The 62,968-nt window shown below is 44.8% G+C and overlaps 2 protein-coding genes across 6 annotated transcripts in view; one reads left to right on the top strand and one right to left on the bottom strand.

Annotated features, from left to right (window-relative positions):
• Window positions 1–2,607: 2,607 nt before the first annotated feature.
• Window positions 2,608–25,660, bottom strand: ST3GAL5 (ST3 beta-galactoside alpha-2,3-sialyltransferase 5). Of its 5 annotated transcripts, none has more exons than XM_083756739.1 (8): window positions 25,446–25,660; window positions 13,484–13,605; window positions 11,224–11,338; window positions 10,478–10,821; window positions 9,748–9,934; window positions 8,325–8,483; window positions 4,112–6,540; window positions 2,608–3,476 (listed from the first exon to the last, which is right to left on the bottom strand). In XM_083756739.1, the coding sequence occupies exons 2-7, from the start codon at window positions 13,525–13,527 to the stop codon at window positions 6,277–6,279; spliced, it is 1,113 nt and encodes a 370-aa protein (XP_083612865.1). In that variant the 5' UTR covers window positions 13,528–13,605; window positions 25,446–25,660; the 3' UTR covers window positions 2,608–3,476; window positions 4,112–6,276. The 5 variants fall into 5 exon arrangements, with proteins under 5 accessions (XP_083612865.1, XP_083612862.1, XP_083612866.1 ...); XM_083756736.1 differs by having other exon boundaries at window positions 13,494–13,605; window positions 25,154–25,647; XM_083756740.1 differs by having other exon boundaries at window positions 25,267–25,647.
• A 17,970-nt stretch (window positions 25,661–43,630) lies between these two features.
• The window catches only part of SHROOM3 (shroom family member 3), a 208,949-nt gene continuing 189,611 nt past the window's right edge, over window positions 43,631–62,968 (top strand). Inside the window, exon 1 of the mRNA XM_083756224.1 lies at window positions 43,631–44,631. Within this exon, the coding sequence (XP_083612350.1) occupies window positions 44,464–44,631 (168 nt within the window). The 5' untranslated portion in view covers window positions 43,631–44,463. The remainder of the gene's footprint in view (window positions 44,632–62,968) is intronic.

Raw genomic sequence — 62,968 nt, 5'->3', positions numbered from 1 at the left:
ATCCTCTTGTAATTCAATGCCCAAAAATCTGAACGTTGTTACCCTCTCCACACAGACCCCATCAATCAAAAGTGGCTAGACATTGCTCTTCTGTCTCCTGAAGTCCACCACAAGCTCCTTTGTCTTCCTTGTATTTATGAGCAAGTTGTTAGCTCTGCACCACTCTGTCAGCCACTCCACCTCATCTCTATAGTCCGTTTCACCCTCCCTTTCAGAGATGAGCCCAATCACGGTTGTGTCATCTGCAAATTTGACAACCCTATTACTTGGGTGAGCAGCGACACAATCGTACGTGTAGAGAATATAAAGGAGCGGACTGAGTATGCATCCCTGTGGTGTTCCTGTGTTAGTCTTAAGCATACTAGAGGTATAAGGGCCCAACCGAACCCTCTGGGGGCGGTCTGACAAAAAGTCCAATATCCACCCACAGAGTGATAACGGAAGCCCCAGATCTTCCAGTTTAGACATCAGACGTTGTGGTAGAATGGTATTAAATGCCGAGCTGAAATCTAAAAAAAGCAGTCTGGCATAACCCCCCGCTGCTCCAAATGTGCAAGAACGGCATGGAGGGCAATCGCCACAGCGTCCTCTGTCGATCTTTTCGTTTTATAAGCAAATTGGAATGTGTCCAGTCCCTCTGGTAGGCAGGCAATGACATAATTTCGTACCAGCTTTTCAAAGCACTTCATGATTATAGGTGTGAGTGCTACTGGACGAAAGTCATTCAGATCTTCCGGGTTAGATTTTTTTGCTATTGGAACGATAGTAGAGGACTTTAGGCAGGATGGAACAATAGCCTGGGCTAGGGATCGATTTAAGATCCCAGTGAAAACTCCTGCTAGTTGATCTGCACAGTCTCTCAATACCCTTCCAGCTACCCCATCTGGCCCTGTGGCCTTCCTTGGGTTGATTCCCTTCAACACCTTCCTCATCTCTTCTTTTCCCACTGTTTGCACCTGCAAAGGTTTTGGGGCGGTCGCACAACTTCATTACCAATCACAGAGAGGGCATGATATAGTGGTTAGTGCATTGGATTTCAGCTGTATAGCTCAGTTGGTTAAAGCATGGTGCTGATGACACCAAGGTTGCAGGTTCAATCCCGGTACGGGACAGCTGCATATTCCTGCATTGCAGGGGGCTGGACTCATTCAGGGGTCAGCAAGCTTTTTCAGCAGCGGGCCAGTCCACTGTCCCTCAGACCTTGTGGGGGGCCGGACTGTATTTTGAAGAAAAAAATGAACGAATTCCTATGCCCCACAAATAACCCAAAGATGCATTTTAAATAAAAGGACACATTGTACTCATGTAAAAACATGCTGATTCCTGGAACGTCCGCGGGCTTGATTTAGAAGGCGATTGGGCCAGATCCAGCCCCTAGTTTGCCTACCCATGGACTAGATGATCCTCAGGGTCCCTTTCCAACTTTACAGTTCTGTGACTGAGACAAGGGCTGGAATCCCCACTCAGCAATGAAGCACTCTGGGAAACTGGTTGGCCACTCTGAGAAGCGGAGTGCTGGACTGGTTAGGCTTTTGGCAGGCTTGTTCCATTCATACTCTATCCCCCACCTCCTTCTCACATTGCACAACATCTTCTCCGTCCAATTCTTCATTTATCCTTACCCTCTGCCACGCTGAATAAAAATATAAGGTAATGAAGAAAGAGAATAGAAAGGCAGGAGGGGTGCTTGGTAGTGTCATCAAAGGTCAGGCTATAGGCTCATTATCAAATTTCCTGAATTAGGGGACTTTCCCCCCTCAGAGAGATTTTTAAGCTTTTCAAGAGTTCACCACCTGTTGCATTTCACATTCGTCCAATTATTTATTATATGGGGGGCATTTAGATTTCCAGTGTTGCAAAACCAAGGACTTCAGCTCAAGTACTTGAGTGAAAAGAAGCAAAAGGCACTTGTGCCTACAGTATTTTGCTTCTAGAGCGGTACCATGTAATTCATATGCACAGATTTTGGGTCTCCGTGACCCAAAATTAGGTCTAACGCCTTAGAAAGTGGTAAGAGGATCATGAAGGATGCCCTTGTCTCATACTGAAAAGGAATGTTGCACAGTATTTTCAATATTCAGAATGTGCATACTGTGGAGTCCATCGTGCAATGTACTGAGACCCACAAGACAAACCACAGCGCTACTCTCCTTCACTTAACCTGGTGCAGTGTTGGAGCCAGGCCTGAGAGGTGAATTAAGAAAATTCCCCAACCCTCTTTTGAGAATTAGGAACACGCGGAAGTTTGTTGTGTTTGTCATTGGGTTAATGTAATTCTTTTGGAAATTCAAAATATGGAACATTTGTCTTATGTTATATTTAGTGACTGCCAGAGTCATCATCTTGAGACATTGGTATTAGGCAAGGACCTCTCTTTTATCCTCCCTCTGCCCTCCCTCACCTCAACAAATATATTGAGAAAATAGACTACCTTCTTTGCATCACAGCTTGTATGTTTTAGCTGGATGTCTACTGTCCCATTAACAGATCTGATTCATTCAGAACTTGCTGTTAACCATTTGACTGAAGAGCAGACGACGGCTGTCTTCAGTACATATAAGCGGATATCAAGAACACACACCATCATTTCAACAAGCCAACTAAAAGTTTGATGGAAATAATGTTTATTATAACCGATGCAATTCATACAAAAATTCATTAGTACTTAGGTAGGCCCCTCCAGACATCATTTTTTATTGCACACATTCATAATAATTTGTGCTTGCAATGCCAGTGTGGTGTAGTGGTTGCAGTGTCAGTCTAGGATCTGGGTTCAAATCCCCACTAGGCCGTGGTGCTCACAGGGTGGCTTTGCAGCAGCTACTGCCTCTCAGCCCAACCTACCTCACAAGGCTGTTGTGGGAATTAATTGGGGAGGGGGACATAAATACAATAAATAAAATAAATAAATAAATTGGGTGTACTTTCCAATATTGTTTCCACCTGCAAATGTTTTGGGGCGATCTTGCCGCTTCGTTTCCAATCAGTTCATATCCTGCAATGTCCTGCTAAAATCCCATCACCTTTTATGCCACAAATGTTCTGGTTTATTTTTGTTCTGCTTTGGCTGTGCTGGGTGGGAAGGGACCAAAGCTCAGTGGCAGCAGGTCTGCCTTGCAAGTAGATGGTCCCATTTTTGATCCCCATCATCTCTAGGTAGAGGTTGGGAGAGACTCATGCCTGAAATGCTAGGACGGCTAAACATTGTGCTCCTCAAAATTCTTCTTACATGAATTCAAGCATGATCTAAATTGGGTGCTTTCTTACCGAGTGTGTCTAAATTGAGGGCAAACTCCTCTTATGTGCAAGACAAGCCAAATGAAGCTGGTCAGCTTTCTGACTTCTTTTTCATTTGGATGTAGCCAGGTCCTTGAACTTGCTGAGATATTTGTTCAATAAACATAGGCTCTTGGGAAGATGCATGTACACGGTTCCTCCCATTTACATGTGTTCAATCTACACGCAGCTCTGGAAACCTGGAAGTGGAGGGGGAGACCTGTTGAGCCTCAACAAAGTCCCGCTGTGTCTCCTCAAAAGCCAGAGGCACAGCGGGGCTTTGCTGAGGCTCCCAGCTGACATGCAGGAAAGTGGTGGTTCATGTGACAGGTGACTCCCCATTTTATGCAATTTCCCTGATGGGTGCATGGGTTCAAAATGTATGGGGGAGTCGCTTGTATTTGCAAAACATAAGACTGTATCATTAACTAGGCAGAGGGCCTTCTCGGTAGCAGTGCCCACCCTGTGGAATGTCTTTCCATTAGATGTCAAGAAAAGAGAGAACTATCTGACTTTTAGAAGACATCTGAAGGCAGCCCTGTTTAGGGAAGTCTTTAATGGTTGATGTTTTATCGCATTTTTAACATTCTGTTGGGAGCCGCCCAGAATGGCTGTGGAAACCCAGCCAGATTGGGGGGGGGTATAAATAATAAATGATTAAGTTATTATTATTATTATTATTGAGAAGGAAATAAATGATGATGATGATGATAATAATAATAATAATAATAATAATAATAATTCTTCTCAATAATAACGATAATAATAAAAATTTAATCATTTATTATTTATACCCCGCCACTCTGGGCGGCTTCCAACAAAAGATTAAAAAGGCATTAAAGCACTTACAGCACTGATTGAGAAGAGTGCTCCATCAAGACTGCCCACCTCTTCCTTGTCCATGTCGTCAACCGCCTTGTGATCTCCTGGTGAAAGGTGCTCTATAAATTTAATAAACAATGATAACAGATAGCACTGAGCTAGATGGGTCAATGGTCTGATTCTGTACAAGGCAGCTTCTTACGCTCCTATTGCTCCTCTGGAGATCAATAATGTGGCATTAGGGAAGCATTGCAGAACAACTAATAAAGCAGAACACATCCACTATTTTTGCACTCTTCATGTGGCAAGAAAATGATGCAGAATATGCCTGCAATAAAACACCAGTCTGGAGTGGCCCTAGGTCCATGATAACTGCCACAGTCTCGCTATAATAACTTGAGAAGCCAACACTGCACTTTTACACCAGGAACCACCCCTGGAAAACTGGGCTTCTTCCACATGATTTTCTGCAGGGGTTTCTCTTGTTAGGAAGAAGCATCTCTACTGCAGGTCCCATCACGCCACCGGGACCACATGGGAAGCTCATCTTAACAGAAACCTCATTCTTCATGAAATTACTATTTCACACCACAGCAACCAACCTGTAACAGTGAATACTATTTCATTTGTCGTTTCTACATACGCCATCCTTAACATTAGGATTGTGGAACTGTCAGCCCTCGAGACGTTGCTGGACTCCAACTCTTACCACTTGGTGTGAGGATGGTAAGAGGATGTTTGTTGGTGTAATGGTCCCTTGGCAGCGGCATTCTGCAATGGGCAGCAAAAAAAGGGGCGCCGAAATCTTGCCTCTCCTCCTGTCCCCATCTACCGCTGCTAACAGATGAGTGCTTCAGAAACAGGAGGGAGCTCTCTGGGTTTGTGATTCACAGCAACCACCCACATTGAGGGTAAAGGTAAAGGGACCCCTGACCGTTAGGTCAGTCGCGGACGACTCTGGGGTTGTGGCGCTCATCTCGCTTTATTGGCCGTTGGAGCCGGCGTACAGCTTCTGCGTCATGTGGCCAGCATGACTAAGCTGCTTCTGCCAAGCCAGAGCAGCGCACGGAAACATCGTTTACCTTCCCGCCGGAGCGGTACCTATTTATCTACTTGCACTTCGTGCTTTCGAACTGCTAGGTTGGCAGGAGCTGGGAACGAGCAACAGGAGCTCACCCCGTCATGGGGATTCAAACTGCTGACCTTCTGATCAGCAAGCCCTAGCCTCTGTGGTTTAACCCACAGCACCACCCGCGTCCCTCACATTGGGGGTGCCCCCCAAAAAAAATCATGCGAGGAGGGCTGCATCTGGTCCACAGGTTTACCACATTTGAAAGACTGAATCACGTGGGATATTCAGATCTTATGGGAAGCTGCCGTATCATTGCTATACCTCCCTAGGTAATGCATGACTTGGAAGGAGAGAAATACTTAACACCTAAAAAACACCTATACTGTAATACTGTACCGGGTTATCAAAATTGTTCTTATTTGCTTGTTTCAAGGAAGTCAACATCTTTACAGTAAGACGGATATCAAACAGCCCCAGCCCAGACCATGCTTGGTGATTATTGGTCTCTAAATTGGTCTCTAAATTGGGAGTAGATGTTAAACTTTCTGGCCATGTCACTGAAAAGGGGCTTTGGCTCTGCAGTGTAAAAGGCTCACTGGAGGAAGAATTAAAATGTCAGGAATATGGTCTAAGGAAGGGAATATAAGTGATCGCTTCACCCAGTAATGAGAGTCACTTCCATATCCCAATATTCATGTTCTCTAAAAATAAAAATAAATCCACACATTTAAAAGTGCTGCACGACGTGAGAATGAACCACCAGTTGAGAACTTTTCCCTTCATGAAGTCAAGAAACACAGCTCTAGGCACAGTAACCTATATAATAAAAAGGTTCTGGATCTCTTTCCAAACACTAAACCATTAAATATGCACTAAGAAAATTTAAATTACCCACAAAATCCTTGTGGGAAGCAAAACGTTATTTTCATGTACATTAAAAAATACTTACCCAACTGAACATAAAATTAAAAAGGAAAGCAGCTGAACACAGTAATATAAAGTCCTTTAGGGCATCCTGCAAGATGGAAAAACTGAGAGTGCCTCCTTTGGGGAGGAGGAGGCTGCAGGAACACACAGAATCCAGTCTTTGGAATCATTTTCAGCCACTAACTTGTCTTTCCGCAGAAGTCGCAATGTATTCCTCCACTGAGGTCTCTTACAATTCTCTCTTTTATCAGCTTCTGAAGAAATTTTGCTTCTGTAGTCACATTGTGCATTCTCTGGCTGTTCATCGCAGCCATGCAAAGATTGTCAAAATAATGCAGTGGGGTGTTGGGCTGACTCAGATTGTATCCAAATCCAGCTATACTCACTTCGTCGCATAAATGTGAGGCCAGAACCACGGCCATCACACCGATTGTAGGCACATTCTAAAGGGGAGGAAATGACATTCCCAAATTAGAGTATGCTTGTTATATTAGGGTGACAATGCCATATTACATACTACTGCTGCTGAAAATCAACTAATTACTAATGAATATAGTAAAGGAATAAATTAATAGATCATCATCTTGTCCAAACACTGACAACCACAAGATTCCCTAGACTTAACCCATGCCTGATATTCTTTGCTTGGTTTAAAAATGAAGAAAATCATGGAGAATGCGCATGCAATTATGATTTCTTATGCTATCTCTGATATTTTGCATTCCACTGCAATTTGTTTAATTTGCACAAGTCTGCCTTAAGTTCCTTTAGATACTTTTTTGGCTGTTGCAATATTCTATTTTACATGACCGTTTTTTGTTTTTGTTTTGAAACTGCAGTTTTACTGCAAAAATGTGATCTATCGTTATTTACTGAATTTATTTAGTTACCTAATGCCAAAGGCACCAGGTGACATCAATAAAAATTAGTTAAAGCTGTCCAATGCAGTCAATGGCAACTAGTAAAGAAAGAAACAAAACCGACCACAGCAAACAAAGAAAACTAAAAACAAAACCACCACACTAACAATCACACTTTTGATCAAGAATAAAAGCAAATGATGTTAAAGGTACAGTGGTACCTCTAGTTACGGACTCAATCCGTTCCGGGGTGCCGTTCGCACCCTGAAAAGTCTGTAACTAGAGCGCTGCTTCTGCCGACGCGGAAACCCTTAAGTATACACTTCCGGGTTTGGCGCATTCGCAACACGAGGTATGACTGTATTAGCTGATCATAGATTTGTAGAGCTGGAAGATGGCCAAAAGCTGATAAATTGATTTGTCTTTCAGGTGCAACAAAATTCTTGGCTGTTTTTATTGCACAAGACTATCAGGGCCACACCTCTGGAAACTTATCAGCTTTGACAGGGAACACCCAGGGGAAGAGGCTGGTATGTAAATATTGTCGATAGATGAGATATGTGTGTCTGTTGCACGTTACATAAAAAAGTAAAAAAGTATTTCCATATCCATGTCTAATGGAACTTAAGACAGACCTGTGCAAATTAAACAAAATTGCAGTGGACTGCAGTCAAATGATATATAATGAGATGAAAAAGATGGTGAAATATACATTCTTTAAAAAACCAGAAGCATTTTTACTTGGTATTATAGGTGAGGACATTAATAGACAAGATGTTAAATTGTTTTTACATTCAACAACTGCGGCAACAGTATTGTTAGCCCAGAAATGGAAACAAGAAGAAATTCCCACGAAAGAAGAATGGCAGACAAAATTAATGGACTATGCAGAATTGGACAAAATGACAGGTAGGATTCGAAACCTGCGGGACCAGAGATTTACAGAAGATTGGAAGAAGTATATGAATTATTTGAAGAGCAACTGTAATCAACAAAATACGCTAGTAGGACTAAAAAAAGTTTTGTAAGGAGAAATATACAAAGTGTAACAAAGTAGAAAAAGATAGAGATATTGGTTATGAGTTTGAAATGTAATAGGGAAGATAAGAAATGCATACTGAGAGATTAGATTAGAAAAGGATTGATGGAAGTCAAAAATTTGAATAAGATGTAAAAGTATGTTTAATTACTGTTGAAAATGATATGTTAAAAAAACTAATACATATATATATATATTTTAAAAAAAACAGCTGGAGACCCAAGTTTGGGGAACCCTGGATTAAGGCATTTTCCTGTATCCTTAACAATGACTGGACTGCAGCAGAAAAATGCAAGCATCTTCTTTTATCCGCAAAACATACACACACCTTGTCCCAGCCCCAGAACATTGCTCGAGGTTCAGGATACTCCAGAATATCAAAAGCCGTCTCTTTGACTATTAACGGGTTTAAGATGCGAATGTGTTTAGGTAGCACTGGTATTTTCTCGGCTACCTGCTTCCAAAAAAACAGCCGCATCCAAAGTGGCTGCAAGAAAAAGAATATTAAAATGATTACGAAGTTTGGAATCCATAACGTACGTATAACACACACTTCCCAGGGTTATGAGTCATAATACAGTCTAATTTTTATTATACAACTGCCCTCCCAAAACACATTTAAAGGTAAAGGTACCCCTGCCCGTACGGGCCAGTCTTGACAGACTCTGGGGTTGTGCGCCCATCTCACTCAAGAGGCCAGGGGCCAGCGCTGTCCGGAGACACTTCCGGGTCACGTGGCCAGCGTGACATCGCTGCTCTGGCGAGCCAGAGCCGCACACGGAAACGCCGTTTACCTTCCCGCTGGTAAGCGGTCCCTATTTATCTACTTGCACCCGGAGGTGCTTTCGAACTGCTAGGTTGGCAGGCGCTGGGACCGAGCAGCGGGAGCGCACCCCGCTGCGGGGATTCGAACCGCCGACCTTTCGATCGGCAAGTCCTAGGCGCTGAGGCTTTAACCCACAGCGCCACCTGCGTCCCATAAAACACATTTAGGTTTGGAAAAAGTGAAGAGTACACATAGTAATAGTCCCTACTAGCTATTTATGTATAAATCATGGGACTTACATGTTTAAGTCATTCCTAGCCATGATGGAGGTAATGCTTTGCCTCCATGGTGGACTAAATGTTCTTATATAAAGGTAAAGGTAATGGGACCCCTGACGATTAGGTCCAGTCGTGACCAACTCTGAGGTTGCCGCGCTCATCTCGCTTCATTGGCCGAGGGAGCCGGCGTACGGCTTCCGGGTCATGACCAGCATGACTAAGTCGCTTCTGGCAAACCAGAGCAGCACACGGAAACGCTGTTTACCTTCCCGCTGGAGCGGTACCTATTTATCTACTTGCACTTTGATGTGCTTCGAACTGTTAGGTTGGCAGGAGCTGGGACCGAGCAATGGGAGCTCACCCCGTTGCAGGGATTCGAACCGCCAACCTTCTGACTGGCAAGTCCTAGGCTCTGTGGTTTAGAACACAGCGCCACCAATTGGAAGAACAGTGCAATACGTTCCATGAAATGGGATAGACATTCTCAGATTATGCAGACTTCCAAGAATTTTGAACAGTAAACATGAAAACCGTATTGATTCTGGCAGTCCTAAGCTTAAAAAACCCCTCTCAATGTTATTTACACAGGTAATACCAGGGCTTTTTTTCAGCCAGAACTCAGTTCTGGAACCCCTTTTTCTGGAAAGATAGCACTGGGTAACAGGAAACCCAAACGTTGATAAGGTGTTTATATGGCTATTACTTACAAGTGTTTCATTTTTCACCATTGCTTGAATCCAGTCAAAATCAACACTTTTAAACAAAACAGCAACAAATAAGCCATTTGGATAATACTCATGTTCAGATAAGGGGGCACCTTCTGGATATGTCATCCTTATGGTAGTTTTATTACCGACATCATCTGTGTATCCCTGAACTGGTGCATTATTTAACCTGTAAAGTAAAATAAATCACATGAATGAGTGCCCATCTTAATGAGTTTTGTAAAGACAAACCTAAAAGATCCCTCTGTAGTTCCTGCTTAGCTACAATTTTAGATTCATTTTGAAACGGAAAAGCATACAGTGGTAACTCTGGTTACATACTTAATTCGTTCCGGAGGTCTGTTCTTAACCTGAAACTGTTCTTAACCTGAAGCACCACTTTAGCTAAGGGGCCTCCTGTTGCCGCCGCGCCACTGGAGCATGATTTCTGTTCTTATCCTGAAGCAAAGTTCTTAACCCGAAGCACTATTTCTGGGTTAGTGGAGTCTGTAACCTGAAGATTATGTAACCTGAAGCGTATGTAACCCAAGGTACCGCTGTAGTGACAATCACATTTTAAACGGTCGTAACTAGAAAATGACCGATCACAAACTGAGCAAAGGAAGAACAAATCTAACAGAGGCTAATGTTTTTTCAGCAAAGATTCTGAATTTCAGTCACAGCTCTATGTTTCACTCAAAACCTTCAAGGGGGGGGGGGGAGCAATATATACCTTATAACAATGTCAAATTGGTTCAGGGCGTAGCCCAACTCCAGTCCATTAAGAACCCCGCCACTCCCAACGACAACACAGCGTTTACAAGGCTTCGATTGCAAGCTTTCCGGAAGGTCATATTCGGGTAAAAGTTCCAACAGGTCTTGAAGTTTTTCAGAAAACTTGTGAAATCCAAAGGGCGGTTTGTATTTGAAGATGGCTTCTTGCGTCTTTGTGCCTCTTCTTACAAAAGGAGATGCATTCACACTGTACTTTTCCATAAATAATCTGCCCATCCCTCTCTTCACAAAAGATGGCCGGCACTCAGCTTGAACAACTTGCTCAGCATACCTCTGTGCTCTCTAGAAGATGAAGACACAGAAGTTAAGCTGTACAGTGGTACTTTGATTTACAAACTTAATCTGTTCCGGAGGTCCGTTCTTAAACCAAAACCATTGCGCGCTTTCCCTCATGAGGCCTCCCGCCGCCAGTGCCCTTCCACTGTTTAGATTCTGTTCTTAGACCGAGGTAGAGTTCTCAAACCAAGACACTATTTCCGGTTTTGCGGAGTTTGTAAACCAATTTGTTCTTAAACCGGACTGTTCTTAAACCGAGGTACAGCTGTACATGCAGTCTTAGAAACTCAGATATCTAAGCTAGGGGCCAAATGGCTCCTTAAACCAGGGTCACAGTCACCAAAACAGAATGTCTAGTTGCCATTTGGGGGCTAAAGTTGTATTTTTCTGTATGACATAATAACTAACCTTTGCGTGCTCAGGGTTGACATAATGAATTCTTGCCATGTCACATTCTTTGGAATGAAAGCTTAATTTGACCATGTAGACAAAGCAAAGACCAATCGCAACTAGGATGACATGTCTAAAAATAAAAAGGAGAAATTTTGTTATTTCTCTACAAGCATAAAAGCACTAAAAGGTGTCCCATAAATGTAATATTTATTCGCAATTCAACACTAAAACGAAAATTACACATACCAATAAAATCAAGAAAGGCTTTATTTCATTGTATATTTTTGTGTGCAATTTTCTAGAAATGGAAACTGGACAACTTGAGAACAGTCCAAGAACAGTCAGTTGGCACACCAACTGAAGCTGGAAATGGGCACTCCAAGCCACTGATGCGATCTGGGCCTCTAGCAACAGCAATGCATCTAGAAGCTCCCCAAACTGTGCACCTGATCCTTCAGGGGAGATGCAACTCCACTCAGAGCTGGTACACATACCAATTCCCAGACTTGAGAACTGCTCGCCCATGTTGTTGTTGTTTAGTCGTGTCCAACTCTTCATGACCCCATGGACCAGAGCAGGCCAGGCACTCCTGTCTTCCACTGCCTCCCGCAGTTTGGTCAAACTCATGCTGGTATCTTCAAGAACACTGTCCAACCATCTCGTCCTCTGTCGTCCCCTTCTCCTTGTGCCCTCCATCTTTCCCAACATCAGGGTCTTTTCCAGGGAGTCTTCTCTTCTCTTCAGGATCTGTCCTTCCAGTGAGCTCTCAGGGCTGATTTCCTTCAGAATGGATAGGTTTGATCTTCTTGCAGTCCATGGGACTCTCAAGAGTCTCCTCCAGCACCATTCAAAAGCATCAACTCTTTGGCGATCAGCCTTTTTTATGGTCCAGCTCTCACTTCCATACATCACTACTGGGAAAACCATAGCTTTAACTATATGGACCTTTGTTGGTAAGGTGATGTCTCTGCTTTTTAAGATGCTGTCTAGGTTTGTCATTGCTTTTCTCCCAAGAAGCAGGCGTCCTTTAATTTTGTGGCTGCTGTCACCATCTGCAGTGATCATGGAGCCCAAGAAAGTAAATTCTCTCACTGCTTCCATTTCATCCCCTTCTATTTGCCAGGAGGTGATGGGACCAGTGGCCATGAAGTTAGTTTTTTTGATGTTGAGCTTCAGGCCATATTTTGCGCTCTCCTCTTTCACCCTCATTAAAAGGTTCTTTAATTCCTCCTCACTTTCTGCCATCAAGGTCGTGTCATCTGCATATCTGAGGTTGCTGAGGCTCGTCCATAGGGTCCCCCCTATTTCCCAATTCACATCTAATTTTAAGACTTCAGCTCTTGACACAAAAAACAGACCCAAATAGCAATCCAATGCACACTCACTGGGGTTTAAGTCCCAATGAAATAAGCAGGACTTGAGTAAAAATGCAAAAGACTATGCTATCAAAACCATTTGATTACATTATCAACAACATACCGTATTTTTCTGTGTATAAGATGATGCTTTCTGCTTTAAAAAAATTAGGCAAAAATTGGGTGTCGTCTTCTATACGTATCTGAAGATGTGTGCATGCACACGAAAGCTCATACCAATAACAAACTTAGTTGGTCTCTAAGGTGCTACTGGAAGGAATTTTTTATTATTTTGTCATATATGGATAGTGAATGCAGAGGGGGGACATGCAGTTAATGGCAGCAGCAAGCAGGAGATTGGCAGCGGGAGGGTAAACAACTTAATTTCTTAATTTGGGGTTAAAAAAATAGAGGTCGTCTTATACATGGGGGCGTCTTATACACGGAAAAATATGGTAATCTGCCATTGGATTAAGGGCTCATCCACATTTCTGCTTGTCCAAGCGGTTTTCCCCTGGCCCTGCTCTTTTCCAAAGGAAAACCTGCTCTTTAGCGATAGATCAGAACAAAAGGCAACTGGGACAAACCTGAATTGCCATTTGTTCCGATTGAGCGTTAAAGAGAGGTTTCCCCCCAGAGGAATGCAGTGGAACAAGAGGAAGTACGGATAAACCCTAAGTCTGAAAATAGTATTCAGAAAGCAGTGGAATAAATCTTTTTGTAAGCAAAACACAACTTCTTTTTTCTTGTGCTTTCATGGGTGGTGTTCTTTTTTTTAAAACATTCCAGGATTTAGTGGCAAATATAACTTTTAAAACAAATCCAGCAGTCAGGCTTTAACATCCTACCCCGTAAGAAGAAATAATAAATGAGATGTTAAACAAGAATTTATGGCTGGTATCATAGACAGAGTCACTTACTTGAAAGTACCTTTTAAAAACCCACTTGGCCTTTTCATCTTCATGTGCAGGTACCTTAGAGCATGGCGCAGAAGACAAGCACTCCTTTTTCAGGTTAATAGTGTGATCTTCACTCCGCATTGCTGCAAAGAGAAATCCCGTTAACAAGGTTAACATTGCACTTTAAAAGAAAACACCCACCCACAGTAATTGACGGTTTCCTCCATGCAAACAGTATCTCTTGCATTTTCTAAAAAACATGACGATAACATGGTGAAAGCTTAATTACAATTTTAGCTCAAAATGCACCCTTTGATGTTCTTACATTGCTGCAACTTGCAAGAGGGTGCTTACTGAACAGGACTCGGAGAAGATACACTGGGATCCAGAGCCGAGGGCGTTCTGGCGGTTCCCTCGCTGCAAGAAGCCAAGTTACAGGGAACCAGCCAGAGGGCCTTCTTGGAACGCCCTCCCATCAGACGTCAAGGAAATAAGCAGCTATCTTATCTTTAAAAGATATCTGAAGGCAGCCCTGTTTAGGGAAATTTTTAAGTTTTTAATATTTAACACTCGATTGGAAGCCGCCCAGAGTGGCTGGGGAAACTCAGCCAGATGGGTGGGGTATAAATAATCTATTATTATTATTATTATTATTATTATTATTATTATTATTAGCAAGATTAAAATTAACTATGCCTTAACCATTGCTGAATTCTACATTATCCTGGCTGTCTCACCTACATGGCTTTTGGTTTAAGAGCTCCCAATCTAGAGTGAGATTAGATTCCAGAGAAGATGCTCCTGTGGTCTTAGATAGAAGTTAAATGAATCTGTTATTCCAGGATATTTGATCCTGGAAAAATCCAAACAAAAAATGATTACAGGTAAAAAAATTTTTAAAAAATGTTTTAATCCCCCCCCCAATAGTGAAGCCTGAACCTCGAGCAGGAATAAGAGCTGTTCAAAAAGGATTTGGAAAATTCCGCACAGAAAATAAATAAATAAATAAATAAATAAATAAATAAATAAATAAATAAATAAATATACCCCGCCCTCCCCAGCCAAGACTGAGCTCAGGGCAGATAAGCTTCACTCAGTGTAAAATTATTACAACTAGTAAGAATGGAGGCTAAAGGCAAAGTTTTCTTCTCTGTGTGTATTCCAGAGAAGAAATGTCAATAAAGGACGCAAGAATAAACTGCATCTGTGAAAAAGAGATGAAGCGAAGATGGAGTCCACAGAAGGAAAAGGCCACTTCTATCTTTTCCTTGACATTCCAGAAATCTTCTCTTGCTTGTTTTAATCCAGGCACAGGTATGTTTTGTGACTACAACTCTCATCATCCCTAGCTAACAGGACCAGTGGTCAGGGATGATGGGAATAGTAGTCCCAAAACATCAGGAGGGCCGCGTTTGCCTATGCCTGTTTTCATCCCTGCTTGCTCAAAACTAAAATCTGCCTCGATTTGGCAAAGCTCACAGGACAAACACTTGCAGAAACAGTTCCTCATTGTTTTAGGGTCTGGCATTGTCCCAAGTCTTATCGAGGTATAAGGGATTCTCACGAAGGTCACTCAGAGCAGCTAAAGAGCCTTATGTCTTCTTCTTCATCCTGGTACGTGACCTCAGCTTGACTGAAACCTTGCCAAGCCTTATGTTCTGGCTGAGGTCCCTGGGAGAGAGGCATTTCTGCCCTTAAAGCAGACAATCAGGCAACTGCATGGGGACAGAAATACCTGCGGGCATTCCCAGAACAAGCTAGGTAAAGGTACCCCTGCCCGTACGGGCCAGTCTTGACAGACTCTGGGGTTGTGCGCCCATCTCACTCAAGAGGCCAGGGGCCAGCGCTGTCCGGAGACACTTCCGGGTCACGTGGCCAGCGTGACATCGCTGCTCTGGCGAGCCAGAGCCGCACACGGAAACGCCGTTTACCTTCCCGCTGGTAAGCGGTCCCTATTTATCTACTTGCACCCGGAGGTGCTTTTGAACTGCTAGGTTGGCAGGCGCTGGGACCGAGCAGCGGGAGCGCACCCCACCGCAGGGATTCGAACCGCCGACCTTTCGATCGGCAAGTCCTAGGCGCTGAGGCTTTAACCCACAGCGCCACCTGCGTCCCTCAGAACAAGCTACTGTAATGGTAAAAAGAGAGCAGGAGTGATTGAAGGGATGGGGGAAAAAATAACCACGCACCCTAGATACACCCTAACCACTAAACCACACCGGCTCCCTAGAGCACTTCTGCTATGGGGCAACTTTATAAATAAAGTAAGCAAATAACTAAATGTGGGGAAAGCAAAACGTTACTTAGAGAACGATCTAAAATATTTTCCTCGAGGCTTGAATTTGTTCTGAAAATTGAAAGCTCTTGACTGGCTTAGGAGCAGAATAATAGAATCTAACCAAACTGAGCTAGATTCTGGATTATTTGATGTTTTAATGTGTTGCAAGCTGCTTTGAGATTTTTTTTCTTAAATATATAATCAATATAGAAATGCAAGGAATAATAACAATAACAATAACAACAATAATAATAATATTGTAAAATCTTATTGTAAAAAAAAAAGCAGCTAGACATTCCATTGTGGAGACCATAAACTAGATTTAAGGTGCCATTTGGCGATTAGCTTATATATCTGAGTTTCTAAGTAGGTCAATAACTGTGGCTCAAGTCAGTAGATGATGAACTCTTAAAAGTGGTTGACCGCACAGTACAAAACTTCCCTTGTCCTCCAGATAATTAGCTGTGTTTCTCCCTTAACACATTTCCCAGCAACTTCTAGGCTTTGAAGGGATCCACTTACGGTTCACACTTTGCTGCTTTCTCCCTTTCTAAAAAGAGAGAGGGTATTTTCATTTTCTATGACTGCTTTTCTATGACTGGTGCTGGAGGAGACTCTTGAGAGTCCCATGGACCGCAAGAAGATCAAACCTCTCCATTCTTAAGGAAATCAGCCCTGAGTGCTCACTGGAAGGACAGATCGTGAAGCTGAGGCTCCAATACTTTGGCCACCTCATGAGAAGAGAAGACTCCCTGGAAAAGACCCTGATGTTGGGAAAGATGGAGGGCACAAGGAGAAGGGGACGACAGAGGACGAGATGGTTGGACAGTGTTCTTGAAGCTACCAGCATGAGTTTGACCAAACTGCGGGAGGCAGTGGAAAACAGGAGGGCCTGGCGTGCTCTGGTCCATGGGGTCACAAAGAGTCGGAAATGACTAAACGACTAAACAACAACAACAACAACGACTGCTTTGCATCATACCCTCCACCTGCCTTAAAGAGGTCAAGTGAATTCCACTGTGTGTTGTAAAGCTATCCAAGATCACTGACTGATAAAGGACCTAAAGAAATAAAATACCGAATTGTCAAAATGACAGGAGGCTATGTCTTCACCACGGGGCAGCAGAGCCTGTAACTGCATGAAATATACTGAAAACTTCCTCCCAGAAGAAAACCACCCTGTCAGGAGTGAAGGCCATGTTTTATCCTCACTGCAACAGTATTGTCAAAAGATAACAGCAACTCCTCCTGTATACGGAAGAACAAAAAGCTGTGTGTTCAGGACCCAATTTGACGCATTTGCTGCCTGGACCCAATGACTTCAACCCCTGAGAATCTGCTTCTGCCTCCATAATCTTATCTCAGGTTTCTTGAGCAGCTGGCTATTAAACTGTGCAGGCATGACCATGATTTCACAACACCACCCATATCTGCCTGCCATCTCCACATCTTCACACTATTCCAGCCCAAGGAAAACTATGCAGTGTAGGGTTTTTTTTCAGCAAGAGAGGCATCTGCGCAGCCTCACAGCTCACCCAAGAATTAACTGCACCCAGACACCAGCGTATGCAACATTTTGAAAGGCAGTTATAAAAATGTCTGCCAAGTTCTCAAGTTCCATTTTCATTCAAGTATTTTTAAATATCTATTGGGCACATATCATGCTTGCATTGTTTGCAGAGGACTTCTAATGTAGGAGTGCAAATATCCAGAGTGTGAAAATCAGATGGGATTACTAAGAGGAATTATAAAATATGCATCAAGCCATTGTGTCCGCTATAAAAGCATGGCGTTGACTTTGTAACATGCAGAAAACAGCATTCTCAGAGAAACCAAAGACTGGAACTGAGGGAAGTTGGGGGGTGGGGGGTGGGTTTTGTGTGGGAGGGTGGGGACAAGGAGGAAAAATAGGGAAAAAATAAGGATAATATGTTTTTGGATAATATGTTTTGTTTTAATTTTGAATTAATTTTTTTTTAAAAAAGAGAGATAAAAAGAAGAAATCAGATTGGTTCTTACAAACACTGTGTAAAGGGGTCTTTTTAAATAAATCAGCCTGGATGGGGGTGTGGAGATACGCACTTCCTCTGAGAGCCTTGCCGGTCAAAGCCTCGGTCTTATTTTAATCAGGGTCCAGTCCTTTTCCTTTGGCCCCAGAACGCAACATTCTAACTGCTGGTGTTTGAGCATGAATTAATATTTGCAACATGATACAGCTCTGACTCTATTCTAGAAGCCGTCGGCTTTTTCAAAGTACGATCTCTAAGTGTTTTAGCATAAATGCATTTTATATTTATCTATGAAATGTTTCCAAAGTTTGAAAGCAAGTGCTAAGAGGACAGTAATAAATTAAGAACGGAAAGAACGCAATGGCAACTCCCTCATTTAGAGGTGCCAAAATTCTGTTAAGCCACCCACTGAATGCAAATATCTACCACTGTTCCATCTACAGTGGTACCTCGGGTTAAGAACTTAATTCGTTCTGGAAGTCCATTCTTAACCTGAAACTGTTCTTAACCTGAGGTACCACTTTAGCTAACGGGGCCTCCCACTGCCGCCGCCGTGCAATTTCTGTCCTCATCCTGAAGCAAAGTTCTTAACCTGAGGTACTATTTCTGGGTTAGTAGAGTCTGTAACCCGAAGCATCTGTAACCTGAAGCGTCTGTAACCCGAGGTGCCACTGTATTTTTAAACACCAGTGTTACGTTATAAAAATGATGTGCAGATGTATTTCAACACCAGGATGCCAAAACTTCTAGACAATGGCTGTGTACACACTACTAGCTTAAAGGTCATTTTCACTGTGTTTTAAATGCATTTGCACCCTGTTGTACACATAAGCACAGTTTGAGATGTATGCTACATCACTCACTGCATGTGAATGGCATGCAGAGATCAGTCAGGAATGCCTTTACCCAATGAGCAGTTCTCAATTCAAATCAGAGCTGATTTGGGGCGGGGGGGAATGCATCAAAATGCAGTATTTCACAAGAAATTACAGGATAGATATGGATTATGGCTGACGTCGTGTATACAAGCTTTTCGAAGACAGCAGTGGGAGAACACAGGATGAAGAGTAAACAGAAATGTGCAGACAGCCAGTGTTAGAAATTCAGATATATAAGCTAGGAGCCAAATGACCAGAATTACAGTCACCAAAACAGAATGCCTAGTTGCCATTTTGGGGCCAGGTGACTCAAAAGTTGTATTTTTCAATGACCTTTGGGTTCCTAAAATTCATTCTGATTGTGCACACAAAATATAACAGATAGAATTCGACAGGATGTGAAAACAGTCAAGATCCAAGGATTCCTCAGGCATGCACCTCCAGATGGTGGAGACAGCGGGCATCATCCTGACTCCCTCCCAGGCATCTTCACTTGGTTGCAAGCGGCCAATAGCCAGCTGCAAGATACAACAGGCGCCTGGCATATTTTGAAAGCTGTACACGGCCTCAGACACTGAGCTGATCCACACATGATGGTAAGCCATGGTTTGCAGAGTAAACCATGCCTTCCTGTTAATAAATCACTCCCATTTTGCTCCACCCTGCCTGCAGCCAGGTGCAACAAACCAAGAGCCTTGGCTTAGCATTACATGTGAACCAGCACTTGCAGTTTTGCTTCTCTCCAGACCATGAGCTGCTCATTCGCAATAAATCACAATGCGCAAACCAGTTCAATTATTATTATTACAGTGGTACCTCAGATTAAGTACTTTATTCGTTCCGGAGGTCCATTCTTAACCTGAAACTGTTCTTAACCTGAAGCACCACTTTAGCTAATGGGGCCTCCCGCTGCTGCCACACCGCCGGAGCCAGATTTCTGTTCTTATCCTGAAGCAAAGTTCTTAACCTGAAGCACTATTTCTGAGTTAGCGGAGTCTGTAACCTGAAGCGTATGTAACCCGAGGTACCACTGTATTACCATACTTTCCGCTCCATAAGGTGCACCAGACCATAAGACACACCTAGTTTTTGGAAGAGGAAAACAAGGGGAGGGGGGGAATTCTGAATCCCAGAAGCCAGGACAGAAGAAGAAGAGTTTGGATTTGATATCCCGCCTTTCACTCCCTTTAAGGAGTCTCAAAGCCGCTAACAATCTCCTTTCCCTTCCTCCCCCACAACAAACACTCTGTGAGGTGAGTGGGGCTGAGAGACTTCAAAGAAGTGTGACTGGCCCAAAGTCACCCAGCAGCTGCATGTGGAGGAGCGGAGACGCGAACCCGGTTCACCAGATTACGAGACTCACACTCTTAACCACTACACCACACTGTGCTGCGATCCTGCTGGCTGTCCTGACTTCTTGCTTAGCTACGCGCAGCCTCTCCCGGACAGGGGGAGCCTTCATCCCCTGCCCCCGCGGGAGAGGCTGCTTGCAGCTAAGGCTCCCCCAAGAGTGTGCGGACTGTGTGCACGGCTCTTGGGGGCTTTTCCCCAAGGAGGGAGAAGGGCAGCCACATGCTCCACGCGGTTCTTTAAAGGGAGCGCTGAAAAGAGCCCCCTCCCCCGCATTCGCTCCGTAAGACACACACACATTTCCCCTTACTTTTTAGGAGGGGAAAAGTGCGTCTTATAGAGCGAAAAATACGGTATTTTACAACTAAGCAGTGTATAAATTTTATGAAATAAGTAAAATTAATATTCCTGCTGGCAGTGCCTGGCAGAAAGCTCCAAAATGGGGTGTTCTTAGGGAGGGGCTGAGCTGGGCATAATCTGCCTGCTCACCTTCTGCTGTGAGTGGCCAGACTGCAGAAGTGCAATAGCTCTGCTGTTCCACCAAAATGTTGCAGTGAGCAGTCTTTGCTGCTACTGACTAGCAAAGCAATAAACAAGCAAATGGACCTTGTGGGATTCCTCATACAGTATGTGCAAGATTTGTACAGTATCAGATAATGTGCTCTCTGCCCCTCATAGCTTTACACCACAATAAAGCAATTAATCTCAATGCTCTAAAAGACTGTTTCTTCACCAATGATTTCGTCTCACAGTCATGCTTGTGGTTATATCAAACACCACCAGTTTTGGATACACCTATTATTTATTTTTGTTTTATCTACATGTCTAACAATACTTTAATGTGCACAATCACCACTTTCCTTTAAAATATATGAACTCTTTTAGATCAGAAGTGCATTTCTTCAGAACAGAATGGTGGAGGAATACCATTCTATGAAACGAGAAAGGAATTGTACTTCAAAAGAACTAAATACACACACAGCATCCATTTAATTGCAGGTTTTACTCACACAAAAAGCAGCTATGAAGAGTGAAATGTTCACTGTGTGTTTCAGATATATCTTTATCAAGGGGAAAACATTCATATTTATTCCTTCATGAAAACTTCAGAACTTTGAAATTCTGTTTTTGTTTGTTTGTTTTACCATTATTTTAATAGCTGTTTTGCCCCCCTTTTGCCCCCCCTTTTGCCCCCCCTTTTTGGAGGCCAGGCTGCTCACAGTTTGAGCATATTATACCTATCCTGGCCCAACAGCACTCAATTAGCTTCCGGGCCCAATTCAAAGTACTGGATTTGACCTATAAAGCCTTAAACGTCTCAATACTGCAACACCTCAAGGACCACCTCTCTCCATATAAACTGTCCTGGACAGATAATAATCTGAGGCGCTTCTTTGTGTGCCTCCTCCACGAGAAGTCTGGATGGCGGCAACACGAAAACAGGGCCTTTTCTGCAGTGGCTCCCCGTTTGTGGAATGCTCTCCCCAGGGAGGTTCGCCTGGCGCCTTCATTATACACCTTTAGGCACCAGGCGAAAACGTTCCTCTTCAACCAGGAGGAATAACATCCTATATCCTTTTACATGCATTTGGTGGGATGGGGAATATTGTTTTGTTCTTGTTTTTATTATGTATTTTGTTTTTCTTCCTTGTATTTTTAAGCTGAGATCTACAGATGGAGGGTATACACATTTAATTAATTCATTTAATTATTATTATTAATAATAATAATATTGGCCAGGTGCCCTAACGTACTTAAAGCATTTTTACCCAGTAGAGGCTAGTCCACCAGAGTGAATGGGCCACTACCTCACCCATCTTTAGCGTTTAGGGAAGCTTTTAATGTTTGATGCATTACTGTATTTTGATATTGTGTTTGAAGTCGCCCAGAGTGGCTGGGGAAACTCAGCCAGATGGGCAGGGTATAAAATAATAATAATAATAATAATAATAATAATAATAATAATAATACATTTAGGCTCAATGCTCTAAAATACTTTCTTCTCCAATGATTTTGTCTCGTAGTCATGCTTGTGATGAGAATAATATTATTATTATTACAGTGGTACCTCGGGTTACATACGCTTCAGGTTACATACGCTTCAGGTTACAGACTCCGCTAACCCAGAAATAGTACCTCGGGTTAAGAACTTTGCTTCAGGATAAGAATAGAAATCGTGCTCTGGTGGCACGGCGACAGCAGGAGGCCCCATTAGCTTCAGGCTGAGAACAGTTTCAGGTTAAGTATGGACCTCCGGAACGAATTAAGTACTTAACCTGAGGTACCACTGTATTAATAATAATAATCTCATTCTGCCCTCTGCCTGCCCATACCTGCCTTTTTCTTACACCCAAGTCCAGGGGGTAGCACTGCCTATCGGTTTTCTCTTTCTCAGCCTCAGTGCTGCCCTCGAAGAACCTCAACGGAGAGGAAGATGGGGAGAAAACTAAAATTAGTTGACGCTATTTGTTGACTCATTAGCTCCAGTTCCAACTACCGGCCGCCATTTGAGTCCCAATGGGCTTTATTAGAAAAGCTCCCTGAGTGGCGCACGAAAGCCAGTAGTCAGTTCTTGTCTTCAGCCTTACAAATCTAAAAGACAGAAGACATGCGAAAGAGGGATGGGGGTGAGAGAGGAAGAAAGAGGCAAGTTTGGGCACCAGTTCTTAAAGGTTCCAGTTTGTTTGTTTGCACATTTATAGCGCACGTATAATGAAAGGGTTGGTGCCATGTTGTTTTTACTGTAATTATTTGTAGGGTTTTAATAGCTTTAACAGATATATTGTTCTACCACTGTTAAGACTGTGACTGTCGGCACTGTCAATATACAGTTGAAACTCGAAAAATTAGAATATCGTAGATAAGTTCATTTATTTCAGTAATTCAACTTAAAAGGTGAAACTAATATATGAGACAGACTCATGACATGCAAAGCGAGATATGGCAAGCCTTTGGGGTTTTCATCAGCTGTACGCCATGATCATCACAATTATAACAAATAAAGGCTTGCCGTATCTCGCTTTGCATATCATGAGTCTATCTCATATATTAGTTTTACCTTTTAAGTTGAATTACTGAAATAAATGAACATTTCCACGATATTCTAATTTTTCGAGTTTCACCTGTACACTTCTCTTCTGCAGTTTTAAAAACCTCACTCGGTGGTAGAAATTGGCATAAGAGGCCGATTTTTTCCTGAACCATGTTCCACAATGCCAATCCAGTCATCATCTTGAGCAAATGCAACACTCTACTCACAGGCAACTGTTCTTTTAATTAATAAAATGGGTGTTTAAAAGGTCACAAGGGCCTGCGGGCGGAAGGTGGTACTTGGAACCCGTGTTCAAAATTCACCTGGAAGTCCATCTTTAACAGGGTGGAATTTATGCTTTTCATTCTGAACCAGGGCAAAGTGTAGGTTAAGTGTACAGTATTCTGAAAGGGGCTGGATGCCCATCTGTCATGGATGCTTTAGATGACATTCCTGCATTGCAGGCAGTTGGACTTCAGAGCCCCTTCCAACTCTGTGATTCTAATAAAGAGTTTTAATTCTAACAATGTTTAATTGGTTTTTAATGATTGCTTTCCCCCCTCCCAATGTTTTTAACTGTTCTGAAAGCCACCTTGAGTCCCTGTAAGGGAAAAAGGTAGATTACGATGATGATGCTGATGCTGATGCTGATGATGAAGAAGAAGAAGAAGAAGAACAACACATAGAGCGGCTTACAGCAGGCAAAGAAGAAAAAATATTTTTTGGGAAAAACAGTACGCATAGGAGAGGCAGGGCCAGAATTGTAAAAATTCGAAAACTGGCTGGGATGGAAACAATTCAGGTAGCCTGATGGAATAACTATAGCTTGAGAGAATGACAACTTACATGCAACCAAAGGCAGCAAGAGAGATGGAATAGTGCTGCTTATTTTTTCTACCTCATGCTTTCTGGTGGAAAATGAGATCTGTAGCCCCCCTCTTTTCTCAAACTTCTCACCCCCCCTAGAATCTGGAAGAGGGGTCAAAAATATTGTATATAAATACAGAGGTTCAGAAAGCCTGATTTAGTCTCCAACTACACCAAAACTATTATCCAATTCACACAAACCTGTTACAATTCTCCGGAGCAAAACACTGAATAGTAAAGTCGCATTCACTAAGCCACACTTTCTTATTCTGGAATTTTATTTTCACGAACCATCACTGTCATTAAGACATTGCTTTGTCAATGTAATTACATAAAAAATGCTGAAATTTCTGATTGTGCATATTGATGGGGGGAAATAGTTGCAAAGCAAGTGAGGGAAAGGGTCAGCAGATTAAAAAGAAAAAAGGACAGATGGGCATGAAAGGAGATCACAGATCTATATCACTGGCCATTTGCCAGCCAAATACAGGAGACTGTAAGCAACACCAACCCTACTCAGAATACACTTACTGAAGTTCACAGACATGGCTAATTTAGGTCCATTAATTACAATGGATCTACTCCAAGCAGAACTTTTGGGGCACAACCCCAGGTGTCCATAATGGCGAACCTAACTAAGCTGAGCAGTTTGGGGGCATCAGGGTGAGCAGAAAACAGAGAGTGCTGATCCACAACAATGAAGGCACAACCCACCAGGAAACCTTATAGAAGTGAATGGAAACTTTCCTTTTCTTGCAAGGAGAGTCAGTGTGACATAGCCTGGGACCTGGGAGACCATGGTTCAAATCCCTGCTCCACCGTGTGAAACTCATTGGTTTGACCTTGTGCCTCTCAGCCTAACCCACCTCACAGGGTTGTTGTGGGGGATTAAACGAGGGGGAGCAGCTGGGTGGTTAGGAAGAGAACCATGAGCACTGTACAGAAAATGCAATAAATGCAACGAAATGCAATAAATAAATAAATGCATTAAAATTCAGTAAATAAATGCAATAAAAATTAAATATATTAAAATGCAATAAATAAACAAATGTTGTGGGGGATTAAACGAGGGGGAGCAGCTGAGCACCGTAGAGAAAATGCAATATATGCAACGAAATGCAATAAATAAATGTATTAAAATGCAATAAATATATTAAAATGCAATACATAAATAAATGCAATAAATAAACAAATGCAATAAATAACCCAACCGACCAACCAAATAATCAATCAATCGCCCAAGAAAATGCCAATAAGGCTTTGCTCGGGAGAACTTACCCGGGTGCGGGCCGTAGCCCAGCGGGAAAGAGCGCCTGCTCCGCATGCAGAAAGTCCCTGGTTCGATCCCCAAACGCTGCGCCTCCCACCCGAGAAAACCCTGCAGTGCCCACCTGCCAGTCAGTGCAGCCAACGCTGACCCAGGCGGGCCAATGACCTGGCTCAGCCTAACACAGCTGCCGATGCTGCTCTCCCTCTCCGAACCAGGGAGCCCTCCCGTTACTTGGCGACCGCGCGGGCCCGCCTCCGCAGCAAGCCGGGCCAATCACCGCCGCCTGTACCTGCCCGTTACCTCTGCACGGCCGGGCGACGACTCGGCGCTTTACCTGCGGAGGGATACGCTGCTAATACGTTTCCGAATCCGGCCCTGCTTCTCCCTCCGCGCTGGGCCTCGTGAGCGAGAAAGTCCCATCGGCGAGAGAGGCGCCCAGGGAGAAAGCGGGGGCACTGGCGCGCAGCGGGCAGCGGGATGGTGGACAGCCGGGCCCGTCGCCGAGCACGTGGCCCAGGGCCAGCCAATAGCTGGCAGCGAAAGAGGGAGCGCGAGAGGGGATGGCTGACCAAGAAGCAGCCCACAGAGCTAGGAATGATGCAGAGCGACACGCTCGAGCCCCTTCTGAAGGAGCTTTTTTTATTTATACTTTTCGTCGGAGTTCCCCCCTTCTTATTCAGACAGGAGCTTTTTTTTTTTTTTTAATTGTCCCTGTTGTAAACAAAAAATGCCCTTTTCCGTTATGGGGTATCCAAGAGCCCATATAGAGTCCTTACATAGGTTCCCTATTGGTAGGAGAAGATAACAGAGGCCAACCAGAGAATATTGAGAAGCAAAGCAGCTAGTAAACTTGATCTTTATTGAACTGTTGCAACAGGGTGCAACGAGGAGAGAGGAGGAACCCCGAAAAATGGCGCGCAATACCTTATAAAGACTTTTGAAATTGCCACCCTGTAGAACAAGACCACCCCCAGAAACATCATACATATGAAGGGACATGCTACCCAAGCCTGAACACAGCTACCCAAATGAGGCCCCAATAACTCCCAAATTCCTTCTTCAGTGATCCGTTAGCTAAAATCCATTAACTTGAGCTCATGTATAACAGGAACCCAGCTGTACAAACATCACAGAAAGGGTGTAACCTAAGACCCCCCCAGATACATCACACCTACATCACAAAAAAGGAGGTCTAAACAGAAATTTGAATGTTGTTTTTCTCCTGTCTTATCTCCTGTCTGGCAGGTTACTTGATTGCATACCCTGTTTACTAGATTGGATTGCCTGGGGAGCCTGGCCAGTCTTTTGTAATGATAAATACTTAGTTCCTGGGTCAGGTCACAGGCTCACACCCTATTCATATCTTAAATGTGCCCTTAAGACAGGATTTGTGAGGAAGGAGACAATGGGAGGTTTCCCACTTTGACCTTGCAGAGAAAACATTTGCTCAGTTTAGGAATCAAAATGGTTCCAGGTCGGTCTTCCTATGCTGATCTATGTACGGGCTTGGTAAGTACACTTATGAACTGTTATGTACTGAATTGAATAGGATCCAAACTGCAACAGTCTGATTGGTCCTAGAACAATAGGATTCAGAATGCAGCAGTCTGATTGGTCCTAGAACAATGCAGCAATATGATTGGTTGGCAGGAACCACCCAATCATGCTCCAGATAGAAGTGAATCCACAACCTGATTGGCTTACAGTAGAATTCCAGAATTAGCCAATCATGTGCAGCCCATTGTGTAAATAATGTATATAAAGCAGATACTTTGAGGGGACTTTCATTCATTCCTCCTCACCACTATGAGCTGAATAAAGAGCATGAAATCACTTTGCGACTCTGAGTATATTTCACTGGCGACGAAGGTGGGATCCTGCTGAGCTGACTGCCACACACAGCACCGCAGCACCGCCACCTGCTGCACCACTGCCTTGCACCGTGTATCCAGGCTTCAGCTCCGGGACCCAAGGAACTCAGAATGGCAACCAACAGCAGCTTCTCGCCGTTCAACCCAGCATCTGGAGACTGGGAAGCGTACGCCTCCCATTTCACCTTCCAAAGGGATCACCGATGAAGAAGACGCCAAGAAGAGGGCAATATTCTTCAGCATCTGCGGAGAGGAGACGTTTGAAATCGCCTGGGCTCTCCTTGCACCTGAAGGCGTCGCTACTGTTCCATACAAAACAATAATGGAACAGCTGAAGGGGCACTTTTCACCACAGCCCTCATTGGTGGCTCGTCGAAATGCCTTCTACGCAAAGCGGCAAGCCCCTGGGGAAACCATAACTGGGTTTGTGACCTCTCTCCCCCAAGCTGCCCGGTTCTGCAACTTCTCAGAGCTGGAGAACATGCTTTGTGACCGCCTCGTCGGTGGCCTGAAGGATGAGAAGCTGCAACGACGCCTCTATGCTAAGAAGAACCTAACGTTCCAGGTCGCTCTGGAGGAGGCCCTGGCAACGGAAGCTGCCGAGAGGTCGACGCAAGAGGCACGGCCGAGCCAGCCGTCCCAACCGAGGGTCCACCACGAAGACCTCACCAACGACTCAGGATCCGACAGGGAGGAGGTGCACCAAGTACAGCAGCGCACTCAAGCAGCCCACATACCACAGCTGCCTCGACGAGGAGGGAACTGCGCAAGCTGTGGAGAAAGTCACGAGAGGAGGACCTGCCGTTTCCGCAATGCAGAGTGCAGGCAGTGCAGAAAGTTGGGACACATCGCCCGGGTGTGTTGGGCTCGGCCCACCCGACACCAGGCATCAGATGACCAATCCAAGAGCCCCAGGTCCCGGGGCCCAGCGCACCAAGGCAACTCAACGGAGCTCACGGACTTCCAGGTATACCAGTTGCCCCACCCCAATGTAGAGAAAAATTATGTAGAGATACGGATAGAGGGGGCCCCATGCCGCATGGAGCTTGACACGGGTTCAACTCTATCCATAATCTCGGCAAGGACCTTAAGGAAACTGTGCCCTACTGGGGGTCCCAAACTCAGGCCGGCCCCATTCACCCTCCGGGACTTCCAGAAACGTAAGGTCCCCACAATGGGGGTGGGGACCTTCAGGGTGCAATACAGAGGGCGGACGCGGCAACTGGACTTGCTTGTGGTCAAGGGCCCCTACATTAGCTTACTGGGATTGGCATGGTTTGGACCACTGGGGCTAGCCATCACCGGGGTGAACCACATGAGCTTACAAGTGGACGTGGACGCCATATGCAAGGAATTTCCGGGGGTTTTCGATGGGAAATTGGGACAGTATACGGGCCCCCCCATTGCTCTACAGCTTGACCCTGCAGTACGACTGGTCAGGCTCAAGGCCCGCCGGGTCCCGTTCGCCCTGAAACCCCGTATAGATGAGGAATTGGACCGACTCGTGGAGCAAGGAGTGCTGGAGCCGGTGCCTAATGCCCCCTGGGAAACCCCAATCGTCACACCCGTCAAGCCTAATGGTTCGGTCCGCATCTGCGCAGACTACAAATGTACCATAAACAAGGCCCTCACGGCCCATGCATACGGCCATGTCCTTGCCACCCTGGCTGGGTCAAAATTTTTTGGCAAGCTGGACTTGGCCCAAGCATATCAACAGCTGCCAGTAGATGAGGCTACAGCAGAGGCACAGACGCTTGTGACACACAGAGGAGCGTTCAGGGTAAAGCGGCTGCAATTCGGGGTCAGCGTGGCACCAGGCATATTCCAGAATCTAATGGACTTGCTCCTTAAAGGGATTCCTGGTGTCACCCCCTTCTTCGATGATGTGTTGATTGCCGGGCCCACACCCGAGGAGTTTGAGGACCGCCTCCGCACCGTTCTGTACCGTTTCCAGACGGCGGGTCTCAAGGTGAAGCGGGAAAAATGTCTACTAGGAGTGCCTCAGGTGGACTTTCTGGGATTTATGGTGGATGCAGAAGGGGTCCACCCAACTGGGGACAAGGTACGGGCCATTTGTGATTCCCCAGCGCCCATGAACAAGACTGAACTTCAGGCCTTCTTGGGACTATTGAACTTTTACCATTCCTTCCTTCCCCACAAGGCGGCGGTAGCGGAGCCCCTACACAGACTCCTGGACAAGCGGGCTCCTTGGGTGTGGGGCCAGCGCCAGGAGGCCGCATTCCAGGCAGTCAAGGACTTGCTTGTCTCAAACTCTGTCTTGGCACACTTTGACGCGAGGCTGCCAGTTGTGCTAGCATGCGACGCCTCACCCTATGGCATTGGCGCTGTCCTGGGACACCAACTCCCGGATGGAAGAGAGGTACCGGTGGCATACTTTTCCCAGACACTCAACGAAACCGAGCGGAACTACTCGCAAATCGACAAGGAGGGTCTGGCAATCGTGAAGGGAGTAAAAAAATCCATGATTTCTTGTACGGGCGGCCCTTCACTGTGCTGACTGACCACAAGCCATTGCTGGGCTTGTTTGCCCCCAAAAAGCAGACCCCCCAAGTGCTGTCTCCTCGCGTCCTCAGGTGGTCAATTTTCCTTGCCAGCTACCAGTATGCACTGATTCACCGCCCTGGGAAGGCAATGGGCCATGCGGACGCCCTCAGCAGGCTACCACTACCGGAAACAGGCCCCGACCCAGCACCTGCACAAGAGGTTATGAGCCTGGAGCTGCTTCCCGACCGCCCCATTCAGGCACAAGAAGTTGCACACCATTCCAAGAAAGATAGGGTCATCTCCCGGGTCCTGGACTGGGTGTGGAGGGGATGGCCCAGCAGCAGCCCCGGGCCAGAATTTGCCGGCTACACAACCCGCAAACATGAACTGTCAGCCCACAAGGGGTGCCTGTTATGGGGAAGCAGGGTCGTTGTTCCCCAGCCCCTCCGCAAAAGGGTCCTCACAGCCCTACACGAGACACACCCAGGGGTAGTAAGAATGAAGGCCCTTGCCAGGAGTTATGTGTGGTGGCCAGGGATCGACGGAGAGATAGAGGCCTGGGTCAAACACTGCCAGGCCTGCCAAGAATCCTGCCCAGATCCCCCAAGGGCCCCAATCCAGTCTGGGAGTCCGCCCGAGCACCATGGTCACGCCTGCATGTGGACTTCGCTGGCCCCTTTCAGGGGAAAACATTCTTCATGGTGGTGGACTCCTACACCAAATGGCTGGAAATCGCACTGGTACCGTCCACTTCTACGTCCGCAGCCATCCGGGTACTACGCAGGCTGTTTGCAACCCACGGGCTCCCTGACACTCTTGTCTCAGACAACGGGACTGCATTTACATCAGGAGAATTCCAAACCTTCACAGCGCAGAACGCCATCCGCCACATCCGTTTGGCGCCATTCCACCCAGCCACCAATGGCGAAGCAGAACGCATGGTGCGGACCACCAAGGACACCCTTCGCCGCATGACGCAAGGGGATTGGGAGTACCGCCTTGCCACATTCCTTCTAGCATGACGCAAGGGGATTGGGAGTACCGCCTTGCCACATTCCTTCTAGCACAGCACAGCACCCCCTGCTCAACGACTGGCCGGAGCCCCGCTGAACTACTAATGGGTCGGCGCCTTGCAATCAGATTGGACCGCCTTCACCCCGATAGAGCTCAGGATGAGGTAGGGGTGGGGGAAGGCAGGAACCCCCAGACCTTCGAGGCCCAGGACCCAGTGTACGCAAAGAATTTTGGGGCAGGCCCTGCATGGGTACCCGCCACAGTCACCAGGGGCACTGGCCCCGTGTCGTACGAGGTGCTAACAGATGGGGGGCAATGCTGGCGCCGCCACTGCGACCAGATACGGCGACGATTCCCGGGAGAAAACCAGGAGGAGGAGGACAGGTCAAGGGAGTCCCAAGGGAACAGTGGGGCAGTGAGGCCCATAGAGCAGCAGGGGCAAGCAGGAGAGGCAGAATCAGTAAATACAGAGAGGACCCGTGAGGCCGAAAGGACACCAGAACCAGAACTACGACTGAGCGAGCAGGTTGCACCAGAACAAACAGCCCCATCACAGCTAGCATCCTTGGAACACGAGCCAGAACCTGAACCCCGGATCAGGGAACACCCCAGGCCGCAACGCACACGTAGGCCGCCGGCGTACCTTGAGGACTATGAATGCGACCTCCCAGGCAGGACTGGAACTTAGAGGGGAGGGGTGTTATGTACTGAATTGAATAGGATCCAAACTGCAACAGTCTGATTGGTCCTAGAACAATAGGATCCAAAAGGCAGCAGTCTGGTCCTAGAACAATAGGATTCAGAATGCAGCAGTCTGATTGGTCCTAGAACAATGCAGCAATATGATTGGTTGGCAGGAACCACCCAATCATGCTCCAGATAGAAGTGAATCCACAACCTGATTGGCTTACAGTAGAATTCCAGAATTAGCCAATCATGTGCAGCCCATTGTGTAAATAATGTATATAAAGCAGATACTTTGAGGGGACTGTCATTCATTCCTCCTCACCACTATGAGCTGAATAAAGAGCATGAAATCACTTTGCGACTCTGAGTATATTTCATGAACATTACCATATATCTAAGTCCATAAAATTCCTATCACATCCCCCACCACAGTCAGAAGAACAGCCGATGGGAAAATAATAAAAAACACCCCCCCAACTGCCACTAGCCTGCCTTGTCCAAACATCTTTCTCTGAAAGGATTTTCCCCCCTCTTCATTGTTGAACAAGTATTTGTTGTTGTTGTTTAGTCGTTTAGTGGTATCCGACTCTTCGTGATGTAATAGGAATTTTATGGTTTTAGATATATGGCAACGTTCATAACCACACGTACATAGATCAGCACAGGAAAGCCAACCTGGAACCATTTTGATTCCTAAACCAAGCAAATGTTTCTCTGCATGGTCAAAATGGAAAAGCTTCCCCATTGTCTCTTCCTTCACAAATCCTGTCTTAATTTGTGTTTGAATAAGGGTGTGAGCCTTATTATTACAAGACTGCCCAGGCTCCCCAAGAAATCCAATCAAGTAACCTGCCAGACAGGAAATAAACAAAGCGACAGGAGAAAACAACATGCAAATGTTCTGTTTTAGACCACCTTATGTGAGGTGTGGTCTTAGGTTACACCCCTTCTGTGATGAATGCATAATGTTTCTGGGGGTGGTCTTGATCTACAGGGTGGCAATTTCAATAGTCTTTATAAGGCCTTGCAGGCCATTGTTCTGGGTCCTCTTCCTCTCCTGCCTGTGAGGGGAGCACCCTGTTGCAACAGATCAATAAAGATCAAGCTTACTAGCTGCTTTGCTTCTCAATATTCTCTGGTTGGCCTCTGTTATTTTCTCCTACCAATAGGGAACCTATGTAAGGACTCTATATGGGCTCTTGGATACCCCATAAGGGAAAAGGGCATATTTTTATTTACAACAGTGACCCCATGGACCAGAGCACACCAGGCACTTCTGTCTTCCACTGCCTCCCACAGTTTAGTCAAACTCATGCTGGTAGCTTCGAGAACACTGTCCAACCATCTCGTCGTCTGTTGTCCCCTTCTCCTTATGCCCTCCATCTTTCCCAACATCAGGGTCTTTCCCAGGGAGTCTTCTCTTCTCATGAGATGGCCAAAGTATTGGAGTCTCAGCTTCAGGATCTGTCCTTCCAGTGAGCACTCAGGGCTGATTTCCTTCAGAATGGAGAGGTTTGATCTTCTTGCAGTTCATGGGACTCTCAAGAGTCCCCTCCAGCACCATAATTCAAAAGCATCAATTCTTCGGCGATCAGCCTTCTTTATGGTCCAGCTCTTACTTCCATACATCACTAATGGGAAAACCAGAGCTTTAACTATACGGACCTTTGTTGGCAAGATGATGTCTCTGCTAGTGCTATTTTCCCTGGAAATCACCTCCCTTGTTCTCTTTTCTTCTTTGGCGATCACTCATAGCTGAGTAAGATTGTAAGTGTGGTGTAGTGATTAAGAGCGGTGGACTCATAATCTGGTGAACCAGGTCCGCTTCCCTGCTCCTCCACATGCAGCTGCTGGGTGACCTTGCGCTAGTCACACTTCTCTGAAGTCTCTCAGCTCACTCACCTCATAGAGCATTTGTTGTGGAGGAGGAAGGGAAAGGAGATTGTTAGCCGCTTTGAGACTCCTTAGGGTAGTGATAAAGCGGGATATCAAATCCAAACTCCTCCTCTTCTTCCATAAGCACAGTTTTAACAGTGAGTCCATAAGTGACTGTGGAGGCCAATTCTGGATCCACACGTCCTTCCACAGTGGGGACACATGTTTCCGGGTGGGAGTTGATCACGGTGAGGATTTGCCAAGCGTGCCTTCCTCTTAGCATGTTTCTCCCTTTCATCCTGAGTTCAAGTGTCTTCAAAACTCATGACGCCTTTGGTAAAGGCTTTTCTCCAAAGGAGCACTCGCAGTCCAGTGTTTCCCAGTTGTTTCCCAGGTGTTTATACTACATTTTTTTAGATTTGCCTTGAGGCAGTCTTTAAACCTCTTTTGTTGACCACCAGCATTATGCTTTCCATTTTAAAGTTCGGAATAGAGTAGTTGCTTTGGAAGATGATGGCATCCGCACAACATGACCAGTGCAACCTAGTTGATGTTGATGAATCATTGCTACAACACTGGTGATCTTTGCTTCTTCCACTACACTGGCTTCAGTTCGCCTGTCTTCCCAAGTGATGTGCGAAAATTTTCAGAGACACCGTTGATGGAATCTTTCGAGGAGTTGGAAATGGCATTTATAAGTGGTGCATGTTTCACAAGCATCTTCTTCATTTTTTTTGGCAATCACTTGTAGCCGAGTAAGATTGTCTTCCATAAACATGGTTTTAACAATGAGTCCGTAAGTGAGCATAATGCTGGTGGATCAGAGGCAATAGATCAGAGGCAATTGTATTCCATCCAGCAGAACTTTACTGCTACTGAAGGCAAATGAGCATAGTGGTCACATATCCAATACATTCAGGATTGGCAATGTCCATAAGAAATCCAGTTGCAGCAGATTTAACTTAAACTTACAATAACTTACAGTAAGTCCAAACTAAGAAATGCAAAGGCGAAGAAGAAAAGTGCCTCGGCTGCTTATAAACCAACATGTTCAGGATGGCATTGAAAGTAAACAGTCAGATAGTAGATAGCTCCCAACTTCCAGCAAGGAAAATATCCATGAATAGGAAAAGAACTACCAAGCTGATCTGAAGAGGTGGAGTACTAATTTGTAAACTGCATACTCTCCAACGTTAGGTAGATGAAAGTAGGGACATTTCTTAACCCCCCCCCCCCCGTGAGATATAAATGCTGGTCCCCAGGACTTAAGTCCTGGACCCCTTTGAAATAATAAAGTCTGGGCAAAGTTGCTGAAGTTCACACCTATCGTGTCTGCCTATTGCAATGTAAAATCCAACCCCCCCCCCCACTGGCTCTGACACCACATCCAGAATCTTTAATCAGAAGGCTTTTCACAGGTGGGCTGCAACTTTGACTCCTTCCAGGTTTTGATCAGGATCCATTCTCTCAATTGGGTTTTACAGGCAGTAAAGTCCAAGGGCAATGGGATGCTCCATTGCAGCCACCACTGCTTGGGACAAGCTCTGGCTCACCCTCCCCCCCCCAGCTTGGTGGCAGCAGCACTGGCGGGTGAAATAAGGACATTCCAGGTTCAGCTCAGAAGCTGGGGTGACTTTCGTAATTCCAGGAATGTCTCTGTGAAATCCGGAGTTTACATAATGTTGTAAGCCTCTCGCAGGCATGTCGACAGGCAGATCATGATCTACCATCGGTAGATCACTGGACGTCTGTGGTAGATCACCTGTTTCCCCCCCCCCAAAGAAGCTCAACAACTTTTGCTCCCCTAAAAAAAGCTCATTTACCCTAAGTACCCCTGCCCGTACGGGCCAGTCTTGCCAGACTCTAGGGTTGTGCGCTCATCTCACTCTATAGGCCGGGAGCCAGCGCTGTCCGCAGACACGTCCGGGTCACGTGGCCAGTGTGACAAGCTGCATCTGGCGAGCCAGCGCAGCACACAGAATGCTGTTTACCTTCCCGCTGGTAAGCGGTCCCTATTTATCTACTTGCACTTTGATGTGCTTTCGAACTGCTAGGTTGGCAGGCGCTGGGACCGAACGACGGGAGCGCACCCCGCCGCGGGGATTCGAACCGCCGACCATGTGATCGGCAAGTCCTAGGCGCTGAGGTTTTACCCACAGCGCCACCCGCGTCCCTACATTTACCCTGCACACCCTCAAAACGGGCTTTCCTTCTTTAAAAAAGCACAACAGCCATGACCTGAACCCCCCAAAAGGTAGATGACTGCCAGTTTTTAACTCTGTGAGTAGATCGCAGTCTCTTGGGAGTTGTCCACCCCTGGAGGATCCTGAATTTATTGCTGAAGCATCTTCAGCAGCAGGGAACCTCAGGCCTAAGCGTCAAATGTCGCCCTCCACGCTTTTCTGTTTAGTTTTCAGGACTCCGCATAGGCTATTTCCTCCCCCCAAGCAATGTCCTTCACTAACCCACCTCAATCATTTTTGCCTGGCTTCTGCCATCCTGTTTTCACAGTGGCCAACCAGATGCCAATGGAAAACCTGCAAGCACAAAACCCGCATGGATGAAATTACTAGATATAAATAACTATCAGCTGCAAGAATTTGGTCAGTAAGGACTTTTCAACAAAATTGGACGGTTTGATTCGTATTAGAATTAGTATCGAACAGACGGATGGGTAACAACTTACAAGAGTTGATGTGCGTAGCTCTCAGCAGCGCTTCCTTGGTCTGATTTAAATCATGAGGATCATCACATTGTTCTAGCTTAGTCACAGCAGAGGAAGCTGTGGTAAGCCACTCCTGTTTTGACAATGAAGTTAAATGTCATTTAGAAGTCAGCCAGCATATCACGTAGGTCCAGTAAATCCTGCAAATTAAGCCAATAGAAATAAGGTTTGTTTTAGAAGAAGGACTGAATTTCAGGAAAATCACAAAGGAGAAACAAATATATTTGCATAATAAATTTCCAATAAGACTCTTTCTTTCTTTTCTTTTACAGCCTACCTAAAATCCATAAAGGGAATAAGTACCTCAGGGTACAATTTCATTCTTTAGCATTTTTTCTACGTTTGTGGATTAACTTTGTAAACCATTTGTTCCTTTGATTCCCTCTTACATACAAGATTCCATGGACTATAAATAAGAGTAACGTAATAGAAGCGGATGATAATGACACTTTAATAACAATAGATGTACAATAACTCTATACTAGTATTAACTCATGTTTCTACATCCTAGGAAGTGTGATAGGAATTTTATAGTCTTAGATATATGGCGATGTTCATAACCACACGTACATAGATCAGCACAGGAAAGCCAACCTGGAACCATTTTGATTCCTAAACCAAGCAAATGTTTCTCTGCATGGTCAAAATGGAAAAGCTTCCCCATTGTCTCTTCCTTCACAAATCCTGTCTTAATTTGTGTTTGAATAAGGGTGTGAGCCTTATTATTACAAGACTGCCCAGGCTCCCCAAGAAATCCAATCAAGTAACCTGCCAGACAGGAAATAAACAAAGCGACAGGAGAAAACAACATGCAAATGTTCTGTTTTAGACCACCTTATGTGAGGTGTGGTCTTAGGTTACACCCCTTCTGTGATGAATGCATAATGTTTCTGGGGGTGGTCTTGATCTACAGGGTGGCAATTTCAATAGTCTTTATAAGGCCTTGCAGGCCATTGTTCTGGGTCCTCTTCCTCTCCTGCCTGTGAGGGGAGCACCCTGTTGCAACAGATCAATAAAGATCAAGCTTACTAGCTGCTTTGCTTCTCAATATTCTCTGGTTGGCCTCTGTTATTTTCTCCTACCAATAGGGAACCTATGTAAGGACTCTATATGGGCTCTTGGATACCCCATAAGGGGAAAGGGCATATTTTTATTTACAACAGAAGGAAACCAGAAAGACATCCTGCAACCCATTTTTTCCCCTCTTGGTGACAGAAATAGTTTTGTACAGGAACTATTTCTTGTTTGACAAAAGGGGTGGGGAGCAAAATGAAGAAAAAGATGTAGCCTCTGGGTGTAGTGATGCCCAATTTATAAATGGAATACATACAAAAAGAGAATTGTTCATTCTTTGAAGAATCCATATGTAATGTGATCTGGTATATACCATATAGGCCTGAATATAAGCCTCACCTACCCCCCAAATCCCAACCTTGAAAAGTTAAAGTGCAGCTTATATTCACGGCCAGGAGCAGCGAGGAATGGAGTGGCTTATATTCGGGTATTTTTTCCTTTTTTTCTTTTCCCCCTTCCAATTTTAAAGGTGCGGCTTATATTCGGGTGCGGCTTATATTCGGGCCAATACGGTATATTACAGTTGGAGGGGAGAAGCAAGAATTTTGGGGGGAATTTTTGAGTGGATTAATTCCAAAGCTACTAATATCCACTTGGATATATGTAAGAATTAACAATAATTTTTGGATTTTTAAAATTTATTTGCTTATTAAAAAGGAACATAAACACTTGAGTACATCTATAGAAAGTCCATTGGATGGAAAAACCTACTGTAATAGATCTTAGCCGACACTTTTGCATAAATATTGGATTCTCGGTGCATCCCTTACCTAATAGAAGCAGACCCCACAATCCTTGAAGGAGACACTAGAGAATTGCTTTGGTATGTTTCATAGGAAGCAGACTGCGAATGGAAAGGAAAGAAAATAAATAAATATTGGAACTTGATCCTCTACTGACACCTGGTGGCTTTTATTTTTAACTACTTTCTAGGTTTTAACTTCTAGTTGAGGGATACAGTATAAGGCAGTGATGACTAAAGTTGGCCCTCCAGCTGTTTTGGGACTACAACTCCCATCATCTCTAGCTAGCGGGACCAGTGGTCAGGGATTTTAGATCCTATTTAACTCAGTACATAACATCCACAAATAACCCAGAGATGCATTTTAAATAAAAGAACACATTCTGCTCATGTAAAAACATGCTGATTCCTAAAATTAGCAAAGATTTACCATAACAGTGATAATTTATGTTGGAAATGTAAAGATAAAGAGAGTACTTTTTATCACATGTGGTGGACTTGCCCCAAGGTGAAAGACTTCTGGGAGAAGATTTATAATGAACTGGAAAAAAATGTTGAAATATACATTCACTAAGATATATTCAGTAAGAGACTTCTTGGAATAACAGGTTTGGAAGTGCCCAAGAAAGATGTTAAATTATTTTTGTATGCCACAACTGCTGCTGCTGCTCAAATTTTATTAGCTAAGAACTGGAAAACACAAGAAGTACCAACAGTGGAAGATTGGAAGATGAAGATGATGGACTTTTCGGAGCTAGCCAACCTGACTGGAAGAGTCCGTGACCAGAAGGAGGAGGATTATCAGGAAGAATGGACGAAATTTAAAGACTATTTAGTTAAATATGTTAAGTTAAATTAATTGGAGAAGTTTGCAAATAACAGATAGGCTTAGGACATAACTAGGTAATCGGATGAATTAATATGTTTAATAATGAATTGGAAAGGAAAATATGATGATGTTAAGTGATTAAGTTAATTTTATAAGAATAGTGGTTTTGGGTTCATTCTTAAGGAAATCAGCCCTGAGTGCTCACCGGAAGGACAGATCCTGAAGCTGAGACTCCAATACTTTGGCCACCTCATGAGAAGAGAAGACTCCCTGGAAAAGACCCTGATGTTGGGAAAGATGGAGGGCACAAGGAGAAGGGGACGACAGAGGACGAAATGGTTGGACAGTGTTCTCAAAGCTACCAACATGAGTTTGACCAAATTGCGGGAGGCAGTGGACGACAGGAGTGCCTGGTGTGCTCTGGTCCATGGGGTCACAAAGAGTCAGACACGACAAACGACTAAACAACAACAACAACAAAGTGGTTTTGGAAAACCGTTAAAATGATATACACTGAAATTCAACCAGGGGGATACGAGGAAGTCACCTAACAATGTTATTAAGTTTGGTTTAAATACAGTTGAGATTTATGTTTGTTTGTTTATTTGTTTGTTTGTTTAAAAATTCTTGGGGAAATTAATAATTTTTGGGGGGGGAAAACCACACACAAAAAAACACGCTGATTTCTGGACCGTCCGCAGGCCAGATTTAGAAGGCAATTGGACCGGATCTGGCCCCTGGGCCTTAATTTGCCTACCCATGCAAATATCATCTAAAGCTGATGGCAACTGGCGTCAAACCACATTTGAAGGCTCATAGATATTTTAAGTTTATGGTTGGGGAGAGCTGTTCTATCAAGCATGCAGCCAAGCATTAATTGTAGCGGACTTATCTGTCTTGATGCTTTGCATTTCACCTACTCATAGCTGTCAACTTACAGATTTGAAAATAAGGGACCAGCAGCCTTGAAAATAAGGGACCAGCAGCCAAAATAAGGGATTTTAGTCAACCAGCTGAAATACGAAGTTAAAAGGGACGGGACCAGATAATTTTGGAGAGCAGCGCCAGTTTTTAGCCCTTTGTTTCCAGAGGTTGCTGCTCAAGACACCAGCTGATGAAACACTGCAATTAAATTCGCACAAAACAAAGTCCAAGTCACGAAGATGCTGCTGCAGTTCTGTATCTTTTCTCTCTTGCTCCATCTGCAGCTCTCAGTTCCATCAGGTGGGGCGGGAGGAGGGGGGAAATAGCGCCAGAAGTAAACCCACAGATCAGACCATCTATGCTAGTCTACCACTACAAATCTATGGGAAAAGTGCTTGCGGTCCTTCCCTTGTAGCCCTTGGAACACCTGCCCACGCCTCCGCCTCCTCCTCTTCCTCCTCTCTCTGAACTGCTTTCTCTATGGTTGCCCTCGCTCTCCTCTCAAGGCTCCTCAGCAATTCATAGGCCATGCCAGGCTGCCCATCTCATCCGGTTCCTTCGGCGGCACAGCCGCAGTACATCCTAGCGGGAGCAGGGGCGACAGGCAGAGGGGAGGCCCCAGGCAGAGATGCTCAGTTCGGTGGCCGCAAGGAGGATGGCAGCAGAAGGGCCCGAGGCTCCCGCCAGTCCCGGTGGGGAGGGGCTCCCAGGGGCTGAGACTGGTGAGAGGAGGCTGGAGGGGGGCGGGCCGGGCAGCCAAGCAACACAGTTGGAGCCTCTCTCCTCCCTAGCCAGCAGGGAGGAAGTGAGGGAGGAAGGGGAGCTGCTTCCTTTGAAACCTGGGAAATTTAAGGGACATCCATTAATAAGGGACAGCAGCGGGACATGGCGCTGGAATAAGGGACTGTGCCTCCAAATAAGGGACGCTTGAAAGCTATGCACCTACTGTAACAGAAACTGATCGTATTCAGTCCACAACTAAGAGGGTTCTTTTTCAGATCCTGAAAGTGCAGCGACAGAGAGAGCAAAATACAGTTAGATTAAGTAATTGTGTTAATTTGCATAGCAGGAATAAGGTGCTTATATACAGTATATGCTTGAAACCCCTTAAGGAAGAGGTATTTCTCATATCGTCCTCAATCATGTCATATGGGAAGCTGAAATGAGAAACTGCTGCAAATATTGTCACCACTTCTTACTTTTTGAACATCTCAAGTGTTACATATTATTCTCTGAAAGAGGAACTTATTTTACAAGGAGTTTCAGCTTGGTATTTGACTTATGGATTTCACGGCACTAAAAAAATATCTTGTCGCTCTTTGCTGAAGACGCACATCACTGTCTTGCATTTTATAGAACTGGGGAAAACTTTGAGGATACACAGTCTTAAACTGAAATATTTATGATCAAAGATAGAAGCGTGCTCCATGGTTTAGCAGTACAAGAACATGATAAGAATTTCGTAAAATAAATCTCATCCATCCATTTCTAGAGAGAAACAAGAAGGTATTACTATGATTTAAAATGCAATAAAAACACATAGAAACAATTTTTAAAACAACAACAATCTATCCACATTTTAAAACAACAACAATCTATCCACATTTTAAAACAACAACCAGAGCACATATAAAAAATAAAATGCAATACAGAAACCAGCTGGTAAAGATCTGTTCCTATGAGATGGGTGCTTGATAATAAAATGTATTCCCAATTAAGAATGATAAATATTAATGATTATAAAATGAAAATAAAAAATGGATATAGGGAGACCAAAAACAGTCCCCTTCCTCTGTGTTGAAATAGGTAAAAAAAAAAATGGGGAAAGCAAAATGTCACTTAGAAAAGGATCTGAAATATTCTCCTTGAACCTTGATTTTTTATTATTATTCTGGACTTGATGCTTTAATGTGTTGTGAACCACTTTGAGATTTTTTCTTTAAAATATGGAACGGTATAGAAATGAAGAAGAATAAATTTCACTGATTAAAAAAAATAAAAGACTGCTAGACATTCCATTGTGGTGTTTGATCCAAGTTAATAGTGGCAACCGTAACCTAGGTTTCTTGATCAGTGAAATATACCTGGAGTCGAGAGTGGATTTCATGCTCTTTATTCAGCTCATAGTGGTGAGGAGGAATGGAAGTTCCCCCAGAATGTCTGCTTTATATAAGGTAAATTATTTACACAATGGGCCCACGTAATTGGCTAATTCACCTGTAGGCCAATCAGGTTGCAGATTCACTTACACTTGGAGCTGGATTGGGTGGCCCCTGTGGACCAATCAGACTGCTGCATTCTGAATCCTATTGTTCTAGGGCCAATCAGACTGCTGCATTCTGAATCCTATTGTTCTAGGACCAATCAGACTGCTGCCTTTTGGATCCTATTCAACTCAGTACATAACAGATGTTAGCCAGCAATAGCAGGGGAAGGAGTTTGGAGGATGAGCAGAAATGACCACAAGGTAACAGGGGGCCCTTTAATGGCCCTGTAAAAAAACAATTTTAAGAAAGTACTCCATTCATATTGAAGTTGGGAGCTGCTCCTTTGATTTTCCATTGAATTGTAGAGTTGGAAGGGATCCCATGGGTCATCTAGACCAGGCGCGTCCAACAGGTAGATCGTGATCTACCAGCAGATCACTGGACATCTGTGGTAGATCACTGGTAGATCACTGGCTCCCCCCACAGAAGCTCAACAACTTTGACCTGAACCCCCCAAAAACGGGGGTAGATCACTGCCTCTTGGGAGCTGGCCACCCCTGATCTAGACCAACCCCCTGTAAGAATCTCAGGATATAGATTCCCTTAAGTGGTATTTGCTGGTGTATGTTGAGTTTTGTGGTGGTTGCTTTTTTAGAGGAGCTCTGAGGGTCAGGATAAGGAGGTGCTTAAGACATGGTAGCAGTAGTAACAACAACAACAATTTAGTATTTATACCCTGCCCTTCTGGCTGGGTTTCTCCAGCCACTCTGGGCAGCTTTTAGCAGAATATTAAAATACAACAGTCTATTAAACATTAAAAGCTTCCCTAAACAGGGCTGCCTTCAGGTGTCTTCTAAAAGTCTGGTAGTTGTTTTTCTCTTTGACATCTGGTGGGAGGGCGTTCCACAGGGTGGCTGCCACCCTCTGCCTGGTTCCCTGTAGCTTTGCTTCTTACAGCAAGGGAACCGCCTGAAGGCCCTCAGCACTGGACCTCAGTGTCTGGGCAGAACGATGGGGGTGGAGACGCTCCTTCAGGTATACATGACCGAGGCCGTTTAGGGCTTTAAAGGTCAGCACCAACACTTTGAATTGTGCTCAAAAATGTACTGGGAGCCAATGTAGGTCTTTCAAGACCAGGGTTATGTGGTTATGTGGTCTTGGTGGCCGCTCCCAGTCACATGGTTATGTGTAAAGATTGCTGAAGCTGAATGTATTTCAGTGTCGGCAATATCTTAACGTTATGCTTAATGTGATGCTGGGATAGGGCCTGAGACTTTTAATCTCATAGTCGTGGGTTCGAGCCCCACGTTGGGCAAAAGATTTCTGCAATGCAGGGGGTTGGACTGGATAAATAAATACCGTAATAAATAAATTTTATTTGTATCCTGCTCTCCCTAGCCAAAGCCAGGCTCAGAGTGGCTAACATCATATAAATAAGACAATATGCATAAGACAATATACAATATGCAAATAAAATAACATTCAACATTCATTAAAACAATATAGAATATTAAATATCAGCATTTCAAAATTAAACAGAAATCTACTCAACAGTTACAGTAAGTAATGTCTAAACTCCAATCAATAAAACAACAGCAAACCACAGTGCACAACATAATACAATACAAAATGAGAAGGAGAGACCGGAGGGTAGGGCAAGGCAGGTGGAAAAAGAGGCCTTGCCTGATGGAGTCTCTCCCCTCACAGTTCTGTGATGCTATGAATCGATGATATCCATGGAGCGTTTTGGGGCGGGATCTCCCATAAATCACCCGGTGCCTAACACATAATCATATTTGGGGCCAACAAATACTGAACTGGAGTGGAGATTCTAAAGCATTTCCCAACAAATAATTAGCAAAGTGATGTTTTCCCCGGAAGGCAGAAGAAACTCCATGACGGCAGCAGCCTCTGGGGTCCTTATAAATATGGAAACCTCAGTTATGAGGCACCACACAGGTTTTTTTTTTTTTGGCATGCAGTGGCAAAAACAGACAAGTTTTCTTCTTCTCTCTCCCTCCTTCCCCCAGTTGAACACTCTCATTTAGCAGCAGGCATGACAACACGGCAAGCAAGCGAGTGCAGTGAGAAACTGCTGAAAAGAGCTAAGCTATCTCCTTAACATTTTTTCAAGGGATTAATTTCACCTGCCTTTCCTGGCACGCTCTCTTTCCCCCTTTATAAACTCAGCTGGGAAACTATTTCAAGTCCCCAGCTCTAGAGAACAAGTTGTTTAAGGTCCAGGCTTTTACTCCCTTCCCCCTGCTACTTTTGACAAGTCACAAAATTGTGAAGTTAGCAGAAAAGCGAGCTGGCAGACAGGGGGTGGGAGATGCTTTCATTCTTTGGATGCAATGAACTGAGGCAAAAACGGCCATTGTAATGGTAAATTGCTCACAGAAGGGGAGAAAGGGCTGATAATCAATATAAAAAAATAATAATGAAGCGCTGGTGTGCATTTGAGGAGCTTGCTACCCAAAGCATTTAAATGTCTCTTTCCCCCCTTTTTATACTGAAAAGCCACCGATTGCAAATGTTAAGGGAAAGATTGAAGAGGTGAAAGGAAGGATCTTGCACGGGATCAATGTTTGCACGGGGAGAAATGCTTCGTGTTCAAAAAGCTGCATCCAAAAAGTTGGAAACTTCTGAGATAGAAATGGTGCGCAGATTGAGCTCTGCCTTCTGGACTTCTGCTGAGAAGGAAAACATAACCTCCTGGTAATCCTAGCAGCCTGCGATCCTGTAGACTTTGAGCCAATTCATCATGGACGTGAGGGATTTTAATCTTCTACTCTCTCCTCCTCCTCCTCCCCAGACTCTTCCAGTCCCTGCTTTTGGCTTCAGTGAGTGCTTGAGAATATAAACATGAGGATGCTGGACAATTTAAACAGGACTATTATTTCTTCTTCGGAAGCAAACTTAACCCATAAAGGAAGATACATTTATTTGGAGGTTTTGCTACAAGGAGGTCCTCCATGGGGATTTACTTTGAAAGGTGGACTGGAGCATGGGGAACCATTAATCATCTCCAAGGTAACCTTGTTTACTTGAATTAAAGATGCGTTCAGCTGCAGATTGGGCCAAAATTGTGGTTAAAATGTAATCCAGGTGGAGAGTGGATTTTATTTTTTATTTTTAGTCCAGGAATGTGCTTGCTCTGAACTCTTTGATTCACTGAGTGGTTAATTCAGTACTTTGGTATACTGTGAAGCAAAAGGACATTTGGCACAAAACACGGAGAACTTCTTTTGCACATGCCCCATTAATAAATAAATATTCCCCAAATAAATGGGAACTGTGCAAAAATCGTGTTCCAAGGGGCTTGCGCAGAAGAGGATTCATCCTGCACTTAAATTACTGTTCCGTATTCAAGGGGAAATCTCACATAACGCTAACCTAATTTACAATTAAAATAAGCTGGCATACTTGGACTTAAACGATTTAGTCTAATTCATGTCAAAGAGATCAAACTGGCTTAAATCAATGAAGTTCGGTTTAGCAGATCAAGCAGCATGCATTGGTCATGTGAGAAAGAAGAAACTTTATTTGTTATTAGTGTTTTGGTTCTTGGTTTTTGAATTCAGGTAGCTGGTTTGTGTGCAATGTTAGCTGTAACTACAGGGTGTTGCTGTGCTGTTGGTTCTAGAGAAAGTAACAGAGGGAAGCCTTGAAGTGGACTCTTTAATCAATAATGTGCAAGCTGTGGGGTTTCACTGAATTCTTTTTCAAGCAGTGCAAGAGCTCTTTGGGAGACCACAAACCAGTATAATCTTACAGACAAAAGTTGTTCCAAGAAAATAGTGATGTAAGAGCAAGGAAGCAGAGTCAAGTGTGGCAGAACTGGTTTGGGGAAGGAGGCAGGAGGGCTGTGACAGAATGCATTGACACTGAAAGTTGAGAAAAAGGGGAATCACAATTCTCAGTCCACTCCTGATCTCCTCATTCTATTTTAAATTTAAGCCAAACCCTCTCCTGTGAGAACAATATGAAATGCAAGCCATTTAGCACTGAGAGGCGAAACAACGTATTCCACCTCTTTCGGCTTAGAGGGAAGAGTGTTTTGTTGTATAATAAGTGTAATATGCACAGCTCATAGTTTTTAAACAACAACAAGAGGGATGGATAGTGCTTACTGCTGAAAATTAATGAGTCTATGGGACTTGGTTTCTACAACAACCAACTCCCTTAATGTGAAACATGCCTGGGGTGTGTAAGACACCACCGGGAACTCAGTCCCTTTGTTCCTGTTCCTTAAAACGTCTGCGCAAAATTGGTACTTCTGTTTGTCTTTTTAAAAGTTACTTATTGAAAGCGGTTGTGATTGTGGCTTTGTATTTACGTGCTTGCAGGGTCTGAGCTTCCTGACTCAATGTTTTGAGTTTGCACTTACAGTAGCTGGAATCCACAGCTAGAACGGATTTGTAAACCAACTTCAGAGCATTATTTCAGATCCTGGTTGCTGCCCCCTGCCCCCCATAAATCTCTGGTTTGTAGGCAGGTTTGGGTATGAACGTCGAAACAAATAACCATTTAGCTAGCCCATAGTTTCATGTTAAGACCAATACCTGAATTCAAATTTAGGGCCTCAATAGAGGCCCGGTGTTCCAAATAGCTTCCTCCAGATATGAACCCATTATCTGCCAGGGACTGGCTGGATGACACCAGCCAGGGAACCGCCAAGGGAAACCCCAGAGAAGGAAAGCTAAGAGCCTAGGGGTTAGTGATGGGACACTGAGAAGAGGTCAGGGGGAGGAGAGTGGGAGGAGATGCTGGATGCCAAAGGGGCAACAGGGTTTAGTGGGCAGGAAGAGCCTGTGACAGGGAGCAGTTCAGACTCTAAGGCTGAAACAGAGGAGGGAGGTCAACGGAATATTGAATATTGAATATTGAAGAATCCAGAGAGTTTCCCTCTCCTGGTCTCCAAGAACACGTAGGATAATGAGGATGGCAAAACAGAAACCAGAGGTGTGCAGGTGCAGTTTGAGACTGCTTGGGGAACATCTGGGAGAGGAGGAGCTTTAGAGAGGTAGAAGGCAATGGCTCCATAGGGCAAGACCTACCGAGAATGTTGCTTGTTGCCTTAAATAAAAAGTTAACTTCACTGGCTCTGCTTCTTCAGCTGACCAGCATCTGACTCCAGATTACCCTAGACCAGTTTCCCCAAGCTTGGTGTCCTCCAGGTGTTTTGGAGCACAATTCCCATTGTTCATACCAAGTCCGGGCTGATGGGAGTTGTATTACATAACAACTGGAGGGCAAAGGTTGGGGAACGCTGCCACAGAACAACAGTTTCCCAGTTTTCTACCTTCTGGGAATCTTCTTCACATTGGTCTATCTGATGAGGACCCTTGTGTGCTGTAAAGGATTCTTAAAGTAAGGGTAGCAAGTGTGAACCCCAACTCCCACCAGCCTTAGCTAATAGGGCAAGTGGTAAGGGATGATGGGAGCTGTAGTCCGGCAACATCTGGAGGGCCCACACCAGCTCTATTGAATGGTAGGAACAGCAAGAGGGCATCAGAACTCACCTAAGGCTTTGTGTTGCAGTAGTGATGGGCAGGCTGTCTTTCAGAGAAGCTTGCCTGCTTTGATTGATCTTCTCATGACACAACCTGTAGAAACTTCCCAAGGAATCCCAGGATTGCCCATCTGAAAACCACAGCCCTTGGTCTTCTTTATCTCTTCTAGGTTGGGTACAGTAGTACACACTCCTTGTGGAACTAAGCCTTAGCAGCTTTTGAGCTGGAACTGTGTGTAGTTTTCTGGGCAGCCCCAGTTGCAATTTTCACCTGGCTTGACCTTCTCCCACACAGTTGCAGTACAGTCCTTGCCAAAGCTGCGTCTCTCTGTGTTCTAGGATTGTGCCTGGTAGCAGACATTTAATGACCATATTGTCGGAGCCTGCGTTCGACTGAGAGACTCCTCCAGATTCGCCCTCTGACATGATTAACGACCTGAGCCTTTGATAAGACTCCAAGCATGTTCCCATTGCGCAGAGTTTCAAAGCAGCAGAAATGACAAGATTTATGAACTACATCGCTAAGAGTTTTATTTCTAGCTATGCAGACAGAAAAGCAACAAACATGCTCTCTCTGTGAAAGCAGAGAGCAACTGGAACAAAGGAACAGGAAACATCACATCCGTCTCATGTCTCCCGTGAGACTTCCAACAGTATGGAATCTCTGGAATGTAAACAGAGTCTTGTGACTCCAAGCACTGCACAGTGGCAACACACAGAAACCAACACATATAGCTCCAATATTTCTACAGGTGTTTGTTTTGTTATATAGTAGCAAGTGGAACAGTTGCTCAATGTTTAAGAGAATCTCTGCTCACTAAGATCCATTTATCTGCTCATTCAGTGGTTATGGCTCAGGCGTTTTGGAACAGCTTAACATGCCACAGGGATTCTCTGAAATGCCCTTTCTAATCTTAAATTCAACAGCCACATATTTAACAAGAGAGCAAATTATTGTCCTAGGAACAGAGACCTCAACTGCATTCTTGCCTGGGTAGCAGCAATATGGGAATGCTGTTACCTGCTGTGCCACTGTCCATTCATCTCCTTAAACTCATAAGCATCCAGCTACTTTGGTAGCTGCTAGAAGCAAGCAAGGAAGAGTAAAATATTTTCCTGCCAGTAGGGTAATAGCAAGTGATAAAACTTGCTATGTCTATCAGTCTTTGGGTGCCAGGTGGAGACATTCCTACTCACCCTGCCTGACATTTCGCTCTCAACTGGTGTTCGTCTTTTAGTTGGGTGGGGTGGAATGTGTCCTTGCGGGATGAGCACTTTTCCATAATAATGTCCTCTTATCTTATGTATTTGGTAATGTATGCTTAAAACACACACACATGCAAAAACATGACAACAGTCTGTTAGCTGCTTTGAGACAACATTTTCTGTGGTAAGCACTAACCAGCAAATAAACTTATTAAAAAAACAACAACCCTAAAACTGTAATAATAGTAAAATATATGTTGGAGGGAGCCTGAAGTATAATCCCAAATATTAGCTAGACCGTTTTTAAATTTAGGGTTGCTAGATTTTAAAAAAGTAAAATTCCTGACACCCACAAAGTTGTTTAGCTTTTTCTAGGAAGACCCCAAAATTGTTCAGGTTTTGTTTTTTTAGAAACCTAACCCCAAAATAGTGATTTTAAGCTTTTTGAGTTGTTTCTGCTCCTTTTTCCACCGCATTGGCATGCGTCTGGGTTTTTTTCCTGATAAAATCCCCCCCCCCATGCTATTTTTACACCCGAAAACCAGGACACGTCAGGAATATTCCTGATGTATGGCAAGCTTATATTTATTTATTTTTGCAGTACATGACTGAATTAAGGCTGGAGCTACACATACTCTGCATGTTTACATTACAAAACGCAAGCCAAGCTGAAATCTGTGCACTGCCAAAGGGATTAAAAAAAGAGGCTAAATGGTTTGACCTGGTAAACTTTGCATATTGCTCATTTTGTGTCGTGTGTTCTCCTAGTCATGGAGGGGCAAGGCAGTGTGCTGGCTACTGAAACATTGCCCCTTAAACTAGGGTTACCAGATGTCCCCATTTCCCAGGGACAACCCCCGGATTTGTGAATAGGTCCCCGGACAAATTCCATCCCCGTAATGTCCCCGGATTTCATCTAATGTCCCCGGGAAACGCAGCAGCGGCAGTCTCAGCAGCCCGGAGCAGTTGGCTCTGGCTGGCTTCAGGAGCTGCTCAGAAGTCCCCATATGATGGTAGTGCAGGGGCTCTAAGATGCAGCTTCCGGGCCGCCTCCACCTTCCCTGACCCCAGCAACTAACTTGTGAAGGGAGGCTTCATGCTGCCTATCGGAGCAGCCTCCCAACTCCTACTGGCGTGTAAGCAGGAGCAGGGCCGGGATCTCTCAGCTGTGAAGGGAGGCTTCACACTGCCTATCAGAGCTTGCGTGGAAGCAGAGGAGGAAGGGATCTCTCAGTTAGGCAACGGGAAGCCTCCCTTCCCAGCTGAGGGATCCCCGCCCCCTCCTGCTTGCACGCAAGTAGGAATGGGATTGGGGCTGCTCCGATGGGAAGGAGGCATCGCGCTACCCGAGCCTTGCCACTGCTGCTGCTCTCGGCCCTTCTCCATGCCTGACCCACCGCACACCGCTTCCCCACCACCACTACTGAAGAACCAACAACTCAGGGGCTGCCCAGGCTCATGGAGAAAGGAGATAGAAGCCTCGGAGGAAGGGGAAACGTGGCGGTTGAGGTCAAGGCAGCAGCCGGCCCTCTGCCACCGCCATCGCTGCAGCATCAACATTCCGAACGTGTAGTATGTATATATGTATTTATATATGCATGTATGTATTTAAAGTGTCCCCAGATTCATTGAAAAAAAACTGGTAACCTTAAAGGGACGCGGGTGGCGCTGTGGGTTAAACTACAGAGCCTAGGACTTGCCAATCAGAAGGTCGGTGGTTCGAATCCCTTCGACGGGGTGAGCTCCCATTGCTCAGTCCCTGCTCCTGCCAACCTAGCAGTTCGAAAGCACGTCAAAGTGCAAGTAGATAAATAGGTACCACTCCAGCGGGAAGGTAAACGGCGTTTCCATGCGCTGCTCTGGTTCGCCAGAAGTGGCTTAGTCATGCTGGCCACATGACCCGGAAGCTGTACGCCGGCTCCCTCATCCAATAAAGCGAGATGAGCTCCGCAACCCCAGAGTCGGCCACGAATGGACCTAATGGTCAGGGGTCCCTTTACCCTTTACCTTTAACCTTACCTTAAACCCCCTTAACTATGTGTCCTCCCCCATCGCCATCTGCGGCAGGTGAAACTTTCCCCCCAGCTTTGGGGGAAGGGGGGGCGTTGGATTGGGCATGGATCTGAATGTATTGTCTCTGCTGCTGCTTTTAATTGTAAATTAATAAGGATTTTGTTTTAATCCCATTGTTTAATTTTGGTTTAGACGGTGTATTCTTCCGCCCAGGGTGGATTACATCCTTCAGGACAGAAAGGAATTTAGCCACCACATCAGCTGCTTATGAGGGCTAAGCCTACGTATACATCAGCTTATACTGTTTTATAAAATTTACGGGGCTCTAAAAACATTTTTGTTTTGTGATTGGAGAGACGCACGGTATTAAAGAAACAGCTTTAGTGGCCTGCGTTCTCACAGCGATGTATGAATTTATTGGCATTTTGTGAAACGGCAAGGACCACCTTGAAGACAGTGGAGCCCCATTTGGTCTGAGGCGCCAGCATCCCCTTACTTTTAGGGACAAGCCAGGATCCTGGGAACGATTCATGAGAAAGGATTTGCCTTCCTGAATCAGATCAGATGGCCACAATTTGGACTCCCAAGCGAATGTCTTCATGCTCTGTTTGTCATCTTCCATGGGGGTGCTTCACTCATTTGGTGGATGTTGCTGCCATATTGTAATCTCAGGAATATAATACAATTCCCATAATCCCTGACCATTGGCTATGCTGACTGGGGCTGATGACAGTTGGCAGTCCAACAATAACTGGAGGTCACCAAGTTGTACCTTTCTACTGTGGCCCATAACTATTGACGGAGGATAAATCTAATTCTTTTAGAGCCATTTAGCCTATCTTCTGGCAATGAAAGCATGAGTTACGGTAACCATGTACAGTATTGCACAAAGAAATATTTCTTTTTGTCTGAACTTGTTGCTGATTTATTGGATAATCACGAGTCCTCGTGTTTATGAGAGAGGGGGAAATTATCTTTAAAAGCTCTGTGGGTACTTTTGTAAATTTGCCACCCTATTCAGTCTCATTTGTTTTTCCCCTCTGCTAAACCACCCCCATACACCCCAGGGTTCCCTTTTTTTGGCTTTTCTTGTTTAGATATGCAGAAGGTGCAAAAGCAGGTAAAGAATGCTACCTGGAGAGGGAGAGAGAGAATAATTGCAAAATGGATACTACCAACAAAAAAATGGGAAATTACACTGGACAAAAAGCAAAGTGCAGTTTCTTTGTCCCCTAAATCCTACACAGGCCCAGTAGAGGAACACTCAAAATTCCTAGTTGCTCCCTGAGGATAATGCTGATGGTATCTCACCTTGTGCAAGCTCTTGGGTAAAAGATATCTTATCTTTTCTTAGATCAATAGGTTGTGTGCAGTTAAAAGGACTCTTTTGTTACCCATATCTATTCGGCTGTCAATCTTCCTTTAGCACAAAAGGCTTCCTGTTCCCTTCTGTTGCACACACTGGTTGGTCGTGTTTGGGCTGAGGTGTGAGAAGCTGCTCTTTGGAGCTGAAGCCTAAACAACTGGAGTTTTCAGGCAGGGAGCATAGGCTACTGAGTGAGTGCAGCACAGACCGTCAATCTGCAGTGTTTTATACAACAGTGTCCTGCCACAGTCATGTAGCCAGGTGCACAAGGGAATAATGTTGCTTCTGCAGCTTTAAGAGGATTGCCATTGGTCAAGTGTAAATACTTTCTTGGGCTCCATGATCACTGCAGATGGTGACAGCAGCCACAAAATTAAAAGACGCTTGCTTCTTGGGAGAAAAGCAATGACAAACCTAGACAGCATCATAAAAAGTAGAGACATCACCTTGCCAACAAAGGTCCGTAAACTAAAAGCTATGGTTTTCCCAGTAGTGATGTATGGAAGTGAGAGCTGGACCATAAAGAAGGCTGATCGCCAAAGAATTGATGCTTTTGAGTTATGGTGCTGGAGGAGACTCTTGAGAGTCCCATGGACTGCAAGAAGATCAAACCTCTCCATTCTTAAGGAAATCAGCCCTGAATGCTCACTGGAAGGACAGATCCTGAAGCTGAGGCTCCAATACTTTGGCTAGTTCATGAGAAGAGAAGACTCCCTGGAAAAGACCCTGATGTTGGGAAAGATGGAGGGCACAAGGAGAAGGGGACGACAGAGGACGAGATGGTTGGATAGTGTTTGCGAAGCTACCAGCATGAGTTTGGCCAAACTGTGGGAGGCAGTGGAAGAAAGAAGTGCCTGGTGTGCTCTGGTCTATGGGGTCATGAAGAGTCGGCCACGACTAAACAACAACAAATATAATAGGGTAAGAATGAAGGGTAACTGAATGCATCCTGAATGCATCCTGATAATTGGAGCACCTAAGTCTGTCATTGACACAGTACACAATTTCCTTTTGGTTCTAATAGTTCAAGTACAAGATTTATTGAGACCCTGAGAAAGGCAATCAGTTTGGTAATGAATTTTAATTCTGAAGTCTAAATCCTGATGTCAAATTACACTCCAAATTTCTTCAGGTTAAAAATTAGTGCAGTGGATCTACAGACATATGGCTCAATCTGGGCTGCTATTATTGCGCTTAGTTCCCACTGAAATAAATGGGTCTCGAGTCATGACTAACTTTCCTCCTTGGTCAAAACAAAAAAATTTCCTTCCAGTAGCACCTTAAAGACCAACTAAGTTAGTTCTTGGTATGAGCTTTCGTGTGCATGCACACTTCTTCAGATACACTTCTTTCCTCCTTGGTTTCACTGAGCGGATCCACAGCATGCATTTAAACACACTCACTGCACATTTAAACCCCATGACTTTCCCCAGAGTCCTGGGAACTGTGGTTTCTTCAGGGATGCTGTGAATTGTAGCTCTGTGAGGAGGAAACTACATTTCCCAAGATCCTTTGAGGGGGGAGGTGTAATGTGCTTTAAATGTACTGTACGATGGATGGGCTCTGAGAGTATGGTGTGGATCTGCCCATGGAAGTAAGAAAGATTGGATAAAGCGTTGGAGTGTAAGAACTGCTGATAAGGACATTGCTATTCAGCATGATTGAAAATTCAGTATAAAGCAGGCTGCAGGGTACATTTCAAAGTGTTGGCTTGGAAATAAGCTCCAAAATCCCATTAAGAAATAACAGGATTTATGTACATTCCTCCTGCCTCCTTAGCTTCTCCCCCTGGAAACATGTAGCATTGGGCTGGTGCCACTGCCAGGCCAATGCAGTCATTTCACTCCTGCACTCCTTCCTTGGTGACCAACTGGCCTGAAATCCAATTCCAACTTCCAGTGGCGAAAGAGACTTTTCTTCCCATGGAATCAACTTCTATGTATTCTTTTCTGTGTATTCTCTTGTCCATCTCTCTCTCTCTCTCTCTCTCTCTCTGTGTGTGTGTGTGTGTGTGTGTGTGTGTGTCTATTTTTGTGGGGTTCTGTTGGTGTTGTTTAGTCGTGTCCCCATGGACCAGAGCACGCCAGGCACTCCTGTGTTCCACTGCCTCCCACAGTTTGGTCAAACTCATGCTTCGAGAACACTGTCCAACCATCTTGTCCTCTGTTGTCCCCTTCTCCTTCTGCCCTCCATCTTTCCCAACATCAGGGTCTTTTCCAGGGAGTCTTCTCTTCTCATGAGGTGGCCAAAGTATTGGAGCCTTAGCTTCACGAATTGTCCTTCCAGTGAGCACATTAGGGCTGATTTCCTTCATAATGGATAGGTTTGATCTTCTTGCAGTCCATGGGACTCTCAAGAGTCTCCTCCAGCACCATAATTCAAAAGCATCAATTCTTTGGCGATCAGCCTTCTTTATAGTCCAGCTCTCACTTCCATGCATCACTACTGGGAAAGCCGTAGCTTTAACTATACGGACCTTTGTTGGCAGGGTTCTGTAAGCCTTCAAAAACCTCCCAAACTTGTTTGACCAGAAATCAAAGTGAGGCAAAGTAAATCAGTGTGCAAGCTGTGGACAGCAGAGCCTGTTTTAAAAATTATCTGTTTTCAAGCTTAGATCATAAAGGCCACCCATTCCACCAGAGGTAAATTAGGGGGAGTGTGACCTGTTTGGTTGCACTGGCATGAAGCCTCGGGGTTGCCGCAACTATACAGTGGTGCCTCGCAAGACGAAAATAATTTGTTCCGCGAGTCTTTTCATCTTGCGAAGCAAGACGTTTTTGTCTTGCGAAGCAAGCCCATAGGGAAATTCGTCTAGCGAAGCGACACAAAAACAGAAAAACCCTTTCGTCTTGTGGGTTTTTCGTTTTGCGAGGCATTTGTCTTGTGGGGCACCACTGTATTGCCAAATGGAAGACGAGAGGCGGAGGGACCCCAAATTTTGGCATCACTGACATTTGAGACCTCAAGGCCCACCATCGGTTCCACCAAATGTCCATATAGTTTTGCAATATATTTTCACACGTCTTCCATAGCTCAGTCCGGTAGAGCATGAGACACTTAATTTCAGGGTTGTGAGTTTGAGCCCTATGTTGGGCAAAATATTCCTGCATTTTAGGGAATAACTCAACGATTCTATGATTCTAAAAAAAATTCACTTTCTGGAACCACTCAATAAATCCTACCGTGAGAATAGGCCCCAGGGCTTAGAATTGTAGGTTTGGAAGGGATCTTGGAGATCTAGACAAACCCTTTCTCAATTCAAGGTCTTTAATGTGGGGTACAAGTATGATATCCCTGACATAGGGCTGTCTAGGCTTTGCTCAGGGCTTTTTTTCAGCCGGAACACAGTTCCAGCACCTCTAATGTGAGAGCCATTGCCATTCTAAGAGAACGAGGGAGGTGTCCATGGTGAGTTCCAGTACCTCTTTTTCCATAAAAATAGCACCAGCTCTGTTTAATATGCCCAGTGACGGTGAATCTAAAGCTGTCAGATGGCTCTTATTATGAAGTTTTTCCTGATGTTTACCTAAAATCTGCTTCCTTGCAATATCCATCCATTGGTTTTAGTCCTGCCCTGTAGAGCAGTAAAGAACAAGCCTGTTCAATCTTCTTTGTTGTTTTGTATTCAGTGGTTTGTGTTTACCTGAGCTGGACTAAGGATTCTGAGCTCCTGTGTTCTGATTCGATACATGATGTCCAATCACAGAACATTTCAGGGTTTTGGCCTCTGCCATTGGCCTTTGAACCATGGGTTGTGATTTGCAGCTTGGAAGTTTAGACAGCCAATCACGTTGGGAGTGGGAGTGGCCCAGGCTTTCAGGAATGTATATAAGCAGTTGCTTTGCCCCTGTTTCCCAGGTATGTAGTTCAGTAAAGGTTCTTGCTGTTATCGCTGTGTCTTGCCTTGTGGGAACCCACCTACACTTCATGTGTGATAAGCAAAGTTCAGATTTATCTGGTGGAATGTGTGCATGGGTTTCTACACAACAGTCTCTTTTAGACAACCTGTGTTTTGAGCATTCATTCTGATTTGTTTGGGGGGAGGCTATACAATGGTGCACCAACCATTTGTAATCCAGCACTTTCCAGTGCATTTCCTGCATCATTTTCCTTACTAGAAAAAGTCTAATTTTGGGGGTGGGTGGGAAGGAGGTTTGTTGCACAAGAGCGGCAAACCAACTTCAATTGCACAACCTAAATTTGCCAGTATGTGATTGAATAGACAAATTGGAAGCTGAGCAGGCAGTTATCTTGTTTTGGGATGATTTATTTAGTCCTGAACTTTTGGTGGCACTTAGTTATAACAGACGTGGGTGGCGCTGTGGGTTAAACCACAGAGCCTAGGGCTTTCTAATCAGAAGGTCGACGGTTCGAATCCCTGCGACGGGGTGAGCTCTCATTGCTCGGTCTCTGCTCCTGCCAACCTAGCAGTTCGAAAGCACGTCAAAGTGCAAGTAGATAAATAGGTACCGCTCCGGCGGGAAGGTAAACGGCGTTTTCGTGCGCTGCTCTGGTTCACCAGAAGCGGCTTAGTCATGCTGGCCACATGACCCGGAAGCTGTACACCAGCTCCCTCAGCCAATAAAGCAAGATGAGTGCTGCAACCCCAGAGTTGGTCACGACTGGACCTAATGGTCAGGGGTCCCTTTACTTTTACTAGTTATAAACGGAGACCAAAATTAGAAAAAAAAACCACACCAAGTGACTATTTTAGGTCAAGATTCTGAGCTGCATGTCCTTTCTAGACGGCTTACCTTACTGTGTTCACTTTTAAAAGTAGGCTTAGAGGCACCCAATGTTTCTCAAACCAAGTCTCATAGTAACAGAAATTAGCTGCTGGAATTTGGGCCAAGGTGTGGCACTGTTCCAGGAATGTATGTCTGGCAAGATGCCAGTCTCATCTCAAAAGAGGATGTAGTGTAGAAGCTTTACGGAGATGGAAGGGCAGGGGGAATGATCTTCATCTTTTCTAGATCCCACCATGTTTGTGTAATGCGTTTGCCGATGTTGTATGAATAGCACCCTCTCATAAGAGATACAGCTAGTGACCTCCATATAAGGCGACAGCAAAAAGGTTAGGAGAATTAGTCAGAGCGGACTGGTTTAATAGGTGTATTGTGGCACCCTTGGCACACAATCAATAATTAAGTTGTTGGCATGTATGCCTTGGTTAAATTGCTGCTGAGATGTGCCCCCAACACCCTAGTTCAATGACTGCAAGACTTTTCGGGGGGGGGGGGGGCAAAATGCAAGCTTTCAAGTTACTGTGGAAATGTCTCATTCTAGGTCAGCTAAGAGGATTTTGCATTATTCCATATCCAGAATTAGCCTTTGGAGATACATGCTGCTAGAGAACTTAAAACAGAAGGTTACGTCAGTACCAGTGAAGTACCGGTAGCTACACCTTGGTCCAAAATGGGCATTTTGAAAGCTCATTTTGTGATGTGTGAATTCCTCCAATTTTGGGAAATGCGTTAGTCAGGTTGAACTTTTGAGGAATTAATCCATGGGTAGGCAAACTAAGGCCCGGGGGCCGGATCCAGCCCAATTGCCTTCTAAATCTGGCCCGTGGATGGTCCGGGAATCAGCGTGTTTTTACATGAGTAGAATGTGTCCTTTTATTTAAAATGCATCTCTAGGTTATTTGTGGGGCCTGCCTGGTGTTTTCACATGAGTAGAATGTGTGCTTTTATTTAAAATGCATCTGTGGGTTATTTGCGGGGCATAGGAATTTGTTCATATATATTTCCCCCAAAAAAATATAGTCCGGCCCCCCACAAGGTCTGAGGGAGGTTGGACCGGCCCCCTGCTGAAAAAGTTTGCTGACCCCTGATTTAAATCCAATCCTCAGCTGAACTATGTCTTGCTCAAAATACTTGAAAAACCTGGAAAAGAATGGAGGCATTAAACCAGATGGCCAGGGTATTCATGACCAAAGAAATACAGAAATAGTTTAGAAACAGAGTTTGCAAGGTGAATGTAGCGTTAGTAACACACGTGTGCACAGCCCTGAATGGGATGGCGTGGATGAGATTGCAATCGTTTAAAGAGAATTTGTATGCCAAATCCAAGCTTAAAGCATGTGCAGTTCCTCAAGGACCGCCTCTCCCCGTGTGAACTGATCCGAAACCTGTGACCATAATCCGAGGCCCTTCTTTGCATGTCTCTTCCATGAGACGTCTGGAGGGTGGCAACATGAGAATGGGCTTTTTTCTGCAGTGGCTCCCAGTTTGTGGAATGCTCTCCCCAGGGATGTTTGCCTGGCGCCTTCATTACTTCTATTTAAGCACCAAGCAAACGCATTCCTCTTCAACCAGTCCTTTGGCTAATCAACAGTGGTACCTCGGGTTAAGAACTTAATTCGTTCTAGAGGTCCATTCTTAACCTGAAACTGTTCTTAACTTGAAGCACCACTTTAGCTAATGGGGCTGCGTGATTTCTCTTCTCATCCTGAAGCAAAGTTCTTAACCCGAGGTACTATTTCTGGGTTAGCGGAGTCTGTAACTGGAAGCGTCTGTAACCTGAAGCGTCTGTAACCCAAGGTACCACTGTATGGCCTTTTAAAGTGGTGTGTGTGTCTGTTATCATTTTGGTTATGCTGTGTATTTTTTGTGCTTTTACATTATAAACTGCTCTGTGACCCTCGAGTGAAAGGCTGCATAGAAATTAATAATAATAATAATAATAATAATAATAATAATAATAATAATTGTTCAACAAGTATCCAGACTGGCAGGCTAGACTACAGCTAAAAAGAACAGCATTGCCCTTGTTCAGGTATATACGGCAGAAGTTTTGTGACTACGTTAGGAGTTTCTCCATTAAGGATGTTTTGCAAATCACAACTTTGGTGGCTACGTTTTCAAGAGTTCTCTGCTTCGGAATTTCTCAGCGAAGAGTGCAGTGAAAAGCAAAGTGCCATATTATGCTCAAGTCATCAAACAGGCAGGGAGGCGGGGGCCAGAGGAGAGTGCAGGGCTTTCCTTTTCACTCTGTCCAATTATACTGCAATAATACCCTTGCCAGCCCTGTCTATCACTTGCAAGCTCAGGTCAGAGAGAAACTCTGACCCGGGCAGCTGGGTGACAGAAACCAAACAATGATGAATTCGCTTTTGGGTTGATCTTGCATGAAGGGTCTCAGAGTTGCCCGTCAAGCAATTCTGAGAATAAGAGAGGTTCCCCCTCCCCCCAAAAAACCCCTATCCACCGCTCCACACATTGGATGTGGGTGATTGAGAGTGATATATGAAATGTTTTTTTTTAATGCAATCTTTCATTGTCAGACATGATTCTTCAATCTTTCTACCTGAGTTTCTTTCTGCTTGTTGCATCTTCGTTTGTGTGTTAAGCATTGAAAAAACTTTGCATGCCTTTTAGAATCATAGAAGATAAGAAGATAAGCAACTGTACAATCTTTAGAAGACATCTGAAGGCAGACCTGTATACGAAAGTTTTTAATGTTTAATGTTTTATTGTGTTTTTGTATATGCTGGAAACTGCCCAGAGTGGCTGGGGCAGCCTAGTTAGATGAGCGAGGTACGAAACAACAACAACAACAGAGATGAAAGGGACACCAATTGTCATCTAGCACACCTCCTGCAATGCAGGAATCTTAAATCAGGAAAGGGAAACTTGTTGAACTCAAAGTCCCATCAGTCCCTACCAGCATGGTCAGTGCTCAGAGATGATGGAAGCTGTAGTCTAGCGACATCTGGCAGACCCTCATCACTGATTTGTGTGGAAGGATGCCCAGATGTTTTCTACATAATACCGTATTTTTTGCTCTATAACACGCACCAGACCATAACACGCACATAGTTTTTCGAGGAGGAAAACAAGAAAAAAAATATTCTAAAGTGGATGTATGATTTTGTGGTTCATGCTGTGGCCACAGACATGTGATCTGACAGTGAGTTTGAGTAGCCCAATGCAAAAATCCTGAGGATCCATGTGGATCCATGCTTTGTAACCACGTTTTTGCACCACTGCGACCCCAGGCAACAGTGGGTGCGTGATTTTTTTGGTGCAAGATGTAGCCATGGACATGCTATGTGATCTGATGATGAATTTGGGGTGACCCAGTGCAAAAATCCTGAGGATCCATGTGGATCCGTGCTTTGTAACCACGTTTTAAGTGGGGAGGGAAGGAAAAGCACTCAAGGGACAAGGAGCACGCGTGGGGTGGGTGGAGAAGGATGCTGCTAATAATGCTGTTTAGCAAGCTGAGTGGGAAGGAGAGAGGGACAGAGAGCCTGCTTGCTTTAAAGGAGCCAACCGGACATTAGCCACTTACACCCGCTTTGCTGTTTCAAAGCGAGCCACGGAGGAGGGAAGGATGGGAAACCATGGATCCTCTGCTCACAACTGCAGCAGATTCCCCCCGCCACCCGTAGGCATTCGCTCCATAGCACGCACAGACATTTCCTCTTACTTTCTAGGAGGAAAAAAGTGAGTGTTATGGTGCAAAAAATACGGTAGTTGTTGTTGTTTAGTCGTTTAGTCATGTCCACCTCTTCGTGACCCCCTGGACCAGAGCACGCCAGGCATTCCTGTCTTCCACTGCCTCCCACAGTTTGGTCAAACTCATGCTGGTAGCTTCGAGAACACTGTCCGACCACTTCGTCCTCTGTCGTCCCCTACTCCTTGCACCCTCCATCTTTCCCAGCATCAGGGTCTTTTCCAGGGAATCTTCTCTTCTCATGAGGTGGCCGAAGTATTGGAGCCTCAGCTTCAGGATCTGTCCTTCCAGTGAGCATTCAGGGCTGATTTCCTTAAGAATGGAGAGGTTTGATCTTCTTGCAGTCCATGGGACTCTCAAGAGTCTCTTTCAGCTCCATAATTCAAAAGCATCAATTCTTCGGCGATCAGCCTTCTTTATGGCCCAGCTCTCACTTCCATACATCACTACTGGGAAAACCATAGCTTTAACTATACGGACCTTTGTTGGCAAGGTGATGTCTCTGTTTTTAAGATGCTGTCTAGGTTTGTCATTGCTTTTCTCCCAAGAAGCAGGCGTCTTTTAATTTCGTGACTGCTGTTACCATCTGCAGTGATCATGGAGCCCAAGAAAGTAAAATCTATCACTGCCTCCATTTCTTCCCCTTCTATTTGCCAGGAGGTGATGTGACCAGTACCTTTTTAAAATTATTTGCCCGTATAACCAATGGCCTCAAGATGGGTTACACAAATGTCACAGTTTCTCAAACATGTGTCTCCGGCTCTTGTTGGACTACAACTCCCATTATCCCTGACCACTGGTCCTGCTAGCTAGGGATGGGAGTTGTAGTCCAACAAGAGCCGGGGACCCAAGTTTGAGAAACACCAGGCTTTAAAGCAGGTAGAACCGCTGCTGAAAGTGTAGAATAAAGCCACAAAGCAATTGCAAAGCAGCAAAACGGGAGCAGAGAACTGCAATGCAGTTGGGAAGGTGGCCATTAAACCAAATGCCCCATTAGAGAGGTGTGTTCAGTGGCGTAATGTGGGTTGTCAGCACCCGGGGCAAGGCAAGTAATTTGCGCCCACTAACCCGTGGATTTGCGCCCCCTAACCCTAACCCCCAGATGTTGTGCCCGGTGCGGCCGGCCCCCCCTGCACCCCCCACGCTACGCCACTGGGTGTGTTTCTTGATCCATCATCGAAAATGATGGGGGCAAGAAGATGTACATTGGAAGGAAGGCAATTCCATTATAAAAAAGGTAAAAGGTAAAGGATTCATGAAGGATAAGGCTAGCAACAATGTCTACACTCTCCCTGCCTTTGGGGGCCTCTGAATCCCAGTTGCTGGAAACCACAGGCAGAGAGATTTGCTATTGTTCTTGGGTCCTGCTTACAGGTTTCCCACAGGCACCTGTGTGGCCACTGTGAAAGGTAAAAGGTAAAGGACTGCTGGATGGTTAAAGTCCAGTCAAAGGCGACTATGGGGTGCGGCGCTCATCTCGCTTTCAGGCCAAGGAAGCCAGCGTTTGTCCACAGACAGCTTTCCGGGTCATGTGGCCAGCAGGACTAAACTGCTTCTGGTTCAACGGGACACCGTGACGAGTGCCAGAGCACACCAAAATGCCATTTCCCTTCCCACCACAGTGATGCCTATTTATCTACTTGCACTGGCGTGCTTTCGAACTGCTAGGTTGACAGGAGCTGAGACAGAGCAACGGGAGCTCACCCTGTCGTGGGGATTTGAACGGCCAACCTTCTAATCAGAAAGCCCAAGAGACTCAGGGTCACTACTGTAACGTTATCAGTAGGGAAATCCTGATCCTTTAGGCTGATCTATCTACTGTTTTGCTGTATAACTAGCGGTACAAGATCTCAGAAGCCCACACCGCAATAACTTGCAACAGGGCTTTTAGTGTGACTTCCCTTGTTCTGTGGAACAACATCCTTGTTGAGATGTGTGAGGTACCCGCTACTTGAAGTTCCCAGAAGCAACTGGAGTCATTTCTGTTTAGAAAAGCCTTCAACTGAATGAAATCTTTATTGCTAAAATCTATAAGCCATCACAATTGGTCACAATGCGTAGAATACAAATAATTAATTTAAAACTGAACGGCAACAACAGCAAAGCAAACATACAAAAATGCAAAAATCACACCTGCATTTGTTAAGCACTCTACTTCTCACACTCCCCCTTATGATACAGTACTTGTCTTGGTGCCTAACTCTCAACTTACCTGCAGCCAAGGCAAATTTTGCAACCTTTTGCAGTAATAAATACGTTATTGCCAGCCAGCAAAATAGAGATTTGCTCAAGGGGAGTTCGGTTGGAGAGAGAGCAAAGGATGTAATCGAGGAATTTTTGTCGAGGGGATGTATATAAAGGGCATCGTAACAAATAACGTTGGAGGTCCTCCACATTTCCCGCCTCACAGATGCAGAGTCTTTGGTACATGGGTGTGTGTGTGTGTGTGTGTGTGTGTGTGTGTGTGTGTGTGTTATTAAATCTTCCCATTAGATATATACACTGAAAACACCAACCCGTAAATGCTTTTCTAAGTGGTGCCAGCGTGAGATTATTGCTCCAGCCCAAAAGATGTTTTATATATTGGATACCAGGATGAGTATGCGAATGAAGGTCCCTCCATTTAGAGTCCAAATACTGTATTTTTCCATCTATAAGACGCCCCCCATCTATAAGATGCCCCTTTTTTGGGGGACTCAGATTTAAGAAAACGGGGGAGATGGCCCTGTGTATAAGATGCCCCCTAATTTTTGACATTATTTTTTAGGGGAAAAACCCAGTCTTATACACGGGAAAATACAGTAATTTTT

This window comes from Podarcis gaigeae, assembly GCF_964106915.1.
Source record: "Podarcis gaigeae genome assembly, chromosome: 9".
Taxonomy (NCBI): domain Eukaryota; kingdom Metazoa; phylum Chordata; class Lepidosauria; order Squamata; family Lacertidae; genus Podarcis; species Podarcis gaigeae.
Note: the sequence above shows the minus strand (reverse complement) of the source record. Positions and strands in the feature narration are given on the sequence as shown.

What these genes read in the sequence shown, in the direction of transcription:
- ST3GAL5 (XM_083756736.1), bottom strand. Translation starts at nt 25,199, where the DNA reads ATGCGGAGCAGGCGCTCTTTCCCGCTGGGCTACGGCCCGCACCCGG. An exon ending in GGGCTACGGCCCGCACCCGG is followed by an intron (nt 13,606 to 25,153) that starts GTAAGTTCTCCC and finishes TTCTCTTTGCAG; the next exon opens with CAATGCGGAGTGAAGATCAC. An exon ending in CAATTTGACATTGTTATAAG is followed by an intron (nt 9,935 to 10,477) that starts GTATATATTGCT and finishes TTTACTTTACAG; the next exon opens with GTTAAATAATGCACCAGTTC.